This window comes from Mixophyes fleayi, chromosome 6 (genome assembly GCF_038048845.1).
Source record: "Mixophyes fleayi isolate aMixFle1 chromosome 6, aMixFle1.hap1, whole genome shotgun sequence".
Taxonomy (NCBI): domain Eukaryota; kingdom Metazoa; phylum Chordata; class Amphibia; order Anura; family Limnodynastidae; genus Mixophyes; species Mixophyes fleayi.
In genome coordinates this window covers 170,845,907-170,906,854 of record NC_134407.1, presented here as the reverse complement: position 1 = coordinate 170,906,854, position 60,948 = coordinate 170,845,907, and the positions used below count along the sequence as shown (strand labels likewise).

General features: G+C 40.4%; 2 protein-coding genes across 3 annotated transcripts; one reads left to right on the top strand and one right to left on the bottom strand.

Annotated features, from left to right (window-relative positions):
- The first annotated feature begins 305 nt into the window (after positions 1–305).
- Positions 306–2,007, top strand: LOC142160486 (uncharacterized). The gene is made up of 3 exons (XM_075215367.1): positions 306–479; positions 685–768; positions 1,362–2,007. Exons 1-3 carry the CDS (start codon positions 317–319, stop codon positions 1,988–1,990), a joined length of 876 nt encoding a protein of 291 aa, XP_075071468.1. The 5' UTR covers positions 306–316; the 3' UTR covers positions 1,991–2,007.
- Positions 2,008–10,050: 8,043 nt separating this feature from the next.
- ZNF281 (zinc finger protein 281) lies at positions 10,051–34,961 on the bottom strand. Of its 2 annotated transcripts, XM_075177186.1 has the most exons (6): positions 34,342–34,960; positions 26,127–26,252; positions 23,319–23,442; positions 18,730–18,813; positions 17,723–17,841; positions 10,051–15,658 (listed from the first exon to the last, which is right to left on the bottom strand). In XM_075177186.1, the coding sequence occupies exons 1-6, from the start codon at positions 34,654–34,656 to the stop codon at positions 14,030–14,032; spliced, it is 2,397 nt and encodes a 798-aa protein (XP_075033287.1). In that variant the 5' UTR covers positions 34,657–34,960; the 3' UTR covers positions 10,051–14,029. The 2 variants fall into 2 exon arrangements, with proteins under 2 accessions (XP_075033287.1, XP_075033288.1); XM_075177187.1 differs by lacking the exon at positions 26,127–26,252 and having other exon boundaries at positions 34,342–34,961.
- Positions 34,962–60,948: the final 25,987 nt, after the last annotated feature.

Below are 60,948 nucleotides of genomic sequence, written 5' to 3'. Positions count from 1 at the left end.
GGCTGAGGAGAGGGAGATGGAGGTTGAGGGGTCAGAGGAGGGAGAGGGAGAGGTTGAGGAGACAGGACAGAGCAGGAAGACCAAGACAGGGAGGAATGTGCGCTTCTCACATGATGAGAATTGTGTGTTGGTGCACAATATCATTCCCTGCTACGAGGTGATCTTGGGGAACCTGGCAGCCCGGACTCCGCTAAGGCGGCGCCACCAATTGTGGGGGAGAGTGTGCGACGCTGTTAACGCGGTGGGCCCACTAAAGAGGACAGTGGCGCACTGCCGCAAGAGATTTTCGGACATTAAGAGGAGGTTGAAGGAAAAAATGGCCCAGGAAAGGAGGTCCACAAGACGCACGGGTGGTGGCCCCCCTCTTCGCGTTGAATATACCAGCTATGAGGAGGAGCTGCGGCAGATAATGCCCCGTGAAATAGTGGAGGGAATTAATGTGCAAGACACAGATTCGCCCTCGTTTGCCCAAGGAGTTGGTGAGTGATTTGTCCTTTTTAAGCTAACAATATTGAAAATGTTTTTTTATTGTAAAAGTGTCTTTTTTACTCAATCAGTATGTAAAGGGCAATAATTTTGTTTATAACTGTTTTTTAATGTGCAAACACATGTCTTCCAAAGATTTATTATTTGTAAAAGGCTTTTTGCTGCAAATACATTGTATGCTTTTTCTAATACATCCAGATTCACCTGGACCACAGTTGAGTCCCATTCCTACAGCTACACCTCCACCTTCAGTCAGAGATTCGGCCACAGAAGAGCAAGCAGGTGTGTGATTTATGTTTTTGTGCTAAATAATGGAGTTAATTGTTTTTCTGTGGAAATGTTGCTGGCAAAATTTTTTTTATTAAAATATGGTGTGCTATGCGACCTTAGGGCTACATTTACTAAACTGAGATGTTGGCTAGAGCAACCAATCTGAATATACCTTTACTTTATTTATTGCATTCTACAAAAAGAGAGCTCAAATCTGATTGGTTGCTATAGGCAACGTCTTCACTTTTTTACACACGCAGTTAAGTCAAAATACCCAGCATGTACTACACAGAGGGAGGACTGAAATAGGATTTGTGTACCCCAAGGCACGGTCTAGCCAGATATTGCGTAATAAATCACAATATTTGTAGGTTACAAATACTATGCTTTTTTAGCCCCCTCAACCATACATAGTTCATATGATACTGGGTATTAAAAGGATAATATGTGCATCCTTAAGCAGGTAGCATAGGACAATAAATCATTAATGCAAAAATTGTGAAACAATCTGTAGTTTGTAAAGATTATTCTTTCCTATCAAGTGTTCAGAATGCAATATACAAACATATTATATCCTATATACTTACCGTCATTTTCATACACAGGGCCCTCTTCATACCAGGCACCTCAGGTGGAGTCCCTCCAAATGTCCCCTGAGCCAGATGAGCAAACCATAATCACCCTGGAAACAGTGGATGCCCCTGTGTCTGGTTTCCAGGATGTTGCACCTGGCCCTGCTGAAGCCCCAGCACACCAGCAGCCGGCACCTCAGAGTATGGACCCAGCCCGTGAAATGGCGCAGTCTATTGGTGCTTTCCAGCAGCAGCAATCAGTCTTCATGGAGAGCCAAACTCACAACATTTCCCAAATTGCGGCCCAGTTGAGGCGGATACACCGCACAAATAGCCAAATTCCTGCTGCAATCAATCGTCTGGCTAATGCCTGGGAGCAATCCAATCTGCAGATGGCCCAAATGACTGGGGCTGTGGAGGCATTAAATTCCTCCGTTCGCGAGGGGAATGCGAACCTGACCCGGCTGGCAGGCCAACTGCAGCAAGAACTCATTGCCCGCTTGCCTGCACCCTTTTCCTCGGCCACCACAAGTACCGCTAGTACGCCAAGCAGATCGGCACAGAGTACTCCTCCAAGGAGAGGTGCTCGCACCAGGGGTGGGCCAGGGAGAGGACAGAGTGGGGCAAAACATAGCGATATGCAAGCAAAAAGGCGTCGCTAGCGCTAACACATGACTATTGCCTCATGCTTTTTTTACTTTGTATAAGCATTATCCTTTATTATTTATTGTGTTGTACTGCAATAAATGCAGTTAAATTTCTATGGTGTCAGTGTTTATTTTCTGCTAATTAAACAAGAGTATAGTGATGTTTTAAAAAACTAGGCACTCAAATCATTTACACATTGCCCTCTGACTGTCACAAACATTGCACTCACATCAAACACATTTTAGAGAAATAAATGTTTTTCCTATTGTGTAGTAGTTTGTAATGAGACGGACTCTAATCTGCCTTCCGCCCTCTGTGCTCTGCACATCACCAGATGTGACACAGACCCCTTCTGCTTCAGTGTGTACTGCACTAATCGGTGGGGTAAATTGATGTAATGCTAGATTATGTATAAAACAGCCAGCCAGGATAATATCAGACCCCTTTTCAGGTGCATACATAACCACCCCACCAGATTATTCTAGTAAGCTGAACCTGGTTTACCAAAGTACAAATGTACGCTATAACACACCTCTACTAGTGGGTTTGTGCCTGAATTTGTGCTGTGCAGATGTGTGAGGATGCAGCAGAGGAGTCATCAGCCAGAAACCCATTCTTTATTGAGTACAGTTAAAATTGCTTTTACACTCTGTTAAGGGATTTGTTGCAATATTAAACAAATGTTGAACTTAGTAAAAAAATTGCATCGTGGGAAAACAGAAGAGAAAAAGAAACCCAAATTACACTGCCATTACAAGACACTGGCCTTTTAACATATACAATCCCAAAGGGACAAACTTCGCACATGAAATGGCCCTTTCCCTTCTGTTCAGATTGACCAAATACCTCAAACAGCACACTGTTTGAACAATCTCGCCGCTCACAAGCAGCGCTTTCATTTTGGTCTTTTGAATGGCGGTTTTCCGGCGCCTTTATAAACCCCCTAATAGTAAATCCGGCTGTTTGTATGTGGAGCATTGTTGAAACCGTCACGGCGCTTTATACAGAGGCGGGTTTGAAAACATCATTTCTGGCCGTTTGGATGGCGGGTTTAGCGTTAGTAAATCCGGCGATGGCTAAACCGCCGGCAAACCCGCCGAAAGTCGGCGGCTTTACAAACACGCCTGATAGTAAATCTAGCCCTTAGACTAAGATCAACAGTGTGATCGGGTGATTTCCAAACAGAAAAGAGTGTACCATAAAGCTCTTGCATGGGTTTGAGTCGGTATGGGAATTTGCAGTTTTAAGTATATCAGATTATTCATTTTAGGTACTCCTGTACATTGCATGACAAAAAAAAGCTGCCAATACTCAGAATTCCAACTAGAAACAGATTAGCTAATTTAAGAACTTTACCCAGAAATAAAATTATACTGCAACATCCACCACCTCAGAATTTCTTGTCAAAGTTGGCAACTAGCACCCTCAAAACAAGAGACATTGAAGCACTGTAATTTAACAATTTTTCTCTAATGGCAAGAGAATTTACCATTGACCGCAAGGCGGTATTTTACAAATACCATGGGTTCGTGAACACCAAATCCACATCAATCTGCGATTTAAAGGAAAATGGAGTTAGAGAGCAATTATTTCCAGCAGCAGTTTATCTGTAAATAGTTGACCAAATGATTACATAAAGAGTAGCACTAATGTATATAATTCATGATTGGTTTGACAACTGAAGTGTCCGTGTTCCCCATTTTCTGTAATGTCATACTATGGGATCGATCAATGCCTTGGTTTTCTGACTGGAAAACTACTATACTTAAGACCAGAGTGCCATGACCTTAATAAGAAAAAGACTTGTCATGTCATGGGACAGAGATCCATACCTCTTCTACAATGTGCTACATTCTCCTGCCAGTATGGATCAATGGAAAGGACAATAGGACAGTATTATAAGGTGCAGAGAGATAGTAACACCGATTGTTAAGATTCTCCAACAGAGAAAAGGTATTCAGCTGGCTATTCCTTGCATCTTTCAATTAGTCCTGAACTGCAGTACCTTATGCTGAATAGCCAATTGGTGAGCTGCACTATTTAAACCTCTCCTGTCTGCATACCTTATCCAGTGATAGTGTTGGATACGCCAGCTTCCTGTGTTCTATTTGTTCCTGACCTTGCATCTGTTCCTGGCTCTGCATTAAATGACTCCTGATATCTGGATTGCATCATACAAGTCACTGATTCCTGGCTCTGCTTATATTTGTCTCCTGGCTCCAGTTTTCTGGTCAGCATCTACTTGTTATTCATACATAGCTCATCTCAGAACCCACAGACATGAACTGTAGTAAGCATCTGTGTAAACTTGTACAAGCATTCCTTCAGAGAAAATGTTAATTCCTTGCATTGCCTAGGACTGTAGAACCTGCACCCCTATTACTTCAGATTGTAGATTTCTGTGTACGAAGTGTGTGCTCAGCAGCACAGCAAAAATAATGTATCACCGTTGCCTGCAGACACTCATTATTGTACCGCGCTCTAGCCTATCGGCTCAGAACTGGGAAAAAAATCACTGGTACCCAGGTACACCTATCTACTGTTTGGAGAAGTCTGGGCAGAAGTGGTCTTCATGGAATAATTGCAGCCAAAAAACCAACTTTCAATGTGGAAACAAGGCCAAGCGACAACTATGCACGAAAACATAGGAACGGGGGCGCAGAAAAATGGCAACAGGTGTTCTAAGCTGATGAGTAAAAATTTGCAATATTTGCCTGTAACAGAAGGCAGTTTGTTTGCCAAAGGGCTGCATGGTGGAGGTTCCTTGCAAGTTTGGGGCTGCGTTTAAGCAAATGGAGTTGGGGATTTGATTAGGATTAATGGTGTCTTCAATGCTGAGAAATTCAGGCAGGTACTTATCCATCATGCAGTACCATCAGGGAGGAGTCTGGTTCCAAATTTATTCTGTAGGACAACGACCATAAACATACACCCAATGTCATTAAAAACTATCTTAAATCATAATTAACAAGGAGTCCTGGGATTCATTATCTGACATCCAGAGTCTGATCATCATCGAGTCTGTCTGGAATTACAAGAGACAGAAGGAATTGAGCGAGCCTACATCTACAGAAGATTTGTGGTTAGTTCTCCAAGATGTGTAGAGCAACCTCCCTGCCGAGTTCCTTCAAAAACTGTGTGCAAGTGTACCTAGAAGAATTGATGCATTGATGCTGTTTTGAAGGCAAAAGGGTGATAACACCAAATATTGATGAAAAACAAGTAACTTTAAGATGCTTAGAGCGTCATTCAGACGTGGTTGCATTCTCCCTTACTGTACATAGACTACGACAAAACACCCCTTCCCCATCCCTGAAATTGTAGGCTCAAGTGTCTTTCGCGTTCGAATACAGAACAGACATGGCTGTTTACTGTCCTATGTCCCTGTTCTGGGCATGCGCAAAGTCATTTTGCGTACGATATACTCAAAACCAACAGATACATACCTTGATGAATCGGACCACCGTGGATCGCAGCTTGCTGCGCACAAGGGGCACGTGAGCACCAGAACTTGCCCATGTAGCAATGGAAGAAGGTGGGCTGGTCTGATGAATCATGTTTTCTTTTACATCACGTAGACGGCTGGGGACATGTGCATCATTTACCTTGTCCGTCCTGATGATCCGATTAAGCGCGTGTGGCAATTCTATTAATTTGATGGTTACCTAACTAGAATACAAAACCCCATATTACCCACCAGTCTATTTATAAAAAATGAAACACATTTTAAAAGTGTTTTGCTTAAAATTACCCATCTTCCAAACATTGCACAGGCACTCCCCTCCTTAAAATAGTTAACAGGACTCCTCAGAGTTGGCATTTGATCATGTCAGTGTGTATGACAAACTTTCAAGCGACAGTGCACACAGGACTTATATATAAATGTTTTTCTATTTCAATCAATCTTAAGCTCTAGTTCATATATCTACATAAAGTATTATCTCAAGATTTCTTAACACTGATCAACACAAAACACCCTGTAATGTCAACCTAAATTTATTTTAAAACAAACCAAAAATCAACTCAAAGGGCCCGAGTCATTAAGGCAAAAAATGGGTAAATGTTCTCCGGGACAAACCATGTTACAATACAAGGGGTGCAAAGTAGTTTATTATTTTGCGCATAAGTTAAATACTGGCTGTTTTTTCATCTAGCACACAAATACTTAATAGCTTTATTACTACACTGAAATTTAAAGTTGATCTAGGACATGCCCTACCCCAACTATAAATCTGTCCCCACATTTTAAATTTACCTCCCCCTCCAATGCAACATGGTTTTGCCCAGGTGCAAATGTTACTCCTTTTTTATGCTTTGCTCTCCTTAATGACTTAGGCCCAAAGTGTTTAGCATTCAATCACTTGTTTAAATACTTGATAGAAGCACCTCAAACTCCAATTGCAGTGAGTCTGTTTTCCTGTCTGCCAGCTTTGTTCATTTGGACACTGCAATTTTTCACCCATTGTGTTTTTTTTTCCCCTTAAAGTCTGCTAGAACTCCATCAGATCGGATGGGGGTCAGTGAGGACCGCAAATTTTAAATCATTAGACAGAATGGATTAAGACATTGGCTTTGACTGGGCTGTTCAAGGATGTTATTTTTTTGCAATTTGTACACTGTGGGTCACTATTCTGCTGGAATATAAATCATCTAAGTTTTTTTGCACACTGAAACAGGTTGTCCTCCAAGATTTCTCTATATTATTACATCAGTTTTTGCCAATTTTCAGCAGAAAAGCAGCCACAGGGTATTATGCAAACACCACGTTTGGTGTTAGGCTTTCACTAAACATACCACTTAGTGCCGAAGCCACCAAAGGTTCAAACTTGTTCATCAGACCAGGGGGTAAATGTATGAAAGTCCGATTTCTGCAATCCGCCGGAAATCGGCAACTTTGCAGCTAAAATTTAAAGGGGAGATGGCTTGTAAAGGCAAGTTTGCGGTACTAGCAATCATCCAGAAGTACAAATGGTATAGTACAGCTCTTATATACTGTTTATCACACATGTTGGCAGGGAGTAACCCAGCTCCCTTCCTAGCTGGCACCACAAAGTGAGATATTATATCAGGTAATTAGCATCTGCATGCAATATATTCCCTAATGATGGATTTAACAAAATTCACATAAATCTGAGTTCCTAAATTACTCACTAATTGCATTATTCATGTAGTTACCTTTTATCCTATCTTGATTAAAAGAAACAAACTAACTTTCCCCTACTGTATATTCAGACTAAAAAACTGTGGCTCACTCAGTTGGAAAAGGCTTAATTAGCATGGGATTTCCTTTTCTCAGACAGCTGCAGAAACAAATTTCTTCCAACATGGTATCAGTAAATTAAAATTATAAATATTGGTGCACTGCAACACTAGGTGAAATAAATGTATATAACAAGTTATTTCTAAGTGATCCAGCCACAGTCATCAAGAAGTTATTGTACAGAGAGAAGACATATGATATTTACATATGAAAATCTTTCCACCCCATGGTCAAGCCTTGCTCATGTACAATTGCACATGAGCAAAACTTGGCCATAGGTTGGAGAGAAACTCATGGGACATGTCATTTAAAAATAAAAACTTACTGTATTTAAATACAATAAACGTGTTTTTGTTATTGATCCTTTGCAACTGTTATTATGGAATTTTACATTTAAAAAAGTTATACTACATTTCTTGCAGTTATAGAAACACAATCGATAGCAAAAAAAAAAAAGGGACAGGACAGAGGTTATGCATCGGGGCACTCCAGGATAAATGGTTATGCAGAAGTAGGATTATTAAAATGAATAATTTTATTAGTATATATTAAAATTGAGACATCCTAACAAACCAAAAAGGAAGCTACGCGAAATATAAAAACAAAACAGAGTGAAAATTAAAAAATTGCAGATCAACTGCAAAAAGCTCTGTGGTCAGACTTGGCAAATAAATCATATAATAGGAGTCTTCTTCTTGCTACAGTTATAGAAACAGACTGGATCTGGTGATTGTACACAAATATGGAGTAAAGTTCATTAGTTTCACACTTAATACATAAAAGGACACTTTATCCTCTTACCTCAATGTAAACAGTGATAACAATGTCATCTAACTGGCAAGTTAAAAGCTTTAACAAAGACTGCTTCAGTATCTGTTACAATGTAAATAAAAATGAATGCAAACACTAACCTAAGGTAAATAAATGTTGGCTGAAGAAAAACATTCTTGATTTCCACTAGAGAGCAGAGGTTTAAAACCCACATTGGCCTAGGAATTTCATATCCATATTCCACATTAGTGTTTTCCTGCGAATCTGTTCAACTGAGAATATTTTATTGGTAAAAGGAACACAAGTGAATGTTCCCATTTTTCTCCGAGGATAAAGGGATTTCTTTTGATTGCTTAGAAGGAATACACCCATCTCACAATAACTTAATATTTTCCCCATTGTCTTTGCAATCGACTGCACAGCAAATAAATGTAAACTATTGTTTCTGTTATCAGACATGACTGGCTATCTGCAGCGTCCTTCACATATTTTCAATTTTGATTAGCTCCCAAAAAGGTCACATTAATCTTTGAATGTTAGTAAATTTTACTAGTTCACATGTTTACTGGTCATTTAAGTGCATCGAATTGGGGATTTTTAAATCACTGTCCCCTTAATTACTTTAAAATTAGTACAATCCCAGAAAGCCTCCACAAATATTAAATTAACTTAACCTAATTCAAAACTGTTTGACATTGGACTGTCCTGGCAATGCCTTATTACCTTTTATATTGGCCCATCTTAAAAAAAAAAAAAAAAAAAGCCTAAAAAAACCCCCTAAAAAACAAAAAACACATGACACACATTATATATTTGTATAGACATAGATTTGGATAGCCAAATTCATTATGGGCCTATTCTTGTGCCGCTTTATGACCGGACACAAAATACATTACTTACCTTTACAGTACTAGAGATGTTTACAAAAGGATGTACATATGTACCTCATTCCAATATATTGTTTGCGGTTATCAACCATCTCTGCTAAAACAAGATGCCAGCAGTATTCAATAATTTAGATGGTCACACATGCTACAATATTGACAAAATATCAGGTACTTTTCATAATGTTAATAAAAACCATACAAAATTATATATTTAGTGTTGTATTCTTGTTCTGGTCCACTAGTGTTAATGAATACTTTATAAATAGAAGATGGATGATCCCAAAGGAAGGAAGGCCAATGGGTCACTGAGCAGGAATACCAAAGGCTTTGTTCTTGGTTGGTCCTTCAAGATTTATAGGAGTCAGATTTTCGATACAAACATAAAATGCCAGGAAAAGCCCTCTACATGAATCTTTTCAGTTAAAAGTGGAATCCCTAGTTCAAGTGTACAAAATCAAGCAGAATCTTATTTCCATGAATCACAAATGAATTATCCCCCCCCCCCCCCCACTCAACAACAAAAAAACAAAAACAAAAAAAACACCTATATGGAAGACAAAGTTTATTCATCAAATCTGAATTTAGAAGCAGTCTGCATTTTAAAAATCGACACCTCCAAATTAAGTAGGATATAACATGCTTTCCGAGATTTGGAAACACTTGATCCTTTCACCAACCTGTGCTATTTAGACAGTAAGAATTATGTTTTGTTCATATGTACTACATATTTTGTGACATTTTATTTCTAGGATAGTTGTACTCCAGTTGGAACTAATTTCTACTGTTTAGTTTTAAAGTAAAGCATCAGGAGAGCTGGTCATAGGACCTCTCTAAAACAATGTAATATTTTTTGTTTATTGTGGATCATACTACAGATGTGAGCTTTAACACATCACAGGCTCCTGCTGAAAAGGCGATGTGTGTGACATTTAATCAATAAGCTGTCCAAAGTTCTAAAGACTAAAGTATTATTGTGCTAAACTATGAATCCAGGTACATTTGTTGAAGGAATGCATTAAACATTTACATCATGGTTAGTTTTAATTGTGTGCACAAAGATTAATAATATACGTTTAGAGAGGCACCAGGCAGTCGTTTTGTTCATAGCAGACACTTATATGGATCAAATAGGAAAAAAAAAATGAAACCACCAACATTATTGTAAACCTTTTTTATTTTAACTTAGGATCCACAAAATTCTCCCCATCTCAAAATAAAATTAAAAAAAAAAAAAAATTCATGGATTCCCCAAAAACTATTTTCTGTAAACGTGGAATCCCGTCAGCAGAAGATAAATCCATATTTTCATAATTTCTATTTCTTTGTCCAAGTTTAAAAAAATAATAAAATACAAATAAAGACACATGTTAACATATTGCTTGTCCATGCTGCTTTTCTAGTCAAAGCTAAATCAAATGTAAAATGTTTCTGGAATTTGGCGCATCTGGAGAGTTTTGCAAATTTCAAAACCGTATATTTCAGGGCCGATGATAGAAATAGCAGATATATTGTACAGTTGCAAGTTCTGATTATCTTAAAAACACAAATTGCATTGCTGTAGTGTATAAATAGACCATAAACAGTACATACAAAGGGACATTATGAAATTACACAGGCAAATCATAATTGTAAAAGGCAATAATACTTCCAAGTTTATTTTTCAAAGTCTGTTTTCTAAGAAATACAAGTTCAGCCTCAATGTTCTGTGCTAAAGAAATACGTTTCCCCAGCAGATTGTTCCGTCAAACACATTATTCAACACTAGCTACCAACATGAGTTTGAACTCAAGCCAACTATATGTTGCTTTTGAAGTGAACATCAACCTGCATAACTGTTATTGTTGCAGCAGCAATAATTAAAAAGGACAAACTCTTTCATTTTTTTTTTACATTAAAATGGCTTTACACTGTGGCATTTTTTCCTTTGTACACAACTGGAAATCAAGAACAATGATTTAAAATGTGCATACTGTTGCATGGAGTTGAAAAACAAAATATTTTTTTTATTGCACAACCAACCCATATGTACACTTGACATAATACACAAGAAAAAAAAAAAAAAAAAAAAAAAAAACATTCACCATAATACTGATTTCAAAGCATGTACCCGTTTGAAATGGACAATGCATTTAGTGTACATGTCGCCTAGGATTTTATCAACGTATTTGGAGAATGCAGCTCACCAACTAGCTAGGAACCAGCAGCCTCACTGATGTCACTGGTTCCTAGGGAGTTACTAAGCCGCTTAGTGTAGGCAACAGGTACACCAATACAGAATACACAAAGAATGAGCTACATGAATATACTGAAACCCTATGGATAAAGTTATCCAGCTCAATTAAAAATGTAACAATAAGGTGGAGGTGAAAATTTCCAACTCACATTTAGGCATCACAATATCAGGAGCATGAAGCAATTTCCCCTCCAAAACATCAATAAAATCGTATTAACATTGTATCAAAACACATGAGCAACCTGACTGCAACTCCATATCTCAACCGTACATTTGATATAAAGATGCAAAAACATCTAATTTACGTTTGATTTAAAACAAACCATTCACCTGCAAACAGTGGAGGCAGACATTTTAAGGACTTTAAAAAAAAATAAAATCAGAATGTAGCCAATTGACTACAAGGACATCGCTCATTAGTTCCAAGTGAATAAATAGAATTAATATTGGTCCATCTGAAAACAGTTACACTTTACATCTAAAGGCAACCGGTGTTGCTGCAACTTTATCCATTACAAATGTGCAGCATGTCAATTCACAGCAAAAGCCCAGATGTGTAAACAGTCTCATGATGTGGAAGGGAAGGTGGACAGGACAGGCTTACACATAAAATGTAGTTACTTTTTTCGCAAAAACTATCCATAAAAAACAAAGCACATAACTATTAACAGTGCATGTTTCAAAGGCCAAACAAAAGGCATGGGGGACCTTGTAACTTTCAAAACTTTTGCATATTTAAATGCTTATTTTATTAAGCATTTTAGCGAGTACATTTTAGTTATACTAAAGATCAAAAAGTACCGTACCGTTTTGAAATTCATTCTTCAGCTTGTACAGAAACTAGATGCAAATCACTGGGCAGAAAGGCTCGGCTTGCATATGACATAAGGAAAGGGAAAACCAAATTGAAATAGGTCACTGGATAGCAAACCAAAATATGAAGATAGGCGACTTTTTCCCCAAAACCCAATGTTTGATAATTACTATAGGGATAAACACAGGCATGAAAATGTAAGCACACAAGTGTTTTACCCCCCATGCAAAATGGAATTATTGATCTTGAGATGGGGTGGGGTGCATATCTGAGACTGTTCTACAGGTAGTTCTGTAGAAAAGGAGATGCTGTATTAGAGAAAGGAGTAAGAATCTGGTAGATATGAGCAACTCGGAAAATGAAAGCAAATGTCCGAATGGTTACTATGGGCACCAGCTTTTCTACAGCTATCTGTAGAAGAGTTCATAAATACCCAATAGATTTTAAAAATCTAGCTACTGTCTATTACTAGGTAAGGTAGATGAGAATCTGTTAAAGATAAAAAGGTGAAGAAAATTTAATCTAACACACAGCAACACAAAATCAGCTTTATAATACCTTGCTAGTTTTATCTTTTGCTTTGCAAAGTTTAACTGAGAAGTATTGCCAAGCAGCTGTAGCCACTCATACAATAAAAGGGGGAATAGACTAGAGGAATTACACAGGGGGCTCAAGCAAGTTGAGAGGATCATATTGAAAAAAATTGCATTTTGAACATACAATAGCCAATTTCTCCACACACACAATTTCCTCTTAGTCCCTTCTCCCTATTTTTATACCACTCTGTGAGAATCTGCATAAATTGAATCATCCCAGTAATTGCCAAACATGCTTTTAATGTTATCTGACTGCAAAAAAACTCTTCAACTTTAAAAACAAAAAAACAATTTCAATAAAGTATGAACCTCCTGAAAAAACCTGGGTACTACTTCTCATTAAGACTTATTGTCAGGTAAAAGGGGGGTATGGGATATAAAACAATCCTGTTCATAAATGTTTTTAAGAGTGCGACAACAAGGATCAATCAAAATTTAAGCCAAAGCTCACAATCTACATCAATAAAGGTGAAACATTTTATTAACACATCATTAAAATTATTGTAATTTTATGATGGGCACCTTTATTGTTACAAAAAATTGTTACAATGTCAACTCGATTTTGTTTTTGCTTATAGAGCTGGAAATAGTCTACCACCAGGTCCCACTTATCAGTATTTATAGAGAAGCAGTATGCATTCTGCAGTGGATATACTTGTATATTCTCATTTCTATGTGATTGAGCCAATGTGGTTTGTTTGTCTAATACAGAGACAACATAATGAATACTATGCTGTTTACTGGTACACAGGCTGCATTCATTTTATAACATTCTAGACATTTCTATAAAATAATTTGAACACAATGGTTTATTATTTTGAACAATATTGCAAAATACATATGTTCCTGAATGCTGCATGAACAGTAAAAATATGAGGTATATCAAAGGAAAAAATAAAGAGAACACTGTACATACATAATTTGTCAAAAATCTTGATAGTAATTTAAGTTTGAAAATTTAAAGCTATTGTCGAGAATATTAAATATATAATGGAATACAGGCTACAGGCGTGACCTACGCTGAAGACATGAAGTCATTAGGTGAAATGAGAAAGATAACAAGTTTCACTGTTTAAAGGGCCATCTTCATTTATCATGCGCCTTCAGCTCAAAACTCCATTCCTGAGTCCAATAATTTGTATCTTACTTATTTTTTATAGTTACACAACGGGCATTTAATATGTCCCTCCAGAATTTCGCAATCAAAACAATAAATGACTGCTGGGCAGTTATCTCCGAAATGATGTTTTGGCTACCCTGTTCCCCATCCCTCCCCCCAACTAACTAAATTCAATTTAAAAATAGGTACAAGCTGAACTATCACAACACTTTCATAATAAAAAAAAAAATGAAAGGAAAAAAATTGCATTGACAGGGCATAGATTACATAATTCTTATTACGATTGTGTAGAAACATTCTAATGGCAGTGTTATCAAATAAAAAATACACCATGTTTTAAAAGACCTCAAATGCCTGGCCAAACTTACAGCCTCACCTGAAACTTTGACTACTTGATGTCTTAACTCTTGTACTACCTGTTTCATTTACATCAGATAGCAAATTTGTATACCCTGAGAATTCTGGATTTGAAGTCCTCAACCTGTGATCCACACCCCCATCAGTGCTAGTGTTATATGATATTGGCACCCTGCTGCCAGATTTAAATTGGGAACCAAATGCTTGTGCAAAGTTCTCTATCTGGCAAGTAACTTGCGGTCTAAGGTCTTTCCGATGTTCTAAAGGACTAGCCAAATCCTGAGGTTGAAGGTGAAAACCTGAAGTTGACTCCAGGCTCTTTTGTTGATCTTTCTGCCCGTTCAATTCCTGAGATGAAATCTGGTAGCTGGAGGACGTATCCAAGGTTTTCTGTGACTCTATTTGTTCAGCCAACTCTTGTGAAGGAGTCAACTGCTGATGGGTCGCCTCCAGCGATAATGAAAAGCCTGTTTGGGGGCTCACCACCATGCCAAAATGTGACTTTGGGAAAGTGGACGGTAATACTGAAGTTACCGACTGACTGAACCCACACTCAAGAGGAGATGTAGTGTAAATTTGTTTGTCGGGAAAAAAAGAATGGTTTGCGATAGATGAAGACAGGCTTACAAACTGTAAACTTGGCCCCAGTGGGAATGATGTTGTATGGCTTGTTCGCTCCAAAGCCTGCTGAAGGTATTTTGAATACTCCTGAAACATATTTGCCTTATCATTTGGTGTCGATTGAGAATCTGAACAGACACTTTCCTCCTGAACTAAATCACTGCCATCTGCTGTTTGGAGCTCTACATGGTGCTCAGCAATGTTGAAAGATACATCAGGATGCCCAACTGATTTATGACTGTAGTGATCCAAGATACTCTGAAGAATCTCATCAGGAATGACAGACTTGTCATGACAGTTCTTTATTTCAACATTCAGTGCCTGGGAATCTATAAGTGTTAGTGGGCTGTCCCCATCTATAACACTGGAAACCGCAGACTGAATGACAGACTGTTGTGTCACCATATGGCCTACATTCACAGCATAGGCATTGTTGCTGCCAGCAGCCTGTAAATATCTTCTTTTCTTCAGGAACTGCATTGCATCATCATAATTGCTACTGGTAGATCCTTTGTTACCTGAACTCTGAAGGAGATTCATGTTGTCTACATTGGTATTTCCTACCATATCAAGAGGGCCATTATTTTTGTTTGAAAGTTTATGAATAATCATGTTGGTAGACGCAGGCTCCAAAGAAAGGTCATTCTTTTCTGCTTGTTTCCGGCTTACCTTCTTGAACACTAATTTTGGCATCTTGGTGTCCAAGTCATCCATACCAGTGCAGGATGGACCACTACTGGAAGACACGTTTGGAACATCCACTGCGTAAGTCTGAATGTCAAGACCAGCTGCCAAATGTGCCTCATGCAGTTTGTTGCCTTGTTTATGCTCTTTATGAGAGGAACCATTTCTAGACTTGCTTTTCTTGCGCCCAGAAAAATTGGAATTTCCCTGAGATAAATCAAAGTTACCAGATAAATTATCCATATTAGGATTCGATGACCCAGGCTCCAAGGCTCCTTTATTCATGTTTTCCCCACATGTCCTTTTGTGCTTCAGCAACCTATCTGTTCTTGAGAAGTACTGTCAAAATACAAAACACATGGCCAAATTAGCAGCAACAAATAAAAGGCAAATGTGCACCTGCACTCACAGTGTATACAACTGCAGAAGTTAAGTTAACTTGGAGGAGAAATCCACCTAAGTAGTATTCTCTCTTCCAGCCATTAACATTTGAAAATGGACACTCCGTTTGAAACTGGTCAGGGAAACCAACTGAAAATTTAACAAACAATATTGGGATAAATGTACTCTATTTTAAATGAATTATTCTTAATTAACAGATAAATTACATTTCTCAGTTGTTGCGGACAGTGATCCACCATATATGCTAACTTTTTGTATACCAGTGGAAGCTTTGATGAAATACAGGACACTGGCTTCTCCAAGCAAGTTTTCCATGTATTATTTTGAATACAACTTACTTTAGCGAGTGGAATGGTCAACTGCACTCCCTAGGTAGATATGTGGTGAAAAGCTGCCAAAAGGAGGCAGATTAATAGGTGACCCCTGTCCCTATTTGAGTGTATACAGATGGGAAGAAACCCTTTGGTGCTAGGGCAGAATGTAAACAAGTAGCTGAAGGAATGGTAATGAAGCGGACAATGCCCGTCTGGAACTAAATCTGGTTTATTCACAATACTATGTGCTCGCCTAAAAGGAGTGGCACAATAAAACATCGTTCTGGCCAGAACGAAATAAACATAAATGCAAGGCTGTAGATGAAGGTACATATAAAGCACACCTTAGGCTCACATAATATATAGTCATACAGTGAAAGGTGTAGTCGTAGAATGAACTCTCGGCATATAGTCTGTATATTGCAGGGAACTCCACAATAAGCCAAATTGGCTGGAGATTCAAGTAGACTCGTGTAAGGTCACATGTGCAAAGCATGCAATGGTGTTCTAAATCAGGCAGTAGTAGCTCAGTTCAAATCCAATACGATAATAAGTTCCAAAATAAGAACAGTTCCCAGTAAAAACAGTAGGGGACTTACTAATTTCTGACAATGTAGATCCGGAGCTTCTGAAAAAGTCCCATCCTTACCGCCCCATCAAATTGGAGGGCAGCGTATCCAGGCCGTGGGAGCTGTAATTGACGCGTCTCCGGCAGTGTGCACATGCGCAGACCGTCCAATGTTGTCCCAGCTGTTCGCCTGTACAGCCTGCTGACGTGATAGGCTTGTGACTACCGAATGATGAGGAGGTAAGGACCTCCGATAAGTCCCCTACTGTTTTTACTCTTATTTTGGAACTTATTATCGTATTGGATTTGAACGGAGCTACTACTGCCTGATTTAGAACACCATTGCAGGCTTTGCACATGTGACCTTACACGAGTCTACTTGAATCTCCAATCAATTTGGCTTATTGTGGAGTTCCCTGCAATATAGACTATATGCCAAGAGTTCATTCTACGACTACACCTTTCACTGTATGAGTATATATTATGTGAGCATAAGGTGTGCTTTATATGTACCTCATCTACACCTCTACATTTATGTTTATTTCGTTCTGGCCAGAAATATATGTTTTATTGCGCCACTCCTTTTAGGAGAACACATAGTATTGTGAATAAACCAGATTTTGTTCCAGACAGACATTGCCAGCTCCATTATCATTCCTTCAGCCATTTGTTTACATTCTACCCTAGTGCCGAAGAGTTTCTCCCCACAAGGTAACTTGGGTCTCATCTTACAGATTTCTTGATATAAGCAGAAATTTGAATGGCGGTACTGCCATATTGTCTTTTCTGTTACAATATTTTTATAATACATTTGATTTTTTCCTTTGCTCCTAGATACAACAGTTTTGTGTAGATAAAAGTGTATCCAATGCACAGACCTGTAATAATTTGTTGTCATATTAAAAAGGCAAATAAACAATTTTGCTGAGGGAAGAGTTTTTGCAAGGTGGAGTTTTTATTTACATCAGCCTGTACTTCAAATGCAGTGCTGCTAGTGCTTGCAAGACTTAATTTACCAGCAGACGGATCTCACATTTATGCTTCCCTTAAGTACAGAAAGGCAACTACTTAAGTCTCTTAAGACACAGCAAGATGTAATTTTATTAATTAAATTTGTACCTGCTGACATGTGTCACACTTGTATGGCTTTTCTCCGCTGTGTGTCCTCTTGTGTCGCTCCATGTGGTACTTCTGGATGAACTTCATGTTGCACTGATCACAGTTAAAGGGTTTTTCTCCTATAACATGAACAAAACCTTTAAGCAAACTTAAATTCACTGGCACCAAAAGTCCACTAGGATTTCCGGTTTCGTTAATACTATTTACAGATACACCTTTAACTCTCAGGCTATTCCCCCAACCGACACCTACTGTCACTACAGGATCATATTAACGCTAGTAAAGCATTAACTGTAAAATAGATATTTATTAACATTTACTTAGTGTAGTGGCACTATACTCTGTAGTGCTTTACAATTGGGAACAAACAATTAATAGGGCTCAGCTTGCAAGATTAGAGTCCATAAGAGTGAAATAGTCTTTCAAATAAAAAGAAATTAAGGCGATACCTTTAATGAATAACTACACTGGAAAGTCTTGATAAGTGTAAGCTTTTTACCTCGGAGGCCCCTTTGCCAGATTACAAAAACAAATAGTTTTGGTTAACCTTATGTTAAACCTGCAGTAATATTTCATTCACTAAAAACTCTAAATTCAGTTTTGAGTGAAGCTTAAGTTAAAACATAAAATGCTAAAGAGATTAGTATGTGCTTTCTGCCTGATCTGGTGTGTCTATCAACATCTGCCGTGGTAAGTAGAAGCCATCATTGACCTTTCTGACAGCAGTGTGTTGACAATGGAGAACATGCTCCCTATATTAGAAAACTAAGCATGTAGAGGAGAACATCTCCAGTACACAGATGTCCAGGGACACTGCTCATTCCTGCCTTGACTAGCCTTTACCATACAGGTAGTGTAGATAAGTAAAACATGCACCTATTTTACCAGGTCAGAATTCAGGGGACCTTCCAAACCACCAAAACCCAAGCAAACAATATTTTACAGGCGAGAGAGGAAAAAAAAATAATCTCAGGACAAAACATTATAAAAAGCAATTTTGTACATACCGCTATGTATTTTTTCATGCCGCTGGAGCAAATACTTCTGAATGAAACTCATATTGCATTGACTACATTGAAATGGTCTTTCACCTACAAAAAAAAAACAAAAAAAAAAAACAGTCTTTGAAATGGATATAGAAGTTAACAAAATTCAGACAAGTGTCCTTGATTACTTATGCATGAAAGAAAGATCACAGGCCAAGTAGTAAGAGGACTGCCACTTAGTACGCCCATACAGAAAAGATCATCCACTGTAAGTACAACTCTTTATTTTAGCTTATTGAATTCAACATAGAACTATCATTCTTGGCTTTTGATGGAGCACAAGCTTTAGAAATTGATAAGACAAGATCCAAAACAATCCCATATGCAATACATTAAAAACTTTAGCAACAACCCTGTAATACTTTTTTTCAAAACAGAACAAATCATTAAGATAAATGTTTGTTTACTCGATTTGGAACAGACCTTTGGAAAAGTCAATGGTTTCCAAAAGAGCATTAAACAGCAACTAGGGATAACTTTGTAGCATCTCTCACTGTTTAATCCATTACACTCGCTTAGGTTAAGGCTATATACTCTGACAAAATGGAATCCCACAGGACTGATTATTTTGTAATCCTTGGCCCAGTTTAAGGGTATACACTAGAGCATCAGTGTATTTATCATGCATATTGTTTTTTTCTTATTAGGTAATGTGGCTGGATCACTTATAAATAACTTATTGTATAAATAGACAAACTATTAGCGCAGTGCACTAATTTATATCATTGCAAATGTACTGATTTTGATACCGTGTTATCTTTGTATTAGAAATGTACTGATTCCTGATGCAATAGCATGTGTGTAAAGGAAATGTGTTTTTGCAACTGCATGAAGAAAGGACCCCATGTTACTCATGTTAATTAGACCTTTACATCTTTAGTAGTCATCAGGTCTTTTCAGCCTGAAAGCACAGGAAGGAGGTAGTTACCTGTATCCTGCGTTGTTAAAAAGATAGACAAACTACATGAATAATGCTAACAGCAAGTTTTAGGAAATCACAGATTTATGTGAATTTTGTAAGTTAAATTGCGCTAACTCCACGTCTAGAGAAATATCAAATCCTGAAGGTAAATCATCTGATGTGATATCAGACATTTCGGGGTTTAGTCAGATAAGGGAGTTGGGCTACCCCCCGACAACATATGTGGCAGAATCTGTATAAAAGGGAGCTTTGTTTGACCATGTAATGCATCATTTTCCATCTGACTTTTGGATGATAACCACTACCACAAACTGATGTGTAAAAGTCCTTGTATGGGCTCTTGAGCAATAAACCACCACTGCTTGAAGATTGTGTCTGCAACCATTATCTGCTGTATACTGTGACCAACAGAAAAGAGCTTACACTGTATTCCGTTCCCTGGCTGTTCTGTGTTGAACCCAGCATCTGTGTCAACGCTCTGCGCGCTACCCACCAAGGCTGATCCATAGTGAACTGTCAGGAACTACCAGCCCACAGCAAAGAGGCATTACAGCAGCTATACCAGCTACCCCAGAAGTACATGACCCTGGACACGGCATAGGAGTCCAGTGGTGGCAGCTGAATTCTCCTACAACTATTGCGCAGTTGGAATGTCTGGTGGCAAGGAGACACAAGTAGAAGTGGTCAGTTACAGTTGGTTACAGACGGTGAGAAGGAAACCAAAATAAACTGTGCTCCTCCGTCCCCCCAGCAGACCGAGTGGCGAAGTAAGCACATCCGGTCACAGGTACATTCTGCCCTTGTCATTACCTGCAATATTATATGTATTAGAAATATAAAGACTGTTACAATATGGTGTAAAAATAGTAAGACAGCAGAAGCCATATGGCATAACAGGATGGAAAGTTGTGTTAGCTTAATTACCATTTATCTCAAATGTTCATTTTTATGAGGTGTGACATAGATCTGAGCTGCTAGTAATGAGAACAACGTTCAAGTGACGTAATATAGCTAGCCGACAGCCCAAAACAGTTATCTAGCTAACAGGTAATCTAGGAGGCAATTCAGTTAGAACTTCCAGATTATGTGCTATGTGTCTCCACAGCACTATGCTGCTGAAATAGCATTGGAAAATGTATTACTATGTATCAATATAAATTTTAGTGTATAGAAATTTATCACAGGCTCAGATCGTGTAACCCTTTAAGTGTATCCAGTCAAACAGCTAATTCAGTCAAGCCATTTTATTGCATAATGAAGGTAACCGTGTCAGTATGTCTAACAGTTAAATAAGTGTCCACAGATAGACCCCTGCTGAAAGGGAGAGGATTGAGACACCTGGGTCTAACTCTCTGTGTATACACAACCAGGAATATAAGGAAGCATTATGTCAATGGATTCATTCTATCTTGGAGGATCCTGGTGTATGCAACACCAGCACAGAGGACTCTGGGCCAGTCATTTTGGTGCCACCGGAGAAAACCCTACCAGGACAGGGTTTGAGAGTCAGTATAGCAGGCTGGGCCAAACTGTCTAGCTTAACCTTAGTGGTAATACTGCGGGCGGATAACAGTCTGAAGGATACAGATATTGTTACATTGGAGTGCTGACTGCAAGAGGCTGCAGGAGGGTATATGTTACCATTTTCCCTGTACCTTGTGAACATCTTATGGTATTGTGCGGTCGCAAAAATACCTTATTTTGGATATGTTCTGGTCTGCCAAATTGAACCTCGAGTGTAACCACATCCCAGCGAAGGGTTGTTTCCTCACATACGCTAATAACTCTAGCAACTAATTAGTGCCAATACATCTAGCTACTGTTGAACAGCACAGTAAAAGTAACACACTATTGGGCATATTCTGCTACAAAGAACTGCAGGATGACCATGTATTAGGGTAGCACGGTGGCTAAATGGTTATCACTTCTGCCTCACAGCGCTGGGGTCATGAGTTCACACAGATAAGGCCATGGTCGGGAATTGGAGTTTGTATGCTCTCCTTGTGTTTGCACGGGTTTCCTCCGGGTGCTCCCGTTTCCTCCCACACTCCAAAAACATACTGGTAGGCTAACTTGCTGCTATCAAAATTGACCCTAGTCTCTGTCTCTTTCCGTCTGTTAGGAAATTTAGACTGCAAGCTCCAATGGGACAGGAACTGATGTGAGTGAGCTCTGTACAGCGCTGCGGAATCAGTGGCGCTATATAAACACATGGTGATGATGTATTCCAATAATATAATTATTAAAAAAATGTAGTCATAGGGGAAGATTCAATTAGACGCAAGGTGTCTCCGGAATGTCTGCGAGAAACCTTGTGCAAGAAATTTGACAACTCTGTGCTCATATTTTCTCACACCCCATAGAGTTGCGAGGGAAAGGCAGCGGATATTACTACCATAATTGCCATCAATGTGAGCAACACCATGTCCGCGCGCCACTTCAAATGGCAATTGGTTCTCCCCCTTAGGAGAGGATTCAATTAGGATTTTTATAGAAATCTCGACTGATTTTTCCTCGCACCAAAAAATGGGCAGATTTAACAGTAACTGTAAAAATTTGCAGTCGCGATGTTCTGAGGAAGATTGCAGCTAACTGAATTCCCACTTCGAGTAGATATAAAAAACACGCCCTTACTGAAATTGTAGATGGCTGTGACCCTTCAACCAACATAAAGTGAAAAAACAGACAAACTATAGTGAACACCCCCCAAAAAACACCCTGATTGTATAATTGTGCACACCCCTAAGCTAATACTTTGGTGAAGCACCTTTTGCTTTTATTAGCAGTCTTTTAATCTCCATCAACGTAATACCTGGAATTTGCAATTCTATCCCACTCTTCCCTACAAAAAAGTTCAAGGTCCATATGTGCAGGGATGCCCAGATCTCTGTAGGACATTCCACAGGTTATCAATGTGATTGAGATCTGGGCTCTGACTGGGCCATTCCAAGACTTTGATCTTCCCTGTCTGAAGTCATTCTATGACTATCTTAGATGTGTGCTTTGGATTAACATGTAGGAAGGTGAAATTACTCATCTTCAGGTTTCTGACATAGGAAAGCATGTTTTATTTCAAAATACCTTCATATTTGGAGCTATTTATTATGCCCTTTATTCTGACTAGAGTCCCTGTTCCAGCTGAAGAGAACCAGCCCCAAATCATGATATATTTATAAATTGTTACAACCAACTACACAAGTGATGAAATGAGGAGACATGGCTTTCACCAAATGACTGGATCTGTGACCAATCTGGCCAAATGTGGCAAGTCAAATAGGGACGTTCCTGCATTTCATTGCTTCTGCTAATATACACGTCAATAAGATCTTTAGTCAAAAAGATCTGCAGTCAGTTCAAATATATTCAGCCTTTGATCTTTTATTTTTTAAATGAAACTTGTGGAGTAAGTGTGTACAGGTCCAATATCTCTATCATGAGTCTAGAATTTTCCTTCTCTGGTACTCCCGGTAAATCCACAAAGCAGGTAATTCTAGCAATGAATACCTGTTGGCACCTTTTATAATCCAGAAAAGTTGTTTCCAGCAGCTTCAGATGGGAAAGGTTCAACCTGCACGTTTCCTACTTGAATTACATGAATATTGTTTCAAAAAAAAAAAAAAAGACACACCTGTATGTATGAGCACATGCCTGCGTAGATGATAGGAACTCCTAAAAGCAGCACTGCAATGCTCACATATATGAGGTTTCTGATTTGGAGACAGATTAGCAGCTTCACCTTCACCACCTAATGACTGGAAAGAAAAACAGTTAGTCAGCCCAGCTCTCAGAATACAGCAATCCTTCAATCATGAAGGGTGAAAAACAATTAAAGCATTAAGACACTTGCACAGTCATTTATATCTACTGAACAGCCCTACCTGGACACTTAGCAGAACAGATACTGGTAGCCAGGGCAACCTGGAGGCATGCACCTGCAGCAATGTACCCATGTGGACATGCAGATTATACATGTAGCCAGCAACCGCGAAGCCACCAACAGCGATTTTTAAAGCATGAAAAAAATAGGTAAAAAAATGTAACATAAATCAACGAGGCAGGCTATACAAAGCTTGGTAATTACTTGTCACCATATTATGCTCACTTCCTTTTTACTCAAGCATGGTTCAATCACAAATTAAGTATTTCTTTTTCCGAACTTCTGGCACTCCTGAGGAGTTTGTCCAAATTACCAGTAACTAAATCTTGTGTGTCAGAGCACAACAGTACTACTAATAGTGAAACTTTCACTGCGTGGAGCATTAAGAAACCACAATCACAACTTATCAGTCCTTCCATTTACACCCCTTCTGCAGCCATTTTAAAGTGATGAAAAGAAAACTGGCAAAGAGATCTGGGAGTGCAGTTTCAATCATTAAACCACAAAACACAAACAAGTTACATTTATGTTCAACTAGAACTATGCCAATAGCTTCATCACTGCCTTACCAAAGAAAAACTAATCTTAAAAATTGTACGGCACTCAACTTCCATTACAGAACTTATTTTTTGTGGGCCCCGATTTAAGAGCTACAGATAAAATGCATGTACGTTTTTCAAAGTGGTGAGCTTTGGAATATATATATATATATATATATATATATATATATATATATATATATATATATATATATATATATATACACACACACACACACACATATACACACACACATACATACAATATTCATTAGTCAACACAGCACCATTTACTGTCATAACATGTTCCGTTAAGATATGGGAACTTGCAGACATATTTGTCAATAAAAACAGCTCATTCAGAAAAGGCAAGTGGTCCTTTAAATTGCATAAACTTAACAAGTATAAGCTTGAGCTAGAACTAAAAGGTGTAAGGGTGCAGTAGGCCATGGCAAGACATTCTCTTTCACTGGAAAACATTTTGAAAGAAATATGTTTGCTATGGATTACTGCACAGGTGCAATGTCACTAAATATGATCAGGACTATGTACACACTAGCGTTTGCAAAGAGTTTATGTCAGGTTAAAATAGAAGACTCATATAAACCACACTGAGTTTAGGGAGGTGCGAGATGAAAATTCAGCCAGTGATTACCGTATTAACAGTAATAGTTTTAGAGCGCTCGTTTTTCCGGCGGCCGGAGGAACAATTAAATACAAGTTTATCTTCTGGGGTAATTCCTCTATGAGCATTTACTCTGCATCTGTGCAGGTCTGAGAGCATAAAAAAGAAGGGAGCAAAAGTATTATCAAAGCATAACTATAACAAGCCTTTATTCATGTATTGCTTTTAATTGTCTGAAGTGCTAACCAGTAAGGATGGTGGCCTAGTGGTTAGAATTTCTGCCTCACAGCACTGGGGTCATGATTTTGATTCCAGACCATGGCCTTAGCTATGTGGAGTTTGTATGTTCTCCCCATGTTTGTGTGGGTTTCATTCAGGTGCTCCGGTTCGCACACTCCAAAAACATACTGCTAGGTTAATTGGCTTCTATTAAATTGACCCTAGGCTAATTCTCTGTGTATGTTAGGGAATTTAGCCTGTAATCTCCAATGGGGCAGGGACTGATGTGAGTGAGTTCTCTGTACAGCGCTGCGGAATTAGTGGCGCTATATAAATAGCGGATATATAGCATAATATCCACATTACTGGAGGTTTCAGTATTCAGAGAAACTTCGCAAAGTTACTTGGGGGCAACTGAAACAGTTTACATAAATTAGTAAACTTACATCGCTGAAGCACCAATAACTGGGAAAGATGCTCTAATTCAGTCAGGTAAGTTGGATGTGCATTCAGCAATACTAGAGTTTTGTGGTCTATTAATATTATAGGAATGATAGAATATAATTTGCCTTGATTACAAAAGTGACTGTTGGATGCAACCTGTGTTTGAATGAGCTTTAACACTTTGTAGCCAATTCATTAATAAAAATGACTGCACACATGTAATTTTATGGAGCGGTTTAAATTGCTGTCAATCCCTAAGTGACTAAGTTATCAGTATTGATGACAATTAATAACACTACTTGGGATAATTACATTTTCTGAAAAGTCTTCATTTGTTTTTACATTTAACACCTGTTCTGACATCAGACAGATACTGACTAGATGTTGATCAAGACTGGTGGTCCTTTTGGCTTGTACATGCTATAATTTGCAGCCTATTAGCTTTAAAACAGCATAATTGGCCTTCAAAATTGCACGTATGGACATCTTTACAATAGGGAATTACAATTTACAGTTGAATAGAAGGTAGACAAAACCTTAACTAGACTAATTACAAACAGTATTGATTACATGTATGCAAAAGCTTATCAAAAAGCAGAGTACAATAGCTAGAGAAATAAGCCATTTCATAATTGGACACTAGTTGTGAATTTAAGGGGCAAAAAAGGAAAAAATATCAAAATGCTTCAGGAGTAAACTAAGAAGCCCATGTGAGCACAATAAGGCTCTTACTTTAGAAGAGTCAGTCCGCCTGCGTTTGGATTTTGATTCCTGAGCTTCTGAGCTTGGACGCCTGGTCTTCTTCATGGATGGACTCTGTTTTGGAACGCAGCCATTTTTTTCGGTTCTTATTAACAGCTGTGAGAAGATATGTGTAGGATTAGGCTTAAAATATTGAAGGAGCGGTTAGCACTCTTTATCTAAAGGTATAGTGAATAACTTGGTTATTTGGTTATATGAAGGAAGACTACAATTAACCTAATTTAACAAAGTGCTACAATGATTTTAGAAACACTATTTAAAACAAAACACATTGCCTGGTTCAAAATGTGCTCATTTTTGCTTGTTACATTGGGCCTTGTGAAGTAATAAAAGTAAAAAAAAAAAATTGCTGCCAATTTGCCTGCAAGGAAAGCACATAGTATAACTAATAGTTTCTCAACATTTGGTACACATATTCCAAGGGTACCTAAAACTCAAACAATGCATACACCAGTCTGTCAAATTAATTTTAAAATTGTAGTGTAACATTCTTAAAGATAAGAAACTATATAAACAAAATAAAGATTTTTAGCTAACACACACTTTCGGAATACTTTGAATAGATTACAAAATTGTAGGGGTTACATTGTAAACTTTTAACCACATTTAAGGACTCTTAGTAATAAGAATAAAGAAAAAAAATTAAGACAAAAAATGTAGGTTAGGGGCTATGTGATAAGAAAATGCTGAGAAATCCTAATAGAATAAGCTTTCAAGCTGACAGTTCAACTCTGAAGCCAAGTTGGGCTATCAGCATATAGCTGCTAACTTACTTTATAAACTACAGCTCTTCTGCTGAAAAATCAAGGAAGTCAGATCAATAAAGAAGCACAGAGCAAGTGTGGACAACATAATGCAGAATGTAAGAGCGAGGAGGATACATTAAGGAGTTAGGGAAGACCAACATCCCCATATCAACAGACACGAGTCCCAAAAAGTTAGACTCCAACAGTATTTGGTTTGGCATAAAGTGTTAATTGCCTTCAACTTGTCTCTGAAACATTCCTACTTTCCCTTTTGCACAAGACACTGTTTAAAAAAAAAAAAAAAAAAAAAAAAAAAAAAAAAAGGAAAGAAAAAAAGATACCAAGTGCAAATGTTGAACCCGTTGATGTGTTTTCAAATATTACTCTCCCCATACTGGATAATTTATACTAGAATCGATGACTAGTTTAGAGAGGCACCAAATCCAGGATTAAGTTGATCAAATCCTAAAAGTGTTTTTTTGTCCACAACTGAAACCAAATTTCCCTGGGAAATATATTATTTCCCTGAGCTACAATTAAGGACAGTTGCATTTAAACATAGTTTAATTTTAACATGCAAATTAGGTACGGTGCTCGGCACAATATTTAGTTGAATCACTCAGCAGACACCTAAAATAATATAAAGCTGCACTGTCACCTAGTAAATATTTCCCCTAACATGCCCTTTTCCCATATCTAGAGCACCATCCCCCCCCCCCGCCCCACCGCCAACTGTGCCAATTCATAATACAGAACTAGCAAATCAATAAAGCTCATCTCCAGATTGCAGCCTGTGATTGGTCCTCAAGCTCACCCATTTCAATTTGGGGCTGTGATTTAAATGGAGAGCTAGGGGCCCGGGACACATTAGGAAAATTTTTTATTAGATAGTGCGACTTTGCACAATAAAGCTCACTTTTAATCGAACAGGAATTATATACACTACAATTTCGTTCTTTTTACTGTTACACATCACTTGCAAGGCCCCCTTATTTGTGTACCATTGTGGCATAACTCAGCAATAAAGGACAACGTATTTGTATAATGTTGTTCTAAAATATGCCATCTGATAAAAAACAAAAAAACAAACACCCACATATAACCACCATGGATCACAAAGGTAATTTATATACAGATTCATCAGTTTTCCCATATATCTTATGAACCAAACCGGAGATTATCTCTTCTGACTAAAGCTAGGTACACACTACAGAAATTGCCACCAACTTTTTATGCCGAGCGATTTTACATGCGATCGATGTTCCGATCGCTCGGTCCATGGACTGCATACACACTAGCCTTGTTTAGGACGATAAAGGGAGGAGCGGACGTCCCTTTAGCGACTTTTTACAGCCATCTTGTCGTGAGTAATAATTTTTAATTTCATACACACTGAAGCATCATTTGCGGGGGATGTAACGATATACAAAAGACATTAGCCTAAAGGGGCAGAGCTTTCACTATAGTTAACACCCAAAGCTTCATAAAAAGAGAAGGCAACACTGTCTCTTCATTCATATAAAATAGAAGTTTAGTAACATACATAAAATTTAGAAAAACATTTAACTGCTAAAGTGCAATGCAATGAATATTCCCTAATAATAAAATCCCTTCGTATGTAATGGAATGCTCCATTCTCAGCATGCATCATCTCTGATTGGTCCACAGTAGAAACGAACGCCCATGTCTGAGTGTATAAAATGACAGAGGAACCTGTTTGGCGCCGAGGAGCGTGAGAAGAAGGCGAGTGAGAAAGTGTCAGTGGGGGTTGCGGGTGAGGAGAAGGAGGAGACGGAGACAGAGTCAGAGATGGTGCTGGAAGGGCCAAAAAATGTCGAAAAAGTTAAGGTGGGGGATGGAGATGCTCAAGAAGAGCAAATCCAATGAGCCCAAGAGAGGTGGAGATGATGGTCAAAGTACTGGACCAGTACGACAACGACATTAAAAAAGGTCAGTAGCACATGTAGTGTACCTGCTTGAAGGACTTTATTTCATTCTAGTGTCACAAAGCAATGTAAACGCCTAATTTGTAACCTAATTTTTTTTTAGGTCAGAACGAAGAATTAACGGTGAGAAGGCCTGTTTAGATACCACTGATACCACTAATGTTACACCTGTTATCAAACAAGAAAAAAAATGAAGAAAAATGTATAAAAAGTTCGACATGAAGGTATTTCAGTGAACATGTGTAGACAGCTAAATGCTTTGGGCACATACCTGTACCGTTATAACAACAAAAATGGCACCTGTTTTTCAGAATGTATGGAGGTTAAGCCCACTATTATTGCGTGCGCCACAGGGACCAAAACATAAACTGATCTCGAGCAGTGTGCAAGGTGAGAAAATGAGTGTATTTATGTTGTTGAATATAAATTACAGATATAGAAATTAAATGGTAAACATTTTTTATTTCCTTGTTTCGTAGATAAATAAATCAAAGTGAAACCCAAGCAACATCAAGACCTGTTCTGCCACAAACCAGTAGCACCTTTAAAAATACTCTGCAGTACTCTGCGCTCTGATTGGTTCTCTGAGCACACATGGGCGCGCTCATGTCTCACGCGGATCTTTCAGACACCTGTGTGTGTAAAAATGTTTGTACTTTTTTTTACTGCAATAAAAATGTTGCATGAACACTGTGTGGTTTATTCTGGGTATTTCACAAATATTAGTTAATAAAGGTTAATATAACTTTAATAGTTTATAAAGGTTAAAGTTTATAAAGGGTAAATATGAATACATTGCCAACATAGACGCAAAGGGTAATAACACACGTGCTTTATACAACTGTAATGGTCTGCAGCCAGACAGGTGCAATATACAGCTATACAAAACATGTACTGGGACAGACATCAAAAATTTACATACACACGCCCCCCAGGACGAGGAAGTATCGGAGGATTGTCGTGGATCGGACAGAAGTTTATACACGCTACACAACGGAAACGAGATTGGAACGAAAATATTAAACGGTACGACCAACCAAATGAGGCAACAATCGTCCATTTGGGCAAACTTTCGACCATCGTGTCACTACACACACTGACCCGACTTTTGAACGAGCGGTCGTATGTTGGCTGATTGAGCCGATTATTGGACGAAAACCATGTAGTGTGTATCTAGCTTAAGCAAGCCTTGTTCATATATAAACAAACCATCCACAACATTAAAGCCACTGACAACTCAAATGAATAATATTGATCATCTCGTTCTAATGGCACCTGTCAAGGTGTGAGATATTAGGCAGCAGAACAGTCAGTTCTTGCAGGTGATGTGTTGGAAGCAGAAAATGAGCATGTGTGAGGATCTGAGCAACTTTGACAAGGGCCAAATTGTGATGGCTAGATGACTGAGTAAGAGCATCCCCAAAGCGACAGGGCTTGTGGGGTGTTGCCGATATGAGGTGGTTAGTACAAAGAAGGACAACCGGTGAAACTGCGAGAGGGTCACAGGCACCCAAAGATCATCCATGCATGTGGGGAGGGAAGGCTAGCCCGTCTGGTCCAATCCCACAAAAATAGCTAGTGTAGCACAAATTGCTGAAAAAGAAAATGCTGGCCATGATAGAAAGGTGTCAGAACACACAGCACATCACAGCTCGCCACAGACACAAACCGGTCAGAGTGCCCATGCCAACAACTGTACACCGCTGAAAGCAGCTAGAATGAGCACACAAGTGCCAGAACTGGACCATGGAGCAACGGAAGGTAGCCTGGTCTAATGAATTATGTTCTCTTTTACATCATGTGGACGGCCAGGAGGCGCCGTTTACCCGGGGAAGAGATGGCACCAGGATGCACTATGGTAAGAAGGCAGGCCGGAGGAGGCAATGTGATGCTCTGGGCATTGTTCTGGAAAACATCGGGTCCTGCCATTCATGTGGATGTTACTTGACACGTGCCACCTACCGAAACATTGTTACCGACCAAGTACACCCCTTTATGGCAACGGTGTACCTTATGGCAGTGTCCACTTTCCACAGAATAACGCGCCTTGCCACACTGCAAAAATTGTTCAGGAATGGTTTGAGGAACAAGACAAAGAGTTCAAGGTGTTGACGTGGCTTCCAAATTCCCCAGATCTCAATCTGATCAAGCGTCTGTGGGAAAAGTCAGAGCCACCTCACAACTCATAGGACTTAAAGGATCTGATGAGAACGTCTTGGTGCCAGATACAATAGGACACGTTCAGAGGTCTCGTAGAGTCCATGTCTCCACGGGTCAGAGATGTTTTGGTGGCATGAGGGGGACCTACACAATATTAAGCAGGGACTGTTGTGGCTGATCAGTGAATAAAGCACACATATTAAATGGAACACGAATATATGCAAGATATATTCATATATTTGGATAATATGTATGGAGGTCTGATGTAACAGAACTGATTTTCAATTATGTAATACATAACTGTTAGTAAAGGTAAAAAAGTTTAAAGTTCGAACTAGTGCAATATAAGAAATATTAAAGGAATATTGAACCCCATTCCTTTAAATTAAAAATTACACTGACACCAGAGCTTCTATCAAGGGACAAAACTGGTGTTATATTGAGGGTGGCGTTTTAAAGAGAACACACTTAAAAGAGGACAAAACACAAGATTTTCTTTTCCATTTTAACAATTGTTTTCAAAGCTGTGTGTACAGGGCCTTGGGCTAAGTTACAACTTCAGAATCTGCAAGGAGCACAGTGGGAGACTGCCAACTGGTTTGAATCCGATAGAGAAAAAAAAAAAGATTTATTGATTGAACAGTGCTTTAGAAATGTACAATAGACTGGTTTTAGGTGGTCATTCAAATCTTTGTTTCCATTACTTAAGCCCCAAAAGGGGATGTCTAAATGACGACAACACTTCTATTAGCAAAGCAAAGTTCAAAAGCTGACGATAACCTATGTCAGGGGTACCCAGCTAGCCAATTTTTGACACACCAATGTTAAAGCATTATATATGTTTTAAACGGTGTGCACATTACAATCCAAAGACATTCTCACTATATATCACTAATTTCCACACACTTAAGCCATTTTAAAAAGTGCCATAAAAATTGTTAATTTAAAGTGATTTTGGAAACTAATTTGCGTTTGTATCGAGCCTTAGAGACATGCAAGATTATTTTGTTGCCAATGTGTCCAAATATAACTTACTATTTTTTTAATAAAATGTTCCACTTATGGACAAAAAGTTATCTGTATATTATAGCCTTATTTTGTGCCATACTGACATTAAAAGAAGTGTGACTGCTTCCTTGGATTAAGTGGTATGTATATACAGTCAAAAAGAACAGTGGATAATTCCCATACAAGATGGTAAAATGTACTGATTACAGAAATAAGCCTATTCATATTCTATTCAAGAAACTATCCATCTTTAAACCAAACATTTTATTATAACTGTCAATAATCAAATTGTACCCCGCATTTAAAACCAGAAAGGAACAGCTCATGAAATGCCCAGTGAGGTCTCAGGCTCCTAGTGATTTCATAGGCTGCAGTCTCATGGTTCAGCTTACAAAATGGCTGTCTCAAAGAGGTTACTAGTTGTAATAAATCAATTCAATAGGAATCTCATGAATATAGATTTAGTCTATAAAATGGCTGCATTCAATGTGTTTAGGTGCCATGAACACTTTAAAAACAATGTTAAGAAAATAATGTGATGCAGACCGTTAATTCCAAAAACATATCCAAATATATAGATATATTTCCATACCATAAGACACTGTACGTATCTTTTGTAGCCAACTGTAAGGTATTGTCCACTCACCGGCCATTTAGATTCAGAAGGTCTTTCTGTAATGAGCTTATAAATTGAACTGATGAGCACAGGAAAGATGCTTTCACCACAATCACAGCCTTTTCAAATACAGTACCTACAATTCTTACGATTTCCTACATATGTGTTTGTGAATGATAACTGCAGCAACTGTATTTTAGGTTCAGTGGTCTTTTAAACAAAGTATTTTAATTTAAAATATCACATGGACTACTACCTCATGCATTAGAAACAGTTTTGTTTCCAATGATCTACCAAGAGATTTTTTTTTTTGAAAGCCCGGGAACAGCGCTTTTGTGCCCTAATGAACGGAAAAAAGTGTGAAACTTAAAAAACGTGCATCAGGGTGCGGTTCATGGCCCTCCTCCTTAAAAGGATTGGCCCTAGTCCCCGACCCCCGGATCCTAATGGACCCTTAGGGGGCAAGGATCTTCAGACCCTCTTCGCCGCAAGGCTAGGGGGGTCCCTTTCAGCCCTGGGATCCACCGAGGCTTCACCTAGGGCTCGACAACTGTCTCGTCCCCGGAAGGATGAGCTAACAATGGGGTTCAGGGGGGCAGGAACCAAAAGGCCACACAGCCCCCCGCCCCTAGATCTTAGGGGACACAGAGCCCAAAAGTGCCTACCCACACCCCTAAAAATCTGAAGCAATTAACATAAAAATGATCTACCAAGAGATATTGCACATACTTGAACAGTGTGGTGTTTCAGGTTGAAGAGAGTGGCAAGGCTAGATGTATACAGAACTTGCTTTGCATTCCCTTGCTCACAACCAATCATATACTGAAATCATTGATGCAAATCTTAACACTATTTCAATATATGAGTGCCTTTTGGCTAAGTGTGTAAAAGTAGTCATTAGGGATTTTATGCAGGTTGTTTAGTCTAAGGAATAAACTAATTTAAATCCACATATAGATACTCCATAGCGTGGCTTAGGTGTTATTTACAAGTAGGTGCCAATTGCTATCTTTTCCATTACAGAGAATGAGGCTTTAGAAATTAGAATTCAGCATACACAAATCTGCTGTCTTGAAAATATTTTCTTGACAAGGTAATTAAGTCTATACAAAATACATAGCTGATCTATAGAATGACCTGTAAAATAAAAGCAAGTTGAAGTCTGGTAAGAAATGTTCTAGCATTTTGTGTAGGGAGGTGGGTTGCAAATATATTGAGTGTAGAATAATTAGGAGCCTTTTCATTTACACAACAGCATGGGGTCAATGATTAATGTTTCAACAATTGTCTGGGTGGTTGAGACAAAAAATGGGTTAAAAAAAAAAAAAAAGAACAAAAACCTCTACAAATAAAAATGGTGGACAACTATTTTTCTACAAACAGTAAATAATCTAGAGTGTGCGTGTTAGAAGATTCCTTGTATACATTTGTTTAGCTGAAAAATCGAGTCCTCTTTTGCACATGTCCCATGTTTACAAGACAGGGCAACAAAGACCAGCATTTAAACCAAAGTCACCTGTCCAAAGGAGAATCTTTGTTTTCTGGTGTATTTTCTGTGCTATTTTATAGAGCCTACAAGAACACAATGAATGGTCACTAAACTCCCTCCATTTTGTGTTTACAAACACACAGGGGTCAGCAAGTATTTACTTACCTCCCACCCACCGCCATGTTGTGCCTAGAAAGGATGCAAGACTACCATAGCTCACCTCTCTATTGAGGCCCAGGTCTGGGATGAGACCCGGGCTTCCCACCGTAACCTCCAAGATCTCGGCCTGTCTCTCCCCGTAGTAGTGGTACTGCTCGTGTTCGCCGATCTTTTCCTGCTTGATGCCGGTCAGGCTCTGCAGAAAGTCATTGGGGTGAGGGGGGGAGCCCGGCTCTTTCTTTAGGATCATGTCTCCCGGGCCCGGTAACATAGGAGGCGGCGGCGGAGGCAGCAGCTCTGAACCCAGGCGGGCGAAGGTGGTAACCGGCGGGAGGTGGCTGAACATGAGCATACCAGGGGGGAACGTTGGCTCCATGGTTCGCCCCGGGACCTCCGTGAAGGTAAAACCGAATAGATGAGAGGGGGGCTGCGGAGGTAACGGACCGGGCCGTTACCTTATATCTGGGAACGCAGCCGACTAGGTCTTCACACGCTCGCACATCCTCACAGTATCGCCTCTCCCCCTTCCACCGACCCCGCTACCGATCGCCGGGGGCCCTCGGTGGGAAACAAAACCGTCATTGACCGCCGGCCTACTAAAGAAACACGACGCCCGAAAGGTCCACAATAGAAGCTGTTGAGGATTCAGACTGCGCAGGCGCATAGACCAGAAAGCATTTCACTGCGCATGCGCTTCCTTCTACGGCGGCTGCAACGCATGTCCCGTGCTTCTTTGTGCCATGTTACGTTTGCGCGCCTAGGCATCTCTGCGAAGGGCTAATGCGCATGCCGTGTGATTTAGACCTGGTCACTACGCATGCGGCTTGTGTTCTGCTTTTGAGGGTTTGATGTATGTTAAGACTTTATGTATGAAAACCATATAATAGGAATACTATGATGTCACCTTAAGCAACTTATCCTTTTCTAGATATGGAAAAGGTCTGGAAAGGAAAGCAATTGTCTGGTTGCGTTCAACGCCTATGTATTCATTTTCATAAATGACCCCCCCCCCATGTGCTTGCATGCAGAAATAGATCTGTACGGATGCCCTCCATTTATCGAATGCACTGATTGTATTTTAAATGTCCTCCGACTAGCGCCCTGTACTGGACCTAGTGTGGGTGTAGTTCTACAATAGTGTCAGTCTTTCTGTCGAAAACACTTCTTACCATTCCTAATTGATGTGCAGTGGACCTGCACACTCCACCTCATTAATGCAGTGCAGGAAAATTAAAAATGTGCAAAAAAAAATTAGGTTTACTTCTCAGCACAATTATGCTAATTAGTTTTCAGAAAAGTTTATACAATGTCTCCATTCTGTCTCTGGACAAGTGATCAAAAGTTTTTTATTGTGAATTTCCAAAATAACAAAATAGCATATATTTTACTGTTACTGAAATACATTCTGGAGGAAATAAAGCATAAGAAGTATTTATATTATAATATAAATAAATATAATGTAAATATTAGTTTATAAATGACTGTTTTCCTTATTCTGCTATCCTACAATTTTCCTTCACATACACATATCTTCCATGATCTTTTTTACTGACGGTGGTTTCCTGGTTTTAGGCATGATTTGACAAGGGTAGAAAACTCCTAATAGCCACATATACAGTACCCTATTTTATTTCGGTATAATCCTGCGAAACAATTGGATCAGTGGGCAATTTCCCCATGTATATATAGATGGTCAAATTGCACTGAGGTGATTGTTGGAAGCTCTAAATGGTTTTAAATAACCGATCACAATGCAAGCTTGAGCTCTGACCCCTCTTTGTAAAACAATTTTTCACACTTTTTGTGGTGGTGGTCACCATTTGAACCATTTTTCTATCATATCTAATCAAATCCATGTGGGTTTTGATGAATTCTAATAATATATGTTGAGCTAAAATACAGTTCAGTATTTATTTAATTCAGTCACATTGATTAAACAGAATCACATTGAGTAGGCAGCGTATTGGGCACCTCCTGATAAGTGCAAGTGGTCTACGAAGATTAGGGGTAGGGTTACACACAATATCTCAAAAAACATAGCATATTACCATAGCATATACTACTCAATGGTAGTATTTAAATTTAGGCTGTATGTCAACATATTATAACATATGCACTATAGAAGCATCTCCCTTCGCGCATAGTATACCAGCCTGTGACCCTTCACATATTATATTATTATTATTTTAGTATATATAGCGCCAACATACTCTCAACAGAGCTTTACAATTGGGAACAAACACAATGATAAAACCAGACTATGTAATAACAGACAGACAGAGAAAGATAAGGGGAGCCCTTGATCTATAAGAACATTTAAAAAGTTTGATACATGAGGTGAAGTGCCACAGATTGTTTATTGATCCAGCCAGATTACAATGGAAAAGTGCTTAGTGGGGCTATATGATCCAGTCACATAGCAATTTTGGTTTGAGAATCAATAGGTTGTTTGAGTAGTAATAGGAAAAAAAGTTTAATGTCAAGAGGTTGCAATACCATCACACACAGTTTACTAGCGCATACACCATAACACATAGTATGTGAAATTGTAGCAAATTCATACATAATAAACTAGCCTGTGCCTCCTTTCCACTGAATTTGTAACTGCAGCTCTGGGTGTAGAAATAGGATAGCATGATGAATCTCTGCAAGTTAACTATATATATATATATATATATATATATATATATAGCAGAAGCCAGTTTTAATGGTTTCGTGGTTGACGCAATGAAGAACTGGTTGCCATGTTTCATTCGCCAGAGTGCATTTTTCAGTTGCTATTTATTGAGGAACACTGAAATAGACAGGACCATGAATATAAGGATCTGTAGCGATTCAAACTAGGGATGTGCACCGGCCACTTTTTGGGTTTTGGGTTCTGATTACCTTCATGTTTTGGGTTCTAATGGGTTTTGCCAAAACACCCCCCTCAAGGTTTTGGTTCTGATTTTGGGTTCTGATTTTTTTTTTTAAAAAAAGCATAAAAACTGCTAAAATCCAGATTTTTGGGTTTTATTTTCACTCCTACGCTATTATTAACCTCAATCACATTCATTTCCACTCATTTCCAGTCTATTCTGAACACCTCACACCTCATAATATTGTTTTTAGGCCAAAAGGTTGCACAGAGGTAGCTGGATGACTAAGCTAAGCGACACAAGTGGGCGGCACAAACACGTGGCCCAACACGTGGCAGGATCAGTGAACTTATATAGCAGTACCACTGGACTTATACGGCAGGATCAGTGGACTTAAACAGCAGTACCACTGGACTTATACGGCAGGATCAGTGCCTTGCTTGCAGTCTCCTAGGTAACGCAAATAATCTGTACAAATATGCACACAGGGGCATGGCCAGTAAAATATGGAACACATACTTTATGGATACTACCATTGTAGCAGAGGGCTGTAAAACTGGAACATGAAAGCTAATCATAAATAGCTATAACATTAACTGTAACACAGATTAATAGATATTTACAGGATCTGGTTCATACACATTAGTTATGCATATAGAATATATGGATTTCTGGTTAATTATATCACTGTCAATTCATGTTTTTCCTGCAGTAGGAGGAAGTGAGCCGCTATGACAATAAACACAATTTGCACATATCAAAATTGCTTCAGGTTGGAAATAATAAAAAATAAGGGCTAACACTGGTGTTTCGCTAGACATCCTGGACCAGAACTGTTTGATTACATTGTGAAATGCATGCAGAGTGAACAACTGTGTATCCTATGTCCTATCTGCTTGATTTATATAATAAAGTCAAGGTTCTGATAGAAGAAAGTAAAATAAATCCCACTGTAAACAATTTAGGGATTAATAACATGGACACACCTGTATTATCAAGCACACATCATATACAGCCAGCACCAACTGATGTCTACTAATGTTCACAGATGTAGCAGCATCTGCCCCGCTGAGAGTTTAAAATACACAGTGGACAGAAAAAAATGCAGACTCAAACATTAGGTGCAACAATATCCATAAACAAATTGGTTATGGGCTGAAAGAAATTTATCCTGAGACAGAAATTATTAAACATCATTAAGCCAGGTACATGCAAAGAAATGTTGACCAATAAAGAGGAACTTACAGTAGTTGACCTGAAGCGCTTTCTACATTCCCATATCAGGGAATGCTAAGCAACAGGAGATCTTGCGAGATCCGACGGCGGGATGACGAGGTTTTGCCTCGTTCTGAGTTTTGTGATCGGCGGGAATACCCGAACAGTGCTCGGATCCGGGCTCGGATCGGCACTGTTCAGGGGGGTTCTGATTTGCCAAGTCCGGACCCGCTCATCTCTAATTCAAACCCAGGTCTGTGTTGCTTGGAATTATGCCACTAAACATAAGGCATGTGAATAACTTATCTGCTTTTATGAAGTCATCTTTCCCTTGTGGCTTTTTAGCTTATTGCAATTTCCTCATAACGTTTCGTATACGACCATGACTTCTAGGAAATTAAGTAAAGTATTGTAAACTTCCAGTGACAAAAAATTGGTATTGTTTTACTTAGGCTCAGATTTAGCATTAGGCTTGTACCTAAGCGTGTATAGACTTAAAGGTAACTTTACTCTGCAACAATGCATTTGTCAATCATTTTTTTTTAGCAGAAAAGTAAAATGTGCTAAGTGATCAAGGCAAAGTAACTGACAGGAGTTTAATTGAAGTGTGAAACTGGTAAATTAACCAAGTGCAGGTATATTGGAATTCTCTGTCACAGGAAGTCTGCTGAATGTTCTATGTGAAATGGGGAAGCTATTGTATGAGGTTTGGCTTAGGGCACTAAAGTTTGTAGCACAGGACAACCGAAAACAACCTCTGGCACCTGATGTGGCCACTGCTTGGCCCCACCAGACGGAACATGCAGCCTTGGCAAAAGCTGGTGTGACACGCAAAGCTTAGAGGGGTATGACTGCATGGACCTCCCCTTGGGTGCACAGTCGCATTATCACGGTTGGAAGTCTAGGAAGATTGTGACTGCTCAAACCAATAGGATGCTCTTGTTCTGCTCATTCACTTTCTGCCCCCCACAATCTAGCTCAGATGGGGTCTTGAACCCAATGTCCTCGCCTCCGCTGGACCACTGTGTATGCCAATATGCTAGCTATTGGCACGCATATGTATACTTTCTTAAATCAAAGACTATGCCATGCCAGTCATCACTATCAGTTGGCATATATATCTGACCTATAGCAGGTGCAAATGATATGTCTGAAACCAAATGTACTGACGAGAATCCCAAAACTTGAATCGGCCACATCTACGTCGTACAGTTCCTAAGTTAGTCAGTCCTTTCCCTCCCCCATCGTGCCGCCTCTCAAGTCGTAGGCAGTCATAAGTGTCACTTGCGTTCAGACATAAATTGCAGCAAGGGCCATTTCTGAGTATGCGCAGAACTATTTCAAGATAGACTATGCAAATAGACGTACGTCCGAACATGAATCAGTCCCTTCATTTTTTGCAGCAATGTCAGTGCATGCAATTGTTGTGACGGACAGCTTAAAATTTTCAATCTAGTGAATTGCAGGGGCTGCTTCTGCTCACCCTACAATTAGAATTTGGCAATGGATTATACTACTCCATGGCACATTGACTGATCATTAATTTGATTATGACTTTAGTTGTAGTTGTATTGCCTGCGTACTGGCATGCTAAAAATTAAAGAAGGTCTCCTGATGACTAGTCCTATTTGGTGGACCTTCAGAGCCAGACTGTAAATTACAATGAAATCAGACTACAGTTGGCTTTGTAGCTAACAATCCCACAGAGTACTTGGATCCACTGAAATGTGTTCTTCGAAGAGTTTTCATCCTACATTTATCACATTAAGAGGAACAGGGTGCAGCAAACAAAAAATTCACTAGCTCACATAGCAGAATTAGAAGCAAAACACAAAGACATTCTAGATGCTATGATTTTAATACAGCTTAACCAATAAAGATCTGAATTTAGGAAGCTGCTTTTGACTCAGACAGCAAGACTAACAGAGCCTCCTTAAATTATTTATAAAACATTATTCACTTCCATATCTATTACAGTAAGCTACAGCGGCATTGGATGCCCCCTTTGCCCTGCAGGAACTGCAAGATGTCATTAAGTCTACCCTCCCCGGTAAGAATCAAGGACCTGATGGATTCTCAATAGAATTTTACAAAAGGAGACAAAATAAATGAAAACATGAATACAAACGGTGATTATGCGTTAAAAACACATGTTATGGTTGTACCCAAGTCAAGGAGAGACCCATCTCAATGAAGTGGCTACAGACAAACTTCGCTCCTTAATGTGGATGTGAAACTATGCACAATAATAATTGCATAGGTTGAAAATGGTTTCAGCAGCAGTTATTTGCTCAGATCAGGTTGAGTCTGTTACCGCAAAGAGAGGGATGGGACAACATGTCTAAAACTTATCAGATATTTCAACATACCATTAATCCTATTATCCACAGATACAGAAAAAAAATTGACAGCATGGACTAGACTATTATTGAGGGAGAACTGAAGGGCATAGATCTGGGAGACATATAAGGCAGAGACGCCAAGTCTTCTCCATTTTATACATCCCTATAATGGAACAATTGGCAATTGGCATTAGAAAATGTAAAACAGATTTCCCCATGTTGATTTGGGTATTTTAAAGTAACACATCTATCTAACAAGAGCCTTAAACCATAATTATATTTATACAGTCAAGTCCATAAATATTGGGACATCAACACAATTCTCATATTTTGGGCTCTATACACCAACACAATGGATTTGAAATGAAATTAACAAGATATACTTTAACTGCAGACTTTCAGCTTTAATTTGAGGGTATTTACATCCAAATCAGGTGAACAGTGTAGGAAGTACAACGGTTTCTATATGTGCCTCCCACTTTTTAAGGGACCAAAAGTAATGGGACAAACTAAACAATCCTACATCAAACTTTCACTATTTAATACTTTGTTGCAAATCCTTTGCAGTCAATTGCAGCCTGAAGTCTGGAACGCATAGACATCACCAGACGCTGGGTTTCATCCTCTACTGCAAATGCCTTCAGTTGCTGCTTGTTCTTGGGGCATTTTCCCTTCAGTTTTGTCTTTATCAAGTGAAATGCATGCTCAATCGGATTCAGGTCAGGTGATTGACTTGGCCATTGCATAACATTCAACTTGTTAGCCTTAAAAAAGTGTCACGGTGGAGGTAGCAGCACCTGCAAGTATTGGCACAACTACACAAGGAGGCGCAGAGTCTAATGCGCCGCCGGTATTCACCAGGGACCCCCACTAGGAAGTTTGGACTTTGTGGCGAACGACGTGCAGGTCGCGACCCTCCCAGGTAGCTACTTGCGAGATGGTGGGCTATTCATGGTCGTACAGGCAGAGTCAGGATCCAGGCGGGCAGATAGGGTACCAAATCAGAAGGCAAAGAGGAGTCAGCAGGCCGAGGTCAAACCGGAGTATAAGTGCAGGACAAAAGGGAGATCCAAAAGCGAGGTCAGAGCAGGCTGGGTCGGTAACAGGAGAAATCAGGTAACAGAAGATAAATGTAAGCTGGAACGCTGGAGGCTAGTAAATTAGTTGCTCTGGCACCCTAATTGTGTCAGAGCAGAGTATATAAAGGAAGTGGCCAGTCCTCATTGGTGGGCAGTGGGTCGGCGGTCAGACGCGCTGACCGCCGACAGGAAGTCCAATAGCGCGTCCCGTGGCTATGGCGATGGGCGCGCCTGCGCAGCACGCCGCCGGAAGACGCGTCCCTGTTGCTTGGCAACGGGGCGCTCAGCAGGAAACAGACGCTCGTCCCTGCCTAAGGAGGAGGTGCAGGGACGGCGTCTGATAGAAGTCTTTGGTTGCTTTTGCAGTATGCTTCGGGTCCTTGTCCATCTGGACTGTGAAGCGCCATCAAATGAGTTCTGAAGCATTTGACTGAATATGAGCAGATAATATTGCCCGAAACACTTCAGAATTCATCCTGCTGCTTTTGTCAGTAGTCACATCATCAATAAATACAAGGGAACCAGTTCCATTGACAGACATACATGCCCACGCCATGACACTACCACCACCATGCTTCACTGATGAGGTGGTATGTTTTGGATCATGAGCAGTTCCTTTCCTTCTCCATACTCTTCTCTTCCCATCACTCTGGTACAAGTTGATCTTTGTCTCATCTGTCCATAGGATGTTGTTCCAGAACTGTAATGGCTTTTTTAGATGTTGTTTGCCAAACTCTAATCTTCCTGTTTTTGTGGCTCACAAATGGTTTACATCTTGTGGTGAACCCTCTATATTCACTCTTGTGAAGTCTTCTCTTGATTGTTGACTTTGACACATATACACCTACCTCCTGGAGAGTGTTCTTGATTTGGCCAACTGTTGTGAAGGGGTTTTTCTTCACCAGAGAAAAAATTCTTCTGTCATCCATCACAATAGTTTTCCGTGGCCTTCCGGGTCTTTTGGTGTTGCTGAGCTCTCCAGTTCATTCTTTCTTTTTAAGAATGTTCCAAACAGTTGATTTGGCCACACCTAATGTTTTTACTATCTCTCTGATGGGTTTGTTTTGATTTTTCAGCCTAATGATGGCTTGCTTCACTGATAGTGACAGCTCTTTGGATCTCATATTGAGAGTCGACAGCAACAGATTCCAAATGCAAATGTCACACCTAGAATCAACTCCAGACCTTTTAGCTGCTTAATTGATGATGAAATAACGAGGGAATAGCCCACACATGTCCATGAAATAGCTTTTGAGTCGATTTTCCCATTACTTTTGGTCCCTTAAAAAGTGTGAGGCACATATAGAAACTGTTGTAATTCCTACACCGTTCAACTGATTTGGATGTAAATACCTATATGTTATCTTTCATATAAAATTCATTGGTCTGTTTGTTTGTTTGTCTGTCCGGTTATGCATTCAAACATCCCTGCACCGTTTGGAATGAAACCAACTCAAGGTGGTCCAGTAGGATCCTGGCGAGGTTTTAGGAGCTTTAGGGTCCTGGTCAGACCTCCCGTTGGTTTACGCCAGGCAGAACTTTGACCCAGGGAGCCTGTTCTGAGCCGCATTCGGACACCCCTACACAGATTGGGATGAAACCAACGCGAGGTGGTCCAGTTGGATTCTGACCAGGTTTTATAGGGGTTAGAGTCCTGGTCGTACCTCCTGTTGGTGTACGCCAGGCAGAATTTTGACCCTGGGAGCCTGTGCTGAGCTTTCCACTGGACGGATTTGAATGAAAACGTCACAGACTGGTAACATTGGATTCCCAAAGACATTCTATGGGATTGAGGTCCCAGTCAGACTTCTCATTGGTGTATGCTGGACAGAACTTTGACTCAGGGAGCCTTCCTCTCTATGTATTTGGATGACATTTAATATAAAAATAAAAATGACACTGGGCAGCCACCTTATGGGTGTGTTGGAATTGCTGCTAAGCTGCTTATTATTTTTAAAAGTTTGACAGTTGCATCGAACTCACTGATAACTTAATAACTTGAAAATTTAGGCTCGGGTAGCTAGTATACTAGCCATATTTAAAAGATTTTTTATCAATCAGACGATACCTTCTTATATCTGTTCCACAGCATTTACTGATCTTTAAAAGAAATCTTCAGTTGCATGTTGGTGCATGTTGGTGTTGTAAAAGATGCATATACCATAAAAACGTAATTGTAAAGTCTTGGCAACTATCACTTTTAGACCATTCTCTTAATTAATTTATTAATATTTTCTTTCTCTCTACTAAATTTTTGCTTGTTGGCAGCTCAATTACAGAAGTCATGAGATTTAGTGGATAACTTGACTTTCTTAATTTCAAGTGACATCTTTGTACTTTTAATGTGCTAGTACAATGATATTTACATGCATAAAAAAAAACCACTGGACTGTATGAAGTTTGTAACAATTTCAGAGGTAGGATTCCTTGTGTTAACCTAGATTGGCGCTGGCCGCCAAAGGGTGCAAAGTCTAACGGATTCCCTGGTTTTCACCAAGAACAGCCACAAGGCGGGATGGACTTAGCTGCCGAGAACCCGCAGATCGCGGTCCCCTGACCTGCCACTAGGAGTAACACATGATACTAAATACAGTAGGAGAGGGAAGAAGCACGTGGGAGTAATCTGAGAAACGGAATCTGAATAGGTACACGAATGGTTAATAGATGGAGTGTCAAAACAAGCTGGGGTCTGGTACACAGGCAGAAAATGAGGTACAGAGTCAGGAGGCAGATGGATAGTCAGAACGTAGCTGGAGTCTGGTACACAGGAGGGCAATGCAGTAGCAGAATCAGGAGGCAGATGGAGTGTCAGGACGGAGCCAGAGTCTGGCACACAATTAGTCAATGAACAGGATAGCAACTCGGGGAGCGAGAGCACAGGAACCGAACAAGGAGTCAGACAAGCTGAGACACATGTTGCTCTGACTCTGCTATAGTCTCAGAGTGAGATTTATATACTCTGCAGAGACTATGCCACCTCCCAGTCACGATCACATGACCGCCCGAACCAGGAAGTGCTGAGTTCTACATAGAGGGAGAGGAAATCAGCAACACAGGAGTGTGGAACAGGTAAATTGTGACAGTACCCCCTCCCTTAAGGGTGGACACTGGACACTCTAAAAGGTTTATCAGGAATTTTTTTATGGAATTACTTGAGGAGCATGAACATCTTTGGCTTTGATCCAGGAACGTTCCTCAGGACCGTAGCCCTTCCAGTCTACTGTGGAAATGCGAGAATCCAAAATTTGTCTCACCTCGCACTCCTGTTGATCCTGAACCCATACTGGAGATGGCGGTTTAGCTGTAGTGGTGAACTGACTGGTAATTACTAGTTTTAAGAGAGAAACATGAAAAAATCTTGGTATTCGTAAAGATGATGGTAATTGTAATCTGATAGCTACCAGATTAATGATCTCAGTAATCTTGTAGGGACCAATAAACCGAAGTGTCAATTTCATGCTGGGTACTCATAATCGAAGGTTACGGGTTGATAACTAGACTTGTTCTCCAGGCTTCCATTTGTAGAGCATGCGGATGCAAATTTCTTAACATCATCACCGAAGAGAAGGCCACCAGTAGTTTCTAGCAAGCAGTTCCCAAGTTTTCTTAATGCCGGCATGACCGGAGAACCGAAAGGTGTGGGTCCAACGTAAAAGTTTGATAGGTAATTTGGGAAGGATAAAGGTTTTGTTGGGTGGACAATTGATGATTGTAGATTGAGTGGTGGCTATTATGCAATTGGGATCCCAGATTAATCTAGTCTCTTCAGGAAATTCTGTATCCGTAGGATCGAAGGATTGGGAAAACGCATCCGACTTCTTATTTTTGGACCCTGGACAATAGGTAATGATGATGTCAAAACGTCAGAAAAATAGTGACCATCTAGCTTCACGAGGGTTTAAACACTGATCCGTCTGCAAGTATAACAGGTTTTTATGGTCTGTGTAAATTGTCACAGGGAACTGTGCACCCTCCAAAAGCAGTGGTAGTTAGCATATTGATGCTGATTACCACGACAATACTTACCCAGACATGATGACTCCGAAGGGCTCCTTTCCGATGAGGACGACTGCTGTGGAAAGCGACTGCAATCAATCCTGATGACTGAAGAATCCGGCGCCACTTCATGATGTCACTTACATCTGAGACGCTGTTATCGCTGCTGTTAAGGGAATAATGTAAGTATGCGGCCATGGACAATCTACTTTACAAAGCGTTGTACATTGTCCGTGGCCGCAAAGTTCCCTCAATCAGAATTAGCAAAAGTTTACACCTCTGCAGTTGCCGACACCATAATACACTAAACCTTCAATTTGCCCATATAAACAAACAAACTAGTGTCAAATATGTGCATGACATCACCTTTTGGCATTTGCAATTTTGGGGCCTGAGTCATTAAGGAGAGCAAGGTAACAAAAGGACTAAATTTGATCCTGGACAAGCCATGTTGCAATGCAAGAGGTGCAAATGAGTTTATTATTTTGTACATAAAGAATTTACTGGATTTTTTTGTCATTTAGCAGAAAAACACTTGATAACTTTAATTTTACACCGAAATTTAAAGTTGGTCTAGAACATGCCCTACCTCAACTATAAATCCACATTTTAAATTTACCTCCCCCTCCAATGCAACATGGTTTTGCCAAGATGCTAAGTTACTTCTTTTTTTTTTGCTTTGCTCTTCTTCATGACTTGGTCTGCAGTTTTGCTACTTTATAAATGATCCTTAGTGAGCAGCTACCTGGGCTGCACTGCTGCTACAGATGCAAAAAGGGTATATGTATTCCTAGGTCTACTATTCACTTCTACTATCAGATACATAAGCCCCAACTGATTCTTTGTTGGGATTTTTACAGTTTGCACCCTTTTCTTAAATTAATTTAATAATAACAAGTAGCATTCTATACTAATGTTTTTTTCACTGGTGTAAAAAACAAATCAGACTGGGACAAAAACCTGACAGATAAGACATGGAAGTCCCCAATTCCAAAATGACTCATGACCCCACCCAGTAAAATTGAAAAAAATGTTTTTTGTGAAGAAGTTAATAATTGACAGTTACAAATGTTTATTGACCAAAGGCGTTTTTTTAGGACTTATCAATAGCTGATAAGATGCTGTTATTGGCAGTATGAGGGATGGGAACTGATATTACAGCTACGTGAGCTGTCTAACATGGCCCTTGCCTATACCAAATGTAACGAATGACATGAGGACTCCCTACTCTGCTTCAACCACAAAACCACCTCTATAACCAATGCTTTTCAGAGCCATAATAAAGATCCTCCTTATCTTTGTCACACTATATTGTGCAGGAAGCATGTACTGTAAACTGCTAGTAAATAATACACAGCTGAGGCAATGCTAGTTGTTTCACTCAAGGCGCGCATTTGTGTGTCTATGTAGGATGAACTTGGTTTGTGGGTTCAGTCCTTGGGTGTTTTGAGAACCTAGTGATACCACTGGTATATAGTGTAGGCCAGTGGTTCCCAAACTTTTGCAGTTCGCGGCACCCTTAGAGTCTCCATAATTTTTTCAAGACATTCCTCCAAAATAATAACCGAGCAGTCCCGTTTTATAAGTAGTCAAATAAAACGTAATAAGTATTTAAGTCAGGACAGAAATACTTATTTAGTTGTATGCAAAAATAATACACATAAATCCAAGGGAAAATAATATTTTTATATATTTTTTTAAAATTATATTTCTGTCAAAGAATAATTTACAGCTAACTCACACTATGCCCCTTCATCCGCACACACTGTGCCCTCCTTCATCTCCACACACTCTGTGCCCTCCTTCATCTCCACACAATCTGTACCCTCCTTCATTTCCACACACTCTGTGCCCTCTTTCATCCACCCACTCTGTGCCCCTGCATCCCCTGCATCTGCAAACTCTGTGCCCTCTGCATCCACACACTCTGTGCCCTCTGCATCCACACACTCTGTGCCCTCTGCATCCACACACTCTGTGCCCTCTGCATCCACACACTCTGTGCCCCTGCATCCACTCACTCTGCCCCTCTGCATCCACTCACTCTGCCCTCTCTGCATCCACTCACTCTGCCCACTCTGCATCATCACTCTGCCCACTCTGCATCCTCCCTCTGCCCCCTCTGCATCCTCCCTCTGTCCCCTCTGCATCCTCGTTCTGCCCCCTTTGCATTCACTCTCTGTGCCCCTTCTGCATCCACTCACTCTGCCCCCTCTGCTTCCTCGCTCTTCCTTCTCCTTCATTCTTCTGCCCCTCCATTGCTGTTTCCTATCACCATTCCCCTCCGTTTTTTTACTTACCATACTTGACCTTCTTTCTTCTATTTCGTCTGTCTTTTCTTCTGTCTTACCAATTCGGTGGTGCCCGGGACCCAGCATCCTCTCTCCTGCCGCTTGTCACTGAATGTCGGGCGTGATGATGTCACGCCCAACATTCAGTGAGAAGCGAGGAGGGAGGAGGATGCTGGGTTCCGGCCGCCGCCGGATTGGTAAGTTTTTTTTTTGTTTTGTTTGTTTTCTCTCTTCCTGGCCATGACACCCCTGTGACAGCGCTGCAGCACTCCTGGGAGCCGCAGCGCACCCTTTGGGAACCGTGGGTGTAGCACATTACTGGTATATAGGTTTGAACCAGAAGTTGTGTCAACATTCAAAATCCTGGTTTTGAACAAGTGAACCAAAATTTAGGAGACTTCTTAATCTGAACATAAAGGGTGTGGTGAGTTTTTCCATAAAGAAAAATGTACCCAATCTGAAAATATAGTTTGGTCCACCCTTTAAGCAATCTGGCAAGTCCCCCCAAATGTTTCAATAGTCTATTAGCTCTTAACAGATCACTGCTGTGCCGCCAACATCACATGTCATTTGTGCGCCAGATCATGCCTTGCAATATGAATTCTAGAGTGGCAAATACAAAGTACTGAGAGCTGAAGTTCCTCTCCGAGCACTATGTCACCACTCCCACTCATTTGGTCTGCACTCAGAGGGAATGTGTGATCATCAACTTCCTCCATGTGCAGAGCACATCTCCACTCCACAGTAAATACATACATTCCAGAGTGGGCCAATCATTCCACACTGAAAAAAAATGGAACACTTTGCTGAATATATGGGGGCATGATTTCAGGGCTGTCAGGGGATACAATAGGAATATTGTTACAGGGGTGAATGCTGAAGCAGGTAGGAATTTTCACTGGAGGGAGAATACTGAAGGACAAAGAAATATTGACAGGGTGGAGAATGGTAACATGGACAGAATACTACTGGAGGAAGAATGATAAAAGGGGGATGATTGATAAAGCGGGAGGGAGGATTAAAAAATGTAAGGGGGTGATGAGAGGTGTATGGATGGGAGAGATTGGAAAAGGTTTGAAGGAGAAAGGATTATAATTATGGGGGGAATGAAGATGGCGATGGGTGGAAGGAGAGTGATGAAGATGGAGAAAGATGCATAATGTGGCTACAAGCACAGATTAACACTTTCAGTCCCATTATTTATATAATAAAGTAGTAAAGGAATTGTCTCAAACATATTACAAAGTTATATATAATATATTATATATACTGTTATTTTAACCACTTCCATGCTAAAGATGAGTGGGACCTGCCCTCTGCATGACACCCTGTAGTGCTAGGGACGTGTACCACTTATCCTCTGTATTTACAGGATTAAGATCACCTCCCACCGTGATCTTTGGGTTTTCTGATACCACATTGTTTCTGCCTTAGAAACAGTGTCGGACTGGGTAATGAAGGTCCCACCGGGGGACTGCAATGTTAGGTGCCCACCAGAGGGGGTGTGGCCAGCCATCAAAGAGGTGAGACCAGACACTAGAGGGGGAGTGGTCAGCCCACGAAGGACAGCTAGCACCATAGTGTAGTATATAAAGAATACAGTGTGTATATAAAGAATACACAGTCTTGACCTGCCCCTTAGATTGGGCAGAACAGTGACCAAAAATCAGGATTGTCCCACTAGACTGAACATTTGGCAGACTGTCCTACCTGTTCTTGTCACTTTCACCACCTGTGGTTTCTTTAGTTGCGGCTTGTCTGGATCCTGGAATGTTGGGGGCCCTCTTTGGAAAAAGAAATGGGTACATTTAGAAAATTCCAACCAGCTCCGGCGTTAAGTCAATAGGACCCACAATTAATACTTAGGCCTTCCTCCAGCCCTAACATTAAAGTAATAGTATCCCCACTTAATAAATAAACCTATTTTCCTCCCTCCAGAGAGCCCCTGCAATAAATGAATAGCATTTACGTATAATAAATATACCTATTTTCCACAACCGTCGCTACCATTAAATATTTCATATTCACATTTAATAAATATACCTCATGCTTCTCAAACTCAGCCCCGCATTTAATTAATAGCGCCCAAACCACCCCATCTTAAATTAATAGTCCACACTAGAAAATGAAATTGCGCCACCATCACCCCACAAACGCAATAGCACCAATTAGTTACCCACCACCTACCACACACACACACATTACATTGCCTAACCCGTCTGCCATCATGCACACATTACTGTGCCCCTTCATCACCATGATGTGCCTCCTTATGTTCACACTGTGCCCTCCATGCTGCTTTTGCTCCCTCCCTTCACCTGCCCCCCTTCATCACCCTGTGCCATGCTGCTTTGGCCCCTCTTCACTCTCTGCCATGCTGCCTTCGCCCCTTCTCACTCTCTGCCATGCTGCCTTTGCCCCTTCACTTGCTGCCATGCTGATTTTGCCCCTTCTCACTCTCTGCCATGCTGCCTTTACTCCCCCTTGCTTACCTTTTCTATTGGCTTCTTTCTTCTCTTCTTCTGTCTTCTCTCTTCTTGCCGACTCCGCTCTGCGCCGCTCCTCACTGAACGTCGGATGTGATGACATTCAGTGCAAACGGAGCAGAGAGGAGTCATGGAGTGCCGCGGTCATGTGAGTATTTTTTTTTTAAAAAGTTACTCGCTCCCCCACCAACGAAGAGGGGAGCGATTAGGGTCGGATTAGAAACGTGTGTGCATGTGTATGTCGAGATCATATGCACAGTCTATAAAAGTCAATGGGAAATGCCAGGTATAATGGGTGGCTCTTTAGGAGCATCTGTCTCCCTATTCCTGGCACTTAGAAAGGTGGGAGTTTGCTTGTTTGAAAGAGGGATGCTTCTTCTTTAAAAATATATTATACCTCTTTGTTTATTGCTTGCTGATTAACTTTAATCAGCAGGAATTACATAAATGGTATGAACCCAAAATGCTAATCACCGGGATGAGAAAATCTTCAGCGGCTAAGGGTTAAAAAAGCCCCACATACAGTATATGTACAAATATACTCTACATGCATACATAAATGCGGTTTTGTTGCATGTAAATGTATATGGCAAAATGATGGGTTGAATTTGCCCTACCAGTCTGCACTTTGTTTCCCACAGTGAATGGGCTGTTTACTTTTTACCCCTTTGTGTTCCCCAGGTATCGTCATGGTCAAGAAGAGGTAGGTACCAGGCATAGTCATATAAAGTCTACTGGAACTCTTATCTCCTCTAGCCAAAACTTATGTTTCCTCTTATGTATATCTGATATCATATATAGCGTCATTCTTGTTGTTTGTGTATTGCAAAATGTCTCTGAAAGAGCTATAGCCACCCTGTGGAGACCAGAAGACTGGACTAAGTACTGTCTGCTCCAAAGATGTACTAAGAGACGGCTTTTGCCATGGCAGGTACTGGAGCTTTACATCCAGAGTCGGCCATACTCCACCAGAAGTGTCGGTGTGCCCTGAGCTCAGAAACCTACAGAAAGCCCTAGCAGGTCAATTCAGGAGAATTCAGTCACTACTAACATCGGCAGTGATTAGGCTCCTTTGTTGAGATCCATTGTGGGAACCCCATTTTCTGCAGACTTCGTTTACCCAAAACTGGCACAGAGGATCTGGAGAGAGATGGGTCGTGGTCCAGCCCCCCAGGAGTTATGGGAACTTGAGACAGGATAAAAGAACTTTGCTCGGAGACCAACAGAGAGAATTAGCTGTAAGCCTGTGAAGGCTTGAAGCAGGACTGGTTAGGAGAAAGGGCTTCTGCTGGACTGCCAAGAAGATGAGGCTATAGCAAAAGACTGCTAGGAACAGAGATCTTCTTCCTTCATCCTCATTCCCTGTGTGTCTTTTGGAAGTGCCCAATAAGAGCAGAGTGTCATTAAAGCAGGAACTTGCTGGCAGGAAAAGGCAGCGGAGCATTTTTGACACTGGTAGATATCCCACAGATAGGCTATGGAGACCGATATTGCATCATTAAGCCCCGCCCCCGCCACTTATCTATTGCGAGGCGAGAACCGGAAGGTTGCCGTGCTCTCCTGGGATCCCGGGAGTTCTCCCAGAAATGTGGGAGTCTCCCGGACATTGCGGGAGAGTAGGCAACTATGCGTTAAAGAAAAGCAGCTAATGAATCTCTAGAGACTGAAGTGCCTTTTAAATGTCTGTCTCCATTACTGAAGTCATGTTGTCTTACCTGTCAGTCTTTGATTAAATCTTGGTCTCCATGAAAATGGCAACCTCCAATAGGCATCAATACATGGACATAGGACACAATTTCTGAACAGTGTCATCATGCCACAGATGGCGAAGCCCACCATATCTTGTACTGGCTCAGCATCAGGGAGAATGCCAGACTCTTCAGGGAGTGAGGGAGATCACCCCTATTTCAGGGCGTCTCCCTGACATTCAGGGAGAGATGGCAAGTATGCGATATTGTGACATGTTGTTTAACTGTATGTTACTTTATTTTGCATTGTTATAGTGGGATTTTTGATGATTTGTGGTAAATACATTTAAGTATTTTTTATTCAAATATCGGTTGAATGGTAGCAAGGTAAGCACTCTCGGTGTGGGAATCATTGCCGGTTAACTCTGAGTACACTCTCCATTGGTCGATAGGAGCGAATAGTCTGTGGGTAACCCGATGTAGTAATGCAAACCATATCTATACATGTATATGATATACATCCATAAACATTGTTCTTCTTTATAGGGGTGGGGCTTTTTCTAGAGAAAGGGGCAAAAAAGGAATTCAACTTATATGAATGTATATTTTGTATAAATACATAAGGATGGTGCAATTATCATTGAACTAAATGTGTTACGAAAAAAATCTAAAGATGAGCTATAGTGATGGGTTTAGGTGTCTTTACCTTGTTGACTTCCTCAGTATTAAGAAGATCTTAAACTCTAGCAAACTTTTACAGTCTTAAATTCAAAAAGAGCAGCAATATCCTCCCAGCTACTCTGGCAGTGTTGCAGTGTCATTAGTGGATGTCTGCTACGTTTAAATGTGCAGGGAGCCAAGCATCAATCACTTTGTGCTCAACAATGTGCTGGTGTTTGCACAGTTTGGGCAGGATCCTCAAGCAGTAGCGCCTACTGGGGATTTCACCAGAACCCTGGTGGGCCAGTCTGAATCTGGGCAACAGACTCAGCTTGTATGTCACAAAAAATGAACACTTTTGTTCTTGTCTATTAATACCACAGTCACTGACTGCTGTATCGTTATAAAATACTAAGCTTCTATTGAATGGCTGCTTACCGCCCGTTGTAGTTTTTGCTGTCAGAATTGAAAAGGCCAAAGAACATAGCCGTACACACAGAGCATGAATCATAAAGGCAACTAACAAGAAAAAAGCACCACCGTACCAGGTTCTCACAATCCCGATGATCTATATAGCTGACTGTTTAATATCCAGCCATCATAAATGCCAGGTGGTGCTCCCTAACCATGTATTATAATAGGGTGTCTTAGAAAAAAGAAAGAGAACTTGGAAATCAGGGGCACTCTGTGACAGCTGAGTAATTCTAAAATCAAATTCTTAATTACCGTAAGTATATTTATTAAAATGGGGATCCCATATTATCATTAATGTCACCAGTAGCAAAATAATTAAAAGCAAAAAGTGAAAGTGGTATACAGTGATGAATAAATATGATTTTAAATGGCAGTGAATCTGCCAAGCCTCGTTATCTTAGATTATTATAATGAATTTATGTTGTCAAAAGGTTTGAATAATAAGGATATATTCAATCCTCGTTTTTGATTCTCTTAATAAAGATTATTCAATCCCCTATAATTTTTGTATTCTTTCATATAATTTATTTGTGCTAATGTAAGTTTTAGTAGAACCACAGGGATATAGTTAATATACCCTAATATATTTCAGGTTTTTATCATCAAAAAAAGGAAGATAAAGCAGCTAGTTAAGATGACTATAATTAGGAGTAGTAGGATTGCATTATAGCAATACAACCAAATATTGCCCACCAGGTTACCATTAATGGATATTGTTACTGCACGGTCTATCAGCTGTTAGTTATCTGAAGTAGCAGTCTAACGCATGTATCCTGAGCTGTTGTTGCTAATAAGCTGATATAATGTAGCCTGTGTTCTAACTAATAATGAGGTAAATATAGCTGCTTGATTAATCTATTAGGTGGGTTATAAGAGCCTGAACCGTAAGGATTCTTAGTATTTAAACAAAGCGAGGCAAACACCGACACACGTTTTGCATACTCGTATTATACTTTCATCACTTTCATCACATATACTGATATCTACCACTCCTACAGAAATGCTTTGGACACTGCTAAACAAGCATACTACCGATCTCTCATCTATGCTCAGGCTTCTAACCCAAAACGCCTCTTTAACACATTTAACTCTCTTCTGAATCCTCCCGCCCCAAATCCTCCAACTAACATCAGTGCACAGGATCTTGCTTCCTATTTCAAGGACAAAACTGATAAGATCAGGCTTGAAATGGTATCTCCCTTGACAAACAATCTGCTCAATTCCTTTGTAGCACCCTCTGACACTCTCTCTTCATTTGATCCCACAAATGAAGAGGAAGTTTCTACTCTCTTCTCATCTTCCTACTCTACCTCCTGTCCTCTTGATCCTATTCCCTCACAAATGGGTATGTCCCTGCCTCCTGTGCTCATTCCCCCTCTAACTAAAATCTGTAATCTATCTCTTTCTACTGGTATTTTTTCATCTATATTCAAGCATGCAGTGATTACTCCCATTTTAGAAAAACAGAATTCTGACCCTAACTCTCTCATAAATTACCGCCCCATCTCCCAGCTCCCATGCCCCTCCAAGCTTCTCGAGAGAATTGCCTACACACGCCTCACACACTTTCTTACAGCAAACAACCTATTGGATCCTCTTCAGTCAGGCTTTCGCTCTCAACACTCCACAGAGACTGCGCTGACCAAAGTTGTCAATGATTTGATCACAGCAAAAAATAATAACCAGTACTTTCTTCTAATTCTCCTGGATCTCTCTGCTGCATTTGACACTGTTGACCACTCTCTCCTCATACAAACACTACAATCCCTAGGTCTTGAAGGCACTGTCCTATCCTGGTTCTCATCCTACCTATCTAATCGCTCTTTCAGTGTTAATTTCTCTGAATCCACCTCTGCTCCGCTTCCTTTATCAGTTGGAGTTCCACAAGGCTCAGTCCTAGGTCCTCTGCTATTCTCTATCTACACCACTTCTCTTGGAAAACTAATAAGCTCCTTTGGATTTCAGTATCATCTCTATGCGGATGATACACAAATTTATCTATCCTCTCCTGACCTTTCACCATCTGTGTTGTCTCACGTTACTGACTGTCTTTCTACCATTTCCTCTTGGATGTCTTCTCGCCAACTCAAGCTCAATCTTTCAAAAACTGAATTAATAATATTCTCACCCAAAAACAGAAGCTTCCTGCCTGATATTTCTATTTCTGTCGATAACATGACCATAAATCCCACCCCGCAAGCTCGTTGCCTAGGTGTAATCCTTGACTCACAACTGTCGTTTATTCCCCACATCAACTCTATATCTAAATCATGTTACATACACCTAAAGAACATTTCCAGAATACGCACATATCTGACACAAGACACCGCAAAAACATTAATTCATGCACTCATCATCTCTCGCATCGACTATTGCAATTCCCTCCTTACTGGTCTTCCCAAAGTCAGACCTTACTGGTCTTCCCAAAGTCAGACCTTACTGGTCTTCCCAAAGTCAGACTTGAACCAATCTATTTTGCACGCAGAGGCTAGACTGATTTTTCTTACAAACCGTTATTCCTCTGCTGAGCCACTCTGTCAGTCTCTACATTGGCTGCCTGTATTTCAACGAATCCAATATAAAATTCTTCTACTAACATACAAGGCCATCAACAAAATAGCACCGACATACATTTCCTCACTTGTCTCGAAATATCTCCCTACTCGACACCTCCGTTCTGCACAAGATCTACGTCTCTCCTCCACTCTCATCACATCCTCCCATTCTCGGTTACATGATTTTTTCCGGGCTGCACCTACTTTGTGGAATTCCCTCCCACGCACAGTAAGACTTTCCTCTAGTCTTCAAACCTTCAAGCATTCACTGAAAACCCACCTCTTCAGACAAGGTTATGATATTCCTCAACCATCATCTTAATTTCCATAGATTACCCTATTACCTTCCTCTACACTGCTAACGCAAGACAACAACCTTCTGACCAACATTGCAACACACATAGCCCACTCAGTACTTTTACCTTTGCAGTCTGGCTGGTCCATTGTGCAATATGATGTAGCACATGCCCTTGTGTTTCTAACTCCCATTGTCCTATAGATTGTAAGCTTTCGAGCAGGGTTCTCTTACCTCTCTGTCTGTATGTATTACCCAGTATTGTCTTATTAATGTTTGTTCCCAATTGTAAAGTGCTACAGAATTTGCTGGCGCTATATAAATAAATGTTTATGATGGTGATGAAATCACTCTGCACATGCCTAGAACCAGATCCTACGCCACTAAACGCAGCCATGTTCGCTCTGTCTTCGTACACAAAGGACACTTACTACAGCCTACGATTTCATAGCATTGTGACCAGATGAGCTTACTTCGCCACCCAGTCTGTAGGGGATAAGAAGGAATCAAAGTATGTCCTTCCTGCATAGTTTATCTTGATTTCCTTCTCACCTTCAGTATCCGACCGTTACTGACCTGTCCTACTGGGGTCACCTTGTCAGCAGACACTCGCCAACTGTAAATGCTAACTGCGCACTAGTTGTAGGAGAATTTGGCTGCCACCATTGAACTCCTTTGTGGTTTCCAGGGCAACGTACTTCTGGGGTAACTGGTATAGCTGCTTTAATGCCTCTTTGCTGTGGGTTGGCTGGTACCTCCTTACAATGGATCAGGACTGCTGGGTAGTGGGCAGAGCATTGACACAGAGACGTTGGGTTCAACGCAGGATAGCTGGGGAATGGATTAGAGTGTAAACTCTTATCTTTTGGTCACAGGATACAGCAGATAATAGCTGCAGGCAGAATCTTCAAGCAGTCATGGTTTATCTGACAAGGACAGTTACATACACTAGTTTAAGGTACTAGTGATCTTCCAGAAGTACAGATGGAATATGATACATTACATGGTAAGGCAGTGCCCCTTTTATATGCCTTTCTGACACACATGTTAGTATGGGGTAACACCGCCCCCTGATCCTAGATGTCTCCACAAAGACTGAGATATTACATGAGATATTTAACATCAGGATGCAATATGTTTTCCAAACTTGGATTTAAATGCAATGCAAACTTAACAAAATTGACACCAATATCATAAAACTTGCTAGCTGCATTATTCAGACAGGTTCTAAGATACAGGATGAAAACAACACATGAAAGTGTTAGGAACTCCTTCAGTCAGCACGACAGAACCCGGAATCTGCTCCGATGTCTGGTGTTCGCTGGAGCCCCTAGTGGTGGGGACAGACTTGGCTGCAGATGAACGGAGGGTCGTGTAGTGTGCACTGACTGGGGAGAACCCTGAGGCAGCGTAGTAGAACACAGCGATGTGAGATCCAGGCAAAAGGTCAAGGGCCGGCAGCAGGCAGGGATATCAGAAAACGAGCCGAAGTCAGGGGTCACAGGCAATACAACAAAGTCCAAAAACAAGCCAGGGGTCATACACGGGAAATCCAAAAATAGAATACAGCACAGGAGCAGGGAAACAGGAACTGGAGCCTAGCTAAACAGGAAGCTATACCTGGCAATGAGGCTCAGTCCTCACTGCCTTAAATAGCAAGAAGGGCCAATAGGAATCATGGTAACTGAAACCCCTCCCACTGCATAGACTCTGCACTGACACAATGCTGACAAAAAACAAGACAGTACCAATACAGTAAATATATAAAGACTCCCACAAGAGTCTATAGATATATATAACAGCCCTACCTTTCCTTGCTGATCTGTGCCCGGGTGTCAGCCCGCTGGCCTCCGGATTACAGCGTCCCGGTTGTTGCCTAGGCAACCGGGACGTCAGAGGCGGAAGTGACACCCCGGTCGTCATAGAGACGACCGGGGCGTCTGAGAAGACCGGAAGCGAGCCGCGGCGGCCCGTCGGGGAGCCGCGGTTCGTAACAGAAAGGATGGTAATGACTTCCAGCTGTGCATTTAGGCTAAAGCAAGTGTTTGTCACTTCAGATAAGAAAGGCCCTATTAGCCTTAATGAGGATTTCTTTTCAAAGCTATACAACAAATATCCTTAAATAAATGCCTGGCATAATACATTAGAAATCAGTTCATTTGCAATGATATAAATTAGTGCACTGCGCTAATAATTGAAATATATTTATACAATACATTATTTATAAGTGATCCAGAAACAGGAGTGAACAGGGCTGGGAAGGGGCGTTTGGCACATAGTCAGTTTACAGTAAGGGTGTGCCAAACTCAATCACACACAGCCACTGTCCGAATCAAGCTCAGGCCATCTCAAAGCTACTTTTTTCTGTCGTATCTCTTGATTCAGCTACAGGGCTGGTCTAAGTCCTGATCAGTAGTGATGATAGTCTCATATATATGCTATAATATGTGTTTGCAGTCAGGATTGTATTTTATATTCAGTAGACATTAAGAACATCCTAATAAATGTATTTATGTGGGGGGGGGGGGGCATTTTTTGTTACAGTTTTATCATTAATGCCTATATTATTACCAGGTGATATTAATTCAATATTTTTTTTCTGTGCATTCTTTTGCAAATGTATTATGCACATAAGTATTAGACGTATCCTGCAGTGTCTAGTAGAGCAGAGCAGACCTATAAAAATAATACCCACTTCATTCGCCACTACTTGCTTTCAATGAGGAGCTCAAAAAGTTTCTGAGTTTTTCATTAGTGCTTTAGGTGGTGTCCTGGCCAAAAGCAAGTGAAACACACTAAGATGAGGACAATCCTGAAAATCATGAAGACACTTTTTGCCCACCTCCTTGATAATAAGCTTAAATAGTGTGTTCCTTGTGTTCAGTGAACTAGGGCTGTGTGATTCCTGTTAGAGAAAATACAGACTAATTCACCAGGGACTGAACTCAATATTTAAAATATTATAAGACAAATTGCAAGTAGTTTATTTACGTCCCTTTTCTTGCTTTTCTTTATCTTATTGATTTGGCAATATACTACAGGAGATGGCTGCTGTATATAAATGCATGGCAAAGGATGCACTGAGTGCACAATGTTAGTTGAAAGGAATTCCCAACATTGGCAAAAGCAAGGTGCAACTGATCGAAGCCCTCTTGCAGAGTGATTAGAGCCGAAATGGAGAAATGTCCCATAGGAGGCACAGACAGGATTCAGAGAATGACTTGGTTGTGGATATTGCACCAAATACTGAACTGTTGCTTCCTGATGACACTAATAGGTCAACTGTGAATACTGCTATGGACATTTATTTACAAATGGCTCTCAAATGTTTAGGGCCAATGGACATTGCACTAAAAATGCAGCTTATACAACAATTTCAAGAAAGAGAAGCTGCAGAACGAGAGGCTGAGAGAACATACCAGCTGGAGTTTGTCAAACTCCAACACCAGCCAGAAGCCAGAGACGCTGTCATCAGCAGACTCTGTTCAGAGAATTTTCCTGTTCTGGAGAAAGATGGGGCTTTTTGATGCTTTTCTGTGAGCATTTGAAAATACCTGCCAACAGTATGGACTGTCAGTGGGCACAGTACTTAACCCCTGGTCTGGGAGATAAAGCCTTGGAGGCCTTTGCATTCCTCCCGCTGAAGTGGACAGAGATTATGAGGCTATAAAAAGCAGCATTTTAACATCACCACTGAGGCTCACAAACAGAAGTTCACATATTTAAAGTACAGTGTTTCTGATACTTATTCAGGAATTGCGGCCCAAATGTCTGCTTCATTCCAACAGTGGATTAGGGGGTTAATGGTCACCACCTTTGAAATATAATGATCCAGGAGCAGTTCCTCTCTCTGTCCCCAGCTGATGTGAAAGAATGGGAAGTGGATCGTGACTCTACATAATTGAAAGAGGCATCTAGACTCGCTGACAAGTTGTAAGGAATCTTACCTTCTCCTCGTTCATGCGTCCCATTCTGACAGCCGCGCGGCAATTCCGGGATTGTGGCGGGGCCTGTCACATGACTCCTCGGCGGGGATGATCACATGATCCCGCTGCAGGGAGTTTGTAATCCCTTCCTGTATAAAAGAGAGGCTCTGACGCTAAACCTGTGTCAGAGCAACAGCTTATTTACCTACTGACTACCGAGAGTTCAGCTTGTCCTGGTGGTTCTACTGTCTGCTGACTCTATCCTGTGTACCAGCCCCAGCTTGCCTGCTGTTTACGCTTCTCGGATCTTCCTTCTGCTGTGCAGACATCTGACCTGTGTACCGAACTCGGCTTGCCTTCCGACCACTCTCTTGTCTCATCCCTGTGTATAGTCGGCCATCTAAATTGTGTACCAGACCCGGATAGTTTACTGACCTCCCCTTCTGGATCTTCTCTCTGCAGAGCGTCAGATGTTTCGAATATCCATCCACTCCAGCAGCTCCCAAGGTACTGCCATTGTTTATTTGCTTGCTGCCATTTCTCCTATTCCTCTCACATCGAGACACCGAACCAAGGGCCGCGATCTGCAGTCTCCTAGCAGCTTAACCCATCCTGCCTTGCGGTGGTTCTTGGAGAAGACCAGGGGGTTGTCAGACCCTGCGCCTTGCTAGGTCTGTGTCAATCTAAACTGAATGAACACTTCTGAGCATAACACAAGTACAATGTCACTCGGCCACCTGTAGCTAAAAGAGGATCCTTTGTGCCAGGACAGTCTGTCTGAAAAAAAGGGAGTGAGGAAGAAC

Bases quoted from the DNA above. Each gene is read 5' to 3' on its own strand.
- ZNF281 (XM_075177186.1), bottom strand. From the start codon at position 34,656: ATGGAGCCAACGTTCCCCCCTGGTATGCTCATGTTCAGCCACCTCCCG. The intron at 26,253-34,341 runs GTGAGCTATGGT...ATCTTCTCACAG, and splicing joins ACCTGGGCCTCAATAGAGAG to CTGTTAATAAGAACCGAAAA. The intron at 23,443-26,126 runs GTAAGAGCCTTA...TTTTCTTTCCAG, and splicing joins GGCGGACTGACTCTTCTAAA to TCATTAGGTGGTGAAGGTGA.
- LOC142160486 (XM_075215367.1), top strand. From the start codon at position 317: ATGGCCCAGGAAAGGAGGTCCACAAGACGCACGGGTGGTGGCCCCCCT. The intron at 480-684 runs GTGAGTGATTTG...TAATACATCCAG, and splicing joins CTCGTTTGCCCAAGGAGTTG to ATTCACCTGGACCACAGTTG. The intron at 769-1,361 runs GTGTGTGATTTA...TTTCATACACAG, and splicing joins GGCCACAGAAGAGCAAGCAG to GGCCCTCTTCATACCAGGCA.